This window comes from Bubalus kerabau, chromosome 19 (genome assembly GCF_029407905.1).
Source record: "Bubalus kerabau isolate K-KA32 ecotype Philippines breed swamp buffalo chromosome 19, PCC_UOA_SB_1v2, whole genome shotgun sequence".
Lineage (NCBI taxonomy): Eukaryota > Metazoa > Chordata > Mammalia > Artiodactyla > Bovidae > Bubalus > Bubalus kerabau.
In genome coordinates this window covers 63,420,782-63,492,870 of record NC_073642.1, presented here as the reverse complement: position 1 = coordinate 63,492,870, position 72,089 = coordinate 63,420,782, and the positions used below count along the sequence as shown (strand labels likewise).

The window sequence follows — 72,089 nt, the reverse complement described above, 5'->3', positions numbered from 1 at the left end:
CTTGCCAGGCAACCAAGTCACTTCTTTAAAAAGGCTAAAGTCTTCTAGCTTATCACTCCTTGCCTTGGTCTGTCTCTGGATTTTGGAAATATCTTCGTGGGTGAATCTTCTTGAGATATTCTAACATGGCTGTCTACCAGTTTATTTCCTATAGTTAGCTGTGGGATCCCTGTAGGAAATGAACTGTGCTTCGTTAATTCTATTAATGTGCAAAGTCTGGGAGACAGTGAAGGACAGGGAAGCCTGGTGTGCTGCAGTCCATGGGGTCGCAAAGAGTCAGATAAACAACTGACTAAACAATGACATTAATACGCTTGCATATAACTGATGTTCAGTATGCATTTAGTAAATGAAACAGAATGAAGTGGATGGATAGATGGATGAAGGAGTAAGTGAGTGAATGAATACGTGGGTGTATAAATGGGTGAATCGATGGAGGGGAGAGTGGGTGGTGGATGGATGGATGGAAACATGCACAGATAGAAGGATGAATGATTGGAAAGACAGAAAGATGGAAAGTTCAATGGATGAGATGCTGGCTTAGGGGATAAATGACAAAATAAATGATCAATAAATGAGTGAGCCTAGAATTTTCAACTTATTACTACTCCTGGATGCTTTATCTTCACAAAGGATTTTATATATTGGTGGAAAAGGAAACCAACTACATATTCAACTTAGTGGTAGAAAGTAAAGAATTCAACAATTAAATAAAAACAGATGCTTTATGGAATTTCAACCACTTTTAGAAGACAGATGCATTTTTCAGAAATCTAACTCCCTTTGGACCATAGGTCCACAAATATTCTATTAACAAAATTCAGAAATATTTGTCAAAACATTGAAGACCAAATCTGCACCAAAGGACTTAACTAGAAAACTACACCTCTCTCTCTCCATCTCTTTTCATGTCTCTGTCTCAATCTCAATCAGCCCCTCTCCACATCATTCTTTATTGTTTCTATTCCAGTCATCTTTTACAACTTAACTCTGGCCAAAACATCCCCATTCTCCTGTTAGCACTCTTTGGTGGTCCCCCAGTACCTGTAGGAGAGAGTCAGCAACGGACATGAGTTTTGAGGCTATGCCACCCATTCCTCTCTGCTCTTCCACTCTCACTGGACACCAGCTGCCCCAGACCACCTGCCATTCCAGTCACAAGAAACCGAGCAGAAGTAAAGACGAAGCTCTCTGGTCCATAGCTCAGACCTGTCATATGAAGCCTGCTTCTTTGTGTGTGGAAATAGTACTTACTTCAGTAAATGTTAACACATTTTAAGCTGGCATATCCTTTCCTCCTGCCTTTTGGGGAAAAGCTAGCTTTGTTGGCTTTGAAGCCTTATCTATGTCTCTAAGGCCTTGCTGCGGGGCGGACTTCAGTGGTGTCTCATCCCCATCCTCTACCTTTATCACTCTATAATGTAAATATGCTGATGTTCAGTCGCTCAGCCGTGTCCAGCTCTTTGCCACCCCATGGACTGAAGCACTCCAAGCTTCCCTGTCCATCACCATCTCCTGGAGCTTGCTCAAATTCATGTCAATTGAGTCGGTGATGCCATCCAACCATCTCATCCTCTGTTGCCCTCTTCTCCTTTGCCTTCAGTCTTTCCCAGCATCAGGGTCTTTTCCAATGAGTCAGTTCTTCGCATGAGGTGGCCGAAGTATTGGAGCTTCAGCTTCAGCATCAGTCCTTCCAGTGAATATTCAGGATTGATATACTTTAAGATTGACTGGTTTGATCTCCAAGGGACTCTCAAGATTTCCAGCTCCACAATTCAAAGGCATTGGTTCTTTGGCACTCAGCCTTTATTTTTTTATGGTCCAAATCCATATACATAATGGGACACATTATGGTCACATCCGTATATAATGTAAATAAGCTCCCCTGCAATTTCTCGGTCCTCAGAAAATAACAGTGAAAGCTAATGTTTAGTGAGTACCTAGTATGTGCCACTTTTAATAGATTAGGTTTATTAGTTTACTTAATAGTCACAACAGCCTATGATGCAAATATAACATTATTGCCATTTCAAAGATGAGGAAAATGAGAGGCAGAGAGGGTATGTAACCACTGTGTGCTCCCTGAGAGCAGATACATGCCTTTTCTCTATAGTGCTTGGCACATAGTAGGTGTTTATAAGTATTGATTAAACAAGTGTCAGATAATTTGATCTCCAAACAAGTGTCAGATAATTTGAGCTGAGGCTGAAGAATGAAGGAGCAACCATCTTTTCATGTCATTTTCTGTGTGATATTAAACTGGCTTCTGCAAATTCCCATTTATTAAATTTCTCATATTTTTCACTTATGATTCAGTCCCTCAGGACTTTTACAATATTTTTAAGCTGAAAATATGACATTGTTTTCTCATATGGCAATCCAGGGTTTCCTTTAAGATTGTATTTAATAATCAGGCTGCAATATATGTCCCCTAAAAGGTCTTCACCAGGTGAAACTTTGTTCTAAAGAGAAACTGACATCCTGGTTTAACTGTTTGGAGGAGCAGTTATAACACCAGCCCCACTGTGCATTTCTCCTTATTTGTGTGCATGCCTTATTCAATTTACTATATGCTTCGGGTTTGGAAACTGAGTCTGGTCTGAATTTTATACCCGTGCGGTCAGCAGAACACTGAGTAGAGAGTAGATGCTCAATAAATGATCAAAATGGCACTCTGCTGCAACCAAATAGCTTGGAATTTCATCTGCAAGATGGGTATGATAAGAGCAACTTCAGGAGACTCTGGGGAAATGAACAAGGGAAGCTGTGGGTGGGGCCATGTGCCTCAGGATAGATGCATTGGTAGAAAGCCTTCTGTGAAAAGTGGTGTTTGTGAACACCACTAGAATGAGCTCTAGAATAAATCGATTTCAAAGTCTGAGATTCTAACCCAGTTTGAGGTCTGACCTCAGACTTTATCCTTTAAGTTTCAATGCCCTTATTGTAGAATGTGAATAATAATAGAACTTGCTATATATTTACCAAATAAAGACACAAGTCTCTCTTGAAATCTGCATTTGAGATACACAGCAAATTTTTTTTAAGAAAACTATGTCCCAGGCAATATTCAGAATTACTAAAAGATATTTCTTTTAACTGAAGTTCAAATTTAATTGGTTTCCTGAATTTTCTGCCAACTAGATAAAATAATATATGTAATCCGCTTGCATGGGATACATACTCAATAACATTCACCATTATTTTATACTGTGTGTTCAATAAATAGTAATTCCCAGCCTGTCTTCCCCCTTTTAAAAGAATCGGCTCTACTCCCATCCCTGCCTCCCTGCCATCCTCCACCTCATTCTCTGCTTCTTAACATACATTGAGTTGTCAGGAGGGGTCTTGGATATAAAAAGGGAGCAAACAGCTGCCATAGAAAGAAGTTGCTGTCAGTTCAAATGAATGCTGAGCTAATAGGCCTATTAATAATGAGCTTTATTATAGGAGGCCACTTACATTAATAATTCTCTGTATTTAGTATTTGACGCTGTGACATTTATACTGAGCTGAATGGTGGCTCTGTGTGTGTGTGTGTGTGTGTGTGTGTGTGTGGTGTGTGTATGTTTAAAGCCATTTAGCTCACTTTTACTTTGAATACAGCTGCAACATTGGGACACAGAAAATGTTTTATTTAAACACACACACACACACATACACACAACTCATCTGACTCTACTTCTCATAGGTGTCTCTCAGCTTGAATGCATCAGAGACACTGCCGAGAGATGAACAAATGGGAATCAGCCCTTACCCCTCTCGCCCTGGGATTGTCAGTCCAATCCCCCACCCCTTGCCCTCACAGCCCAGAGAAGCTGAGGGTAGATTTAATCTGATTTGCATACTGTGACTTCTCACAACAGTAGCTGGAATTGTGACAGGGTCTAATTAGCATTTCCACCCCCTCTCTTTGCCTCTTTTATATTTGACGACAGTGCCTGAGCAGTAGGGGAAGTTTAACTAAACCCAGATTAAGAAGTCATGCTCTGGTTCTGGAAGTTAGAAAAATCAACAGTCCCAGCGGGTGGTGCTTGACAAGGAAGGTGTTTGGGCAGAGGGAATATTTATTTCTATGGCGGTGACTTTAGCTCTAGTTAAGGCATTTGTGAGTAAGAGCACCCATTGGAGGAAGATAAAAGCAGAGCTGAATTTCCCCAAGAGTTCCTCAATCTAGCACGTCAAAAGTAGAACCCGTCCTTATATATATATATCCTGCCTTGAATCCAGTGCCATGAAATTTCTCAAATGGGCTAAGCAGCTTATCAGAAACCATATAGCCAGAAATTGTTCAAGTCCAGATTCAAGGTCTAGGCTTTCCAGGTGGCGCAGTGGTAAAGAATCCACTTGTCAATGCAGGAGACACAAGAGAGACGAGGGTTCAATTCCTGGGTGAGGAAGATCCCCTGGAGTAAGGAATGGCAACCCACTCCAATATTCTTTCCTGGAAAATTCCACAAACGGAGGAGCTTGTCTGGCTACAGTCCATGGGCTCGCAAAGAGTTGAACATGACTGAGCGACTGAGTGTGCACACACACTCACACACAGGTTCAAACCCCACCAGGCAGGGTCCACTACCATCTGTTGTCTCAGAGCTCGGATATCACACCAGAGATCCTGCCATCATACGTATGCCTGATCCAGATCGGGCCAGGAGCGCCTCCATCTCCTGGTGACTCACAGAACCATCCACAGGCTAGGGGTTCTGCTGACCATTTCTCCAGAGCTTGTGAAAAATGCAGAATCTCAGGCTGAATTAGAAGCTGCATTTTAACCAGATCCCTTGTGATCCATCTCTATCAAATTTTGAGAAGCCCTGCCTTAGAGCTTTCTTGGGCAAACAACAAGCTTCTCCTTGAATTTGTCATATGACTTGCAACTCACCTTCTCAGAGAGCACTCTGTCCCCTTGCCGGGCACAGCTCACACCTTACCTCGGCAGGGCCAGCATTTGGGAATCAATCCAGGCCTCTAAACCCCGAGGACAGACAGTATTCCTCTCACAAGGCCAGGCTCTCAATCCCAAGCAGTTTTCTCCAGCGGATGTCGCTTTGTGCCTACCCCTCCCACGCCCCACCAGCCCTTCCCTGCTCACAGGAGCACAATTAGCAGGTGAATTTTGAGGGCACTGGTGCATGCACAAAGTACCTGGCAATTACCAAAAAAGAGAGCAGATATTCAAACTAGACTGCTCATAGAAGATCAAGCTAGATGAATATTCTTAATAAGTGTTTAACACATCTTAAGAGTTTCCGGAGCTATTTTGCCGCTCAAGGGTTTTCAATAAGATGCTCTGATGATGGAAGAACCACTTTTATCAAATATTAAGCTACTGTAAATTTACTGTAATTGAATAATTTGCCTCTTAGCTTTGGTTCACTAAGACTGAAGCGAGGTTTTCATCCTTATGTGATTGCTCCACAGTCTGTTTCAATATATGTCATGTCAAGCAAGGCTCATCTACAGCACCATTTGAGTTTTAGTAATTTCAAAGCCAAGGGACCCTGTAAATGGTCTGGATGATTGACCATAAAGTATGTACATATTTAGTTATATTAAATTGTGATTAGGGTTTCAACTTCCATATTTAAACTCTGAGTAGTTTGCAGAGCCTTTATGACTTTTATGGAAGTGCTAATGTGGATTCCGCAGGGCTTTTAATAGGAATTGAAGCAGAGGCAGACCTTTTGGTCCAGGTTACATAAATATTATGGAGATGGAGTAACAGAAAAAAAAAAGCCCAACCATCAGTTGGAAATAGATAAAATTAATACCCACATCTATAAATTATGTCTTAAGAGATGAGGAGGCAAAAACCATCTGGAGCTTTGAAAAGGATCATCTGAATTTGTCCCTAACTCTTCTCTTATATTGGTTTAGTGATTTTAGCAAATGACTTTCTAAGTCTCAGTTGACTCATCTGTAAAATGAACATCATGTTGCACTGAGTAGATCATTGAGGGGGGCATGAAGTGTCTGTGAAAGGTCTTGGCGACACAAACAAATGTTTCTCAAAGCATCACACTTGGACCCCCTGTCTTGAAAACATCCCTGAAGCTTGTTAAAATTCTGATGCCTGGTCATCACATCTGCTCTGCTAAAGGAGTAATTTTGGAGAGAGGACTCAAAAGCCCTCATTTTTTCCAATAATATTAGGTTATTTTCATATGCACTAAAGCACATGAATCCATTTCTAAATATGTTTCTTATTGTACCAGAATAGTGGAGGAAGGTGGTTCACTTTTTCTTTCAATTCCCTCTTTCTGTGCATGTGTGCTCAGCCGCTCAGTTGTGTTCTATTCTCTGCTAACCACAGACCATAGCCTACCAGTCTCCTCTGTTCATGGAATTTTTCAGGCAAGAATACCGGAGAGAGTAGCCATGTCTTCCTCCAAAAATTGAAACTGTGTCTCCTGCATCTCCTGGGCTGACAGGTGGATTCTGTACCACTGAGCCACCTGGGAATCCCATCTCTTTCTATACGCATTCTAAAATTCAGGTATATTAGAGCAATTAGCTCCATTTACCTGTGTATGAAAAGTGAAGAATCTCATAACCGCTATATGCGTCCCTGACAGAAGAGATGAATCCAATAATAGAACAGCAGGAATTAGGACTTTTGTTGTTCAGTTGATAAGTTGTGTCTAATCCTTTGCGACCCCATGAACTGTAGCACACCAGGCTCCTCTGTCTTCCATTATCTCCCAGAGTTTGCTCAAATGATAAAACTATATAGCATATTAAAAAGCAGAGACATACTTTGCCTACAAAGTTCCATATACTTAAAGTAATGGTTTCTCCAGTAGTCATGTATGAATGTGAGAGCTAGACCATAAATAAGGCTGAGTACTGAAGAACTGATGGTGTTGGAGGAGACTCTTGAGAGTCTGTGGTGTTGGAGGAGACTCTTGAGAGTCCCTTGGACTGCAAGGAGATCAAACCAGTCAATCCTAAAGGAAATTAACTCTGAATATTCATTGGAAGGGCTGATGCTGAAGCTTGCATCCCCAACTCAATGGACATGAGTTTGAGCAAGCTCCAGGAAATAGTGACGGACAGGGAAGCCTGGCAAGCTGCAGTCCACGGGATTGCAAAGAGCTGGACATAACTGAGCGATTGAACAACTGAGTTGGTGATGCCATCTTACCATCTCATCCTCTGCTGCCACTTTCCCTCTGCCTTCAAGTTTTCTCAGCAGCAGGCTCTTTTCCAGTGAATCAGCTCTTCACATCAGGTGCCCACAGTCCTGGAGCTTCAGTTTCAGCATCAGTCCTTCCAATGAATATGCAGGGTTAATTTCCTTTAGAACTGACTTTTTGATCTCCTTGCAGTGCAAGGGACTCTCAAGAGTCTTCTTCAACACCACAATTCAAAAGTTTCAATTCTTCAGCACTCTTTATGGTCCAACTCTCACATCTGTACATGACTACTGGAAAAACCATACCTTTGCCTTATTATATGGACCTTTGTTGGCAAAGTGATATCTCTGCTTTCTAGTATGCTGTCTAGGTTTGTCATAGCTTTCCTTCCAAGGAGCAAGTGTCTTAAAACTAAATTATTTTCACTATGTCTAAGATGGTATTTCCCTTGTTAACTCTAACTTCTATTCATCCTTCCAAATCCAAGTTAAAATCATCTCTGCTCTGAAATATGTTCAGACCTGTGACCTGACAGCAAAGGACCATTGCCTCCTAACATGTCCAGAGTAGACAGTGGCCATAACGGAGGTGGTGGGAAGAACTCCCATATGACCTGAAAGTTTCCTGTCCTCTGAAATCCCCCCATTGTGAGCGTGGGTGGGGCTAGTGATGGTGATCAGATGTTCCCTTGATCAGTTTACGTTATACAAGTAAAGAGGCAGATTCTACTGCTGGTTGACATCTTGATTTTCACCTGCTGAGTGTCTGAGCATTGGACCCAGCTAATCTATGTCCAAAATTTTCACCCACAGAAGGTGTGAGATTACATATTTGAGTTATGTTAAGCCACTAAATATTTGATGATTGCCTATGCAGCAGTATAACAAAGGAGATAAATAGTGAAAATACAGAGGAGAGACTGTAGAGATTTCTGGAATCCTAGAGCTCTGACCATGAAAGCTTTTTATAGAAAAATGTGTTGTCTCTACCTAGGGAACCAGTGGTTGGTAGGACATCAGCCTAGTTCAGACTCAACGCACTTCAAACCATCAGAGACTGTAGGGCATAACACGAGTGGCACAGTTCAGGAATAGTTTTTCAATTATCTATGTGCTATCATAACATTTCTGACTGGGATTGGGATGGGAAGAATTCTGCAAACAACCAGCCATGTCAATGTGCCTTGAAATCCATCATTCTTTACCACCAATGGCTCAGTGGTAAAGAATCCACCTGCCAATGCAGGAGACGCGGGTTTGATCCCTGGGTCAGGGAGACCCTCTGGAGAAAGAAATGGCAACCCGCTCCAGTATTCTTGCCTGAAAAATCCCATGGATGGAAGAGTCTCGTGGGTTACAGTCTATGGGGTTGCAAAAGAGTTGGACAGAACTTAGCAACTAAGCAACAACAGCAACAAGCTCCTTTAGAATTAAAGTTCCTCAGTACTTTTCATCCATCAGCTACCGATGAAACTGTCTGGCTCCAGCAAGAGCTTGTGCCTGGGTGCTCTGTGAAAACACAGTTTTTGTAGTTTGTCATAAAATTGCTTCCTCTCCATCATCTATTCCCTTTCATCCAACGAGCTCCTAGTGTTTTATTCATAAATATAATTATCCTCATTTTATAGATGAGGAAACTGGGTCATAGAAACGTGAACACTGTGAATTAATAATAACAACAGAAGCAAGATTTGCCTCAAATTGCAAGTGACTAAGTCTCCCTTTTCGATTACCATTACGTGTATGTAGGAGTCACATACGTGCATACATACACATCATCATATGCATATCCATACAGTTGTATTTTGCACAAGTAACTTCCAAACTCTTGTTTACCATGCCAGGTTTTCCCCAGTACAATATTTCTATCCCACTGCATCCAGCCAGGAACATTCACAGTGATTTAACTCCAAGTAAAATTCAGATGTGCTTTTATATCTGTGTGGGCACAGGCACAAAATCTGAGACTGCCTGTGGCCCATACTGGCAACTTGGTCCTACATCATTCCACCTTAGAGACAAAATGTTTAAAAAAAAATCATGACTCCTCTATAAATTCCAACATTGTGGAGCTGAAAGCAATGGGCGATGTACTTTGTTAGAATGTTGCCTGAAATGTTAGCTGGTGCTTTTCAATGGGGCCATGAACATGAAGAAAGACAACCAGCTCTGCCTTGGACCCACTGAGCCCTCGCTGTAGTCTGAGTTCATCAGTCATGGCTTCATCACTGGAGATTTGAAAAGTCTAGGCATTTTCTCCAGCCCAAGCCAAAGCAATGAGACTGGAGGTCTGGGTACAGACTGACTCCTCTTTCAGAAACACAGAGCCCACTCCAGGGAACTGAAGAGCACGCGTCCTCTGCTCCCTACCTGTCTTATCTTCAGTGAACGGTCAATATTGTCCCTTAAAAAATTTTCTAAACCCAATGATAATTACTTTATTCTTTGTCAATTCATTTGAGATGTTAGACTGTGTCAAATAAAATGGCCTCTGAAACTGATTTGGGATTCTCCTCTTGGTACGTGGACTAGTTCCTGGCTAACAGTAGATGCTCAGGAAATGGTCATTGCACTAAACTGAGAAAGTTATGTTTATTGTTATCAAAATTCTGTACCCCATTCTATCCCCATTCCCTCTATGATAATTCACAGCCTTGTTATCTCCTGCCCACTTGAATGGCCGTCTTGCTTATCTTCCATTGCCTGTATATGCGCCCATTGAAACTTGAATAATAATTCCAAAGCCTAAATCTAACCATCCTATTTCTCTGTTTAGAACTCTTCAACGCTGACCCCCTCCCCCACCAAGAAATAAAGAACAGAGTTCAAGCTCCTGAACATGCAGACAAGAACCCTGAGCTGCCCCTGGCCACTTTTTTTTTTTTGCTAGATCTTTCCCCCCACCCCATCTTATTCATCATCATCCCAGGACTGCTCATAGCTTAATCATAATGTCACATCTAGATGCATCTTGCCTTTGCTTCTGTCATTGATTCTCTCCATTTTCTCCTCTTGGTATCTCCCAAAATTTTTACCCTGCCACTTCCTTTCTCATTAACTGAAAAATCCTGTTAGCTGTTAAGAATCAGCTTGGAGCTCTGCTAGGAAATGCTGTTCATCTCTTCTAAATATGGGTTCTGCTGTATGCTCTTTTGTACCTAACTTCATAACGACGCTTGCCCTTTTATCTGTATCCTTGTCTGCTTTCCCATATTAGAATGTAAGACCTGATGAGCAGGGACTAAATCATATGCATCTGGGTATGCCCAGGGTCCAGCATTGGGATTCATGCACAGTAGACACTCAATAAAGCATCTTGAAAGAATGAACAGGTGCCAGAAATAACTGATCCATGGATGAGTGGATAATGTCAGCAAAGTTCTGTTCTGAGTGCTTCGCTTCCTATGCTTCAAAGGGTTAATTGCCTCTTACCTGGAGTTCTGAGTCAATTCCACTCTCTGGTGTCAAACTCCATTTCCACTCACCTCACCCTTGTTCTAATGACATGAAACTGGACAAATAGGAAAAAGCACCCATGGCACAATTTCTGCTGATGAATATTTCAGCAGGTGCCTCTTGGCTAAAAGTCAAGATGAAAGCCTGGCTCCAGGCAAATTAAGATGGGGAAGAAAGACTTGTAAGTACATAAGGCTTTGGAGAAATGCCCCGATGCTGAGCTGGAGACAGGAGTTCTGCAATTGAAAGCGAGGAGATCACAGCCTGGGTACTCTCCAAGTCTCCTTCTGGGCTTGGGAAGGGGGCGAGGGACACGCTGCTCTCAAACTTAGATCACAAGCTGTTCCCAGGACACTTAGTCCCGGCAGGATATGACTGAGAGCCAAGGCTGCCCTCTCACCTACGGATTTTTAGCCCCCGGTAGAGCTTGGCTTCCTGGGTACAAGGCAGGCCTGAGTGATCTGTCCCCGGATCCTGTTCCAACATGACTTCCATGTTCTTGGGTGTTTTTTTGTTGTTGTTGTTGCTGTTGCTGTTGTTGTTATTTTTAAAGAAGGGCTGGGCTGAAGCAAGCCAGACTGGGACCATCTTTGAGTTGTTGTTGGTTCACTTGTTCAGTCGTGTCGGACTCTTTGGAACCATCTGAGTACACACTGCTTTCTCACATCCCCAGGTGATCCAATGGGAAAAGAATCTCTGGCTTCTGAGTCCAGCAGGCTTCCCTCTCTTTGTTGCAACACAATGACTTGTTGGGATTCCAGGATAGGAAAAATTCTACAGATACTTTTTACTGAATCTACATGAAACTATATGATTTTCTTAAACACCTTGAAGCTGGATGGACAGAAAAATGGAGTTGGGGGAAAAAAAAAAAAAGGAGGCTAATTGAACTGGACAAGGAAAGTCACTAACAGGAGACTAGGCAAGTTCCAGGAAGTGGGGAAGACAAGAGAGGACTGGGAGTTAGGAACTCTGGTTCTGAACTTGACTCTGGCCCTGACCTTACACAGTGACTACCCTTTTCTGGTAGGGTATCAATTTTCTCAACTGCAGAAGGCAAAGCATTGTCTGAGATGTTTCAAGATGCCTTAAAGTTCTACTTAGTTGTGAATCGATCTATTGGTTTTTATAAGACCTCTGGCTCAGAAATGACAATAACCAAACCAGGAGCCCTCTAAGCAAGGTCTATATTCCAGATGTGACTGGGATGTAGGAAAGGCTTCACAGGGTGGTTTGCCTTCTCCTGTCAGCTGCACTACAGATGTGGGAACTCGTAGGGAACTCAAGAGGAGTCTGATTGAATCAAAGAAATAAATCTTAATGTTGAAGATTTAGCCTGTGGTTGGTGGGAACTTGTACATAGGGAATGAACGTCATAAATAGAGGCCCCTAAGCCACTAAGGCAGGGACCTATCTGCAAAGTTTATCAGAAGTGCTGGCAGAGGGCGGAGCACAGAACTGAGAAGAAGGAGAGATGGGGCTTTGGAGCATTCACAACAAGGACCCACGGATATCTCTGAAGCTGGAGCGTGTGTGCTCAGTCACTCAGTCTCACTCAGTCATGTCCAGCTCTTTGTGTGGACTGTAGCCCACCAGGCTTCTCTGTCCATGGAGTTTTTCAGGCAAGAATACTGGAGTGGGTTGCCATTTCCTTCTTCAGGGGATCTTCCCGACCCAGGGATCGACCCTGTGTCTCCTACATTGGCAGGCACCTTCTTTACTACTGCTCCACCTGGGAAGCCCTATTTCTGAAGCTGGAGAGACCCCTCCAAATTCCTCAAACTGGGGCACGGGAGTGGCTATTTGCACCCCATGCATTGATCAGTTAATGTTTGGGTTGCCTTCAGGAGGACCCGGTTTCTCAGGCCAGCTGTCCACAAAGATCTATCAGTTGCCCATTTTTGCAGAAACTGGGGAAATAAGTCCCTCAATTCTGCCTGGGTAATCAGGGTGGCAGAGCAGAGTGTCCACACAGGGTAACAGCTCATGGAGCAAGTAGCTGATCACCCTTAGGGCAGATGAATTTTCCTAATTTAAATTGCTTACCAAATAAGATTATCTATACCATTTTGATGATTTTTATTTCCAAACAGAGACACAGACATCGAGAACAAATGTATGGATACCAAGGGGATAAAGGGGAGGTGGGATGAATTGGGAGATTGGGATTGACATATATAAACTAGTGATACTATGTATAAAATAGATAATTGATGAGAACCTACTATATAGCTCTACTAAGTGTTCTGTAGTGACCTAAATGAAAAGGAAATTCAAAAAAGAGGGGATATACATATATGTATAGCTGGTTCATTTGCTGTGCAGCAGAAACTGACAGCATTGTAAAGCAAGTATACGCCAATACAGGTAATTAAAATAAATAAATTGCTTACCAATCACAGGGGAGTTTGTTAAACAGCCATCTCCCTGGCCTCAGTCTGAATCAGTTAAGACAAAATCTGAGAGTGGGATCACGTACATACTTTCACAGCATCCCGGTGATTCTATTGTTAGCTGTGGTGAGATGTAGTGGTATTTGGGGTAAAATGGTTGGAGATATGGCATCAAATTTTGAGTTCCAAAAATGGCTCCATTCCTTGCAAATCAAAAGAGACTACATTGATCACACTTCTCTCAGCCTTATTGCCTTTATCTAGAGAAAAAGAATGAAAGAGCAGAGAACTATTGTGGAGTCAATAATATTATTTTATTCAAGAATTTTATGGAATTCTACACTAATATTAGATATTTCCCCTGAGTTCAGTGGTTATAAACATGCATCTGAGAAACAGTGCCAGTCTGTGATGCAGTTTTCTCCAGTCTATAGAAAAATAATAAATTTTTTTACAGAGTTTTATCTAAAGACAAAATCAATTTAAGGTTCTTTATACCTGGCACATATTAATTGCTCATTTAATGCTAATTACAGCTACTTCTAAAACAAACAAACAAAATTTTCAGTGGAGAAATATTTTTAAGAATCATCCCACCTTGATTGTTTCTCTAAGATACAATGATTACTTTTTAAATAAGACAGAGCAGCTTATTATTTTAATAACATTCCTCCTCTTTTATCCCAATCCGTGTGAGTAGATGCATCGGAAAATGTCTTGAAAGAGCCATTTTGACTGGTATTTTCTCTAACGTTCGGCCACGTTCTTGTTTTCCTTTTGTTGAAAGCTCATTTCTACCCTCCTGGAGCCGCTGTGAGTGTCCCCAATCGCAACGGTCACAGTGGATGTGAACAATGTAACGCTCTCGGCTTTCTCTCTCCACCACACGGTCTTTCCATCTCTAACTGCCTCTCCTGTCTTTCCTCTTTGCCTTCTCATCATCCTCCAGTAACTGTTTTCCTTCCTCTTCCTCTTCCTTTAGTCTCCCCCTCCAATTATTCTTACACTAAAAAATTACCAAACAAAACAAAGAAATAAAAAAAAGACACATTCTATACATAGGCGTGGGGAAATCTGTGTAGAGCTGAGGGTCAAGGTATTGTTTTAATTGTGTCCATTTTTAAATTGATTGATTCAAGTAATACATAGGACTCACTGGAACCCATCTTAAAGAGATGGGGATACCAGACCACCTTACCTGCCTCCTGAGATATTTCTATGCAGATCAAGAAGCAACAGTTAGAACTGGACTTGGAAGAACCAATTGGTTCAAAACCGGGAAAGGAATATGTCAAGGCTGTATATTGTCACCCTGATTACTTAACTTGTATGCTGAGTACATCATGTGAAATGCCAGGCTAGATGAAGCACAAACTGGAATCAAGATTGCTGGGAGAAATATCAATAACCTCAGATATACAGATGACACCACCCTTATGGCAGAAAACAAAAAACTAAAGAGCCTCTTGATGAAAAGGAAAGAGGAGGGTAAAAAAGTTGGCTTAAAATTCAACATTCAGAAAACTAAGATCATGGCATCCAGTCCCATCACTTTATGGCAAATAGATGGGGAAACAATGGAAACAGTGAGAGACTTCATTTTGGGGGGCTCCAAAATGACTACAGATGGTGACTGCAGCCATGAAATTAAAAGACCCTTGCTCCGTGGGGGAAAAGCTATGACAAACCTAGACAGCATATTAAAAAGCAGAGACATTACTTTGACAACAAATGTCCATCTAGTCAAAACTATGGTTTTTCCAGTAGTCATGTATGGATATGAGAGTTGGGCCATAAAGAAAGATGAGCCCTGAAGAAATGACGCTTTTGAACTGTGGTGTTGGAGAAGACTCTTGAGAGTCCCTTGGACTGCAAGGAGATCCAACCAGTCCATCCTAAAGGAAATCTGTCCTGAATATTCATTGGAAGGACTGATGCTGAAGCTGAAACTCCAGTACTTTGGCCACCTGATGTGAAGAACTGACTCTTTGGAAAAGACCCTGATGCTGGAAAAGACCCTGATGCTGGGAAAGACTGAAGGCAGGACGAGAAGGGGACAACAGAGGATGAGATGGTTGGATGGCATCACCGACTTGATGGATGTGAGTTTGTGCAAGCTTCAGGAGTAGGTGATGGACAGGGAAGCCTGGCATGCTGCAGTCTATGGGGTTGCAAAGAGTCGGACACAACTGAGCGACTGAACTGAATTGAACACCAGCTGAGTCAATCATTAGGCTCACAACAGGAGAGTTAAGCCAGGTTGGAAACACAGGATGCTTCAAAAGCATGGAGGGAGCTTCTCTAACCTCTGGTCTCTCATACTACTCATGATCCAGACCTCTTTTCCATCTTGCTTTTCGTCTATCCTGGGGTCATGAAGAGAACATTTAAACAGTTCAGCAGTCCACAGCGGAGTTGACTCTACTGTTGTAAGAGGGAGTTGTAATAAATATGCAAGTAAAGCAAAATGAGCTGGAGGTTCAAAATCATGAATATGGCCTTGGTAGAGTGTGGCCCCAGGTTACACAAAGAGGCCCCATTCTTGTCTTGGCCTTGACAATTCTGACAACTGAGGTCAAGATTATGTCTAAAGGCAGCAATACTTAGGGGAGGAGAAGTTCACCACATTCAGACTGGTTTTGATGTTTTAAGACAAGAAGAAATAAATTACCTGAGGTCATAGAATATTGGAGGCCTCCTCCAATCTCTGATAGTTCCACTTCACCTTGTGTCCATTCTTTAGTGATCCTCAAAGTTTGGGTTTTGATGAATACATAAGTCTCCTTTAGATCATAAAATATAGATGATAACATATAATGTGTTCATCACTCATTTTGATTAGTAAACTAAAGCTCTTCCTTTCATAAACTGCCCCTCTTCAAGAAGGCCACATTTAACCAATATCTGCTCTGTTTACTCAAATACAGGTCATGTCCCTCTAGGAAGGAATCCCTGAGCCCAAGAGGGAGTATTTTCCTATACGTCACTCATTCTACTTTCTGATAGTGAGCGGTCTGCTCTCTGTCTGCTCCCAGCTCATGAGATACAGGCGGACTGGGACATTTTTTTTAAAGTAATTTTTATTGTGGTAGAGATGATTGGGCGGCCATCTATGGGAGCTTCCCCCGTGGCTTAGATGGTAAAGCGTCTGCCTACAATGCGGGAGACCCGGGTTCAATCCCTCGGTTGGGAAGATCTCCTGGAGAAGGAAATGGCAACCCACTCCACTACTCTTGCCTGGAGAATCCCACGGACGGAGGAGTCTGATAGGCTGCAGTCCATGGGGTCGCAAAGAGTCAGACCCGACTTCACTTTCACTTTCACTTTCTATGGGGTCGCACAGAGTCGGACACTACTGAAGCGACTTAGCAGCAGCAGCAGCAGAGTTGATTTACAATGTTGTGTTAGTTTCAGGGGTAGAGCAAAGTGAGTCAGTTACACATAGACATAGATTCACTCTTTTTTAGATTCTATTACCCCTATAGATCACTACAGAGTATTGAGCAGAATTCCCTGTGCTATGTATTAGGTCCTGCCTAGGCTGTGGTCCATGGGGTCGCTAAGAGTCGGACAGGACTGAGCGACTTCACTTTCACTTTTCAGTTTCATGCATTGGAGAGGGAAATGGCACCCCACTCCAGTGTTCTTGCCTGGAGAATCCCAGGGACGGGGCAGCCTGGTGGGAGGCCATCTATGGGGTCGCACAGAGTTGGACACGACTAAGCGACTTAGCCACATCAGCAGTTATCTATTTTATATATAGTAGTGTGTATAGGTCAATCCCAATCTCCCAAATTGTCTCTCCCCTATCCCCCCTTGGTAACCATAAGCTTGTTTTCTACATTCGTGACTCCATTTTTGTTTTGTAAATAGGCTCATTTCTACCATTTTAAATATTTTTGAGAACAGTTTCTTAGTTTTTTTTATGTTTTATTGGAGTGCAGCCAGTTACTAATGATGTGCTAATTTCAGGTGGACAGCAAAGGGACTCAGCCCTATATATATATATATATATATATATATCTCCATGTATCCATTCTCCTCCCAATTGCCCTCCCAACCAGGTTGCCACATAACATTGAGCAGAATCCCCTGAGCTATACAGTAGGTCCTTGTTGGTTATCCATTTTAAATATAGCAGTATGTACCATTCTTTTAGATCCTACATGTAAGTGGTATATTTGTATTTCTCTATCCAACTTACTTCAGTCATGATAATCTCTAGGTCCATCCATGTCCAGGGGCCTTTTTAAAAATTTAAATGTGTGCCTTTGTGTGGGTGGGCTACAAGATGCAGATGAAGCAAATGTCTGCAGAATAAATGAATGGAAAAATAAATTAGTGAATAAGCTAAGGAATTAACATAAGAATGAATGAAGCTCTATACTAGAAGGTGCTTAATCAGAAAAAAAAAAAAAAAAAAGAGAGAGAGAACCAGCCTTAGAACTATTGAGAAAGGATTGCTAAGCTAAACCTTGCAAGCATTTTGAATCTAAGGCAAATGCCAGACGGTGGAATTATATAATGACAACTCACCTTTAGAAGAAATTTAATGTTCATGTGAGCTAATAAAGCTGATGGAATTTAGATGGACTTTTAATAGGGGAGCTGAGGAAGTACAACATCCCCGACTATTTATTTTTAAGAAAAGTCAGAATTAAAATGCAATTTTCACTGATATGTTGCTAAAGCCAAATCGACTAGAAGTAGGCATTCAAGGGTTCCCTCTTTAATTTGTTGGAGGCAGTCTAGTGGAGGAAGTTACACACTGGAGAGTGAAATTGGAGATCCCCGTTAGTCACACAAAGAGCAGCCATGAATACGGTTTCTCTGAAGATTTTCTCCAAATACCTCTCTCTTCCAAAACTGAGGCTCTACCAACTTCAAACAGAGAGTCCTTCAAGCTTCTCTGTGCTCCTAGAAAAGCCACATCAACAGGCTATTCATAAATATACTCTGCCCTCTTCTCCCCAAGGCATAAAGAGAATACTTAATTCTTCTTTGGGTTCAAAGCATCACCTTTCTTCTTATAGTGTAATATTGAAAAGAAAGCTTACGACTCAATGAAAAAAATTCCTATCTCTAAAATTAAAGTGGGTTGACAGTGGTGAGCTCCTGTATTTAGTAGTTTGTGATGATAGTTTGGGATAACGACTTGAATGTCAGTGTTAGACATCTATAAGGGAGTTCAAAGCTTGCTCAGAGCCATGCTTCTTTAAGATTGGATTTGAACAAGAAGTCATGTACAGTGCTGGAGCAGTAAAACACCCCATTCTAGGAAAGGTTACCATCTTCGTTAAGTTCTTGGATCTCAGAGGTCCAGCACTGCCCCTTCTGACTTCCAGGTGCCCAGTGGGCACACACATATAACACATACCATGCTGCATTAGCTGATCTGTCTCCATGCATCACCTTCCCCCAGAAGAGTGTGAGGACTGAGGCAGAGCACGGAAACCTGACCGAGTCATCTCTGAATCCTCAAGGTCTAACACTGAAGTTAACTGTTAGTAGAAGTTGGCTTCCCTGGTGGCTCAGACTGTAGAGAATCTGCCTACCAATGAAGAAGACAAAGAGATGAGAATTCGATCCCTGGGTTGGGAAAATCCCTCAGAGAAGGAAATGGCAATGCACTCCAGTATTCTTGCCTGTAAAGTCCCATGGGCAGAGGTGCCTGGTGGGCTACTGCCCATGGGATCACAAAGAGTCAGATATGACTGGGATACTAACACAGATATAGTAGTAGAAGAGAGTCGAAGTGGGTCCTTGAGAGGATGAGTGTTTGGATGGATGGATGGATGCGTGTGTGGATAGATGGATAAGTAGATGAATGGGAGGATGTCTTGACTTATTCATCTCTTCTTTAGAAAAAAAAAAAAAAGGTGAGTTGTCAAGAAAACTGATAAAATGTTGTGGGTAGTGCCTCTGGATTAAGGACTGTCACATATTTAAAAGAAATAAATGAGAGAGAGAGAATCTGCTTCTTTCTGTTTCTTGCTGTTTTGCACCTTGCCGTGAGGGGATATGAACTTGGAGCTGCTGTAGACACCTTGAGAGCCTGAGGGGACATCCATTTATGTGGTGTATATAGTGTAGCAGAAAGGTAGGAACAGCCAGGGTCCTTAAAGACCTTGATGAATAGCTGATCATCCCTGGAGTGACCTCTATCCGGATTTCTTATTAGGTGAGAAAATTCTCTTACAAGAGAAAAATGAATCCCTGATGTACAAGCTTCTATTAGCTCAGGCTTTCTCCTTCTATTACACTCATTTCTTCTAGACCTCCTTTCTCCCCTGTGTTGGAGTGGCACTAAAGCAACCAGTCCCTGTGGAGCCTAAGCCATGGTATGGACCAGACACCTGGACGGTGCAGCCCTGACTTTACCGGCGGAAGAGCAAGGCAGAGAAGGACAGCTGTGCTGCTGGTGGCAGTGGAGTCCTGCATGACCTGCCAGGAAGGAGAGCGTTCTGGCCATGGTCTTGCCCAACAGGGCTGATCTGGAGCGACTCCAGAGATGGGCGCTGTGGGTTTCTCATTTGACACTTGAACGTGTCTTCTGAAAGTTTCCCACTTCCAAGAAAACTGACGCAGCTGATGTTCCAGTTCAGCCCTTAGAATTTCTTGGTTGTATCATTGAAGATGATAAGCCCTCTCTGCTTTTTTTTTTTAACCTCAAAAAAAAAAAAAATAGGAAAATCAAAATACACCATATCAAGGGACACTAAGGGGGAGAGGATGTGGAGTGAAGAACAGGGAGAGGCTGGACCAAGGGAGGGTACAGACTCACAGATGTAGAGAACAAACATGGTTACCAGTGGGGAGAGGGGGGAAGGGAGGGGTGCTATAGGAGTAGGGGAGCAAGGGGTACAAGCTACTAGTATAAGATAGGCTACAAGGAAAATAAATAAAATAAATTACCAGGATAAGTTGCACAATACAGGGAAGACAATATCTTGTAATAACTATGAAAGGAGTAAAACTTAAAATTTATGAATCACCATATTATATTATAATCACTTGGAGAAGGCAATGGCACCCCATTTATATGAAATCAACTATAACTCAATTTAAAAAGAAGTGCATTTAACAAATGTTCCTCTTCTCTCCTTGTAGTTTTAATTTTTTGGCTATTTTTATTAAAAGGGATTTTTTTCCCCTCCCTACCTGAGGCCAATACAGAAACAAACTGGCTTTATTGGTTTCCAGTATGAAAATATTAGAAAGAGATGATGACTATTTTTAGTATGAAAGGGCAATTGTGAGTCTAGGCTTTGAAAATAACAAAACTCATTGAAAAAAAAAACATTCCAATACTTTGCCGAGAATAAGCACTCAGTTTACTTATTATCAATAAAATTATTATTTTAAATAAACTGTTGACTGTTTTGTTATTATGTTACAAACTCAAAGATGACACAGTTGTAAATTACGACGAAGCAGCTCACCCAGACCAAATGACCAACTTTAGTATTGTAAAGTAAAATAATAATAATAATAATAATTAAAAAAAAGTAGAGGAGTAAAAATGCAATGAACTGCTGTTTTCTTTTCTTTCGGTTCTTATGTTAGTCAACTTTTCATTTTGGGGAAAAATGTGAATTGAGCAGAAATTAGCGTTTCTTCTAGTAGAGTTTCCCATGGCATCTTTTCATGGTAAAACAAAGTCTACAAATATGGGGGAAAGGGCAGCATGTGTCATTCTCGCAACTTGATCTTCTTTCCTTAGAAAAGGAGAGAGAAATTCAAAGACCATCCTTAGAAGAGGAGGAAAAGAGTCCCTTGCTAAATGTTAGTTATTAGAACTGGACAAATTTCCACAGTTTAGATAATGTGATTATTCCCCACACTATGTTTAATTATCAGGTGTGCAGATAAGCTGACACTTTTATTCCTCTTTTAAATATTGAAATTTAATTGAAGAAAAAAGCATCCTAAAAAGTGGATAATTAAACAAATATGCTGCGAAACAAGGCCATGTGCAATTTTATTTTATGTGTAAATTATATGTAGACCCAAAGGGGATGCCATCTTATTATACAGATTGCTCCCCCATTAGCATTTCAGTGGAGAGACTTTTCCTTCTGGTTTTGAGGAACTCAGAGAAACAGGGAGCACCTGCCAAAGGTGTGTGTGAAGGAAGACTTTTAAAAGTTTGTTTGCTTCTTGGAAAGAAAAAAAACAAAAACCTTCCTGTGTTGATTGTACTTGCATAGCTTTCTGCTAGCTAGGAAAAATTAACCTCCGTTTGCATGAAGGAATCATTCCTGCAGAGCATCACAGGATGGTAGAAGTGAGTCATTCCACAGCTTGGAGAGAATGCTGAGCATGTTTGGTCCTGAGACAGGCCAGGATTCGGGCCCTGAGACCCTTTGCTTCAGTGCTTGCACCCAAAAAATGGCTCTGGGAGCACCAAACTACGAAGAATTGATAAGAGAGAAAAAACAGTTGTGTGCACTTGCAGTTGGGACATGGACTGTATGTAGTCCAGCAGGCTCCTCTACCCATGGAATTCTCTAGGCAAGAATACTGGTGTGGGTTACCATTTCCTTCTCCAGGGGATCTTTCTGACCCAGGGATCAAACCTGGGTCTCTGGCATTGCAGGCAGATTCTTTACGATCTGAGCCACAAGGGAAGCCCAAACTATGGACAGTAAGATACAAAAGAACCAAAACCCAGCTGCCACTTTTGAGGAGGAGGGAGCAAAGAAAGGGAAAATGAAAGTGAAAGTCGCTCAATTGTGTCCGACTCTTTGTGACCCCATGGACTATACAGTACATGGAATTCTCCAGGCCAGAATACTGGAGTGGGTAGCCTTTCCCTTCTCAGGGGATCTTCCCAACCCAGGGATCAAATCCAGGTCTCCCGCATGGCAGGTGGATTTTTAACCAGCTGAGCCACCAGGGAAGTTCAAGAATACTGAAATGGGTACCCTATCCCTTCTCTAGCAGATCTTTCAGACCCAGGAATAGAACTGGGGTCTCCTGCATTTCAGGAGGATTCTTTACCAACTGAGCAATGAAGGAAGCAAAAGAAGGGAGTTGGGAGTGAAAGCAGGGTACTGCACACACACCAAGGGGGTGGGCAGACCATCTAAGCCACCCCGCTGACTGCCCCTGGACCTCTCCTTAGCTTCATCCCTATTTAAGGAGCTAGCTCCCCCTTGGGGATCTAGCAAGGGAAACTGTTACTTGTTTCCCCTCTTACCCCCTGCTATAACAGGGGCCCCAGTAAAGTCTTGTCTGAATTTCTCATCTGGCCTCTTACCAATTTCTATTGATCAAGGAGGCCAAGAACTCTGGTCTATAACATACTGAAAAGACCACAAAAAGAAACTGTATTCCAAGGAACCAAGATAGATCTCTGGTCATAACACTGGACACTCTGTGTGTCTCTTTTCATCTTTCACCCCTTATTCGACTGAATTCAGCTTAAAAATGTAGAGACTATAAATTGATTATTAACAATTCACCAACCTGTATGATTATAGGATATATGCGTATGTGCTCAGTTGTGTCCAACTCTTCACTGCCCCCATGGACTGTAGCCCTCCAGGCTCCCCTGTCCATGGCATTATCCAGGCAAGGATACTGGAGAGGGTTGCATTCCCTCTTCCTGGGAATCTTTCCCACCCAGGGACCAAACCTGCGTCTCCTGTGTCTCCTGCATTGCAGGCAGATTCTTAACCACTTAAACCATCGGGGAATGAGCAAGATTCAAAAGGAAAATGTGGAAGGATTCTTACAGTTCTGAAGTACTGCAGGCCATGACAATGCTGATCCTAGGTAGCTGCTGTATTTCATCTGGGGGTTCATTTTCACTCCCACTGTTTCCGGAACTGCTCCAAGATTGTGGGAGCTGTTTCCACCATCAGAACTTCTTCTTGAGTCTTTGAGGTCCTCTCTGTATCTGTCTTTGACTTTGACATGCAAATATTGTTAAGCAGGGCTACACTTAAAAATGCTTATGTCTTAATGGAAATTTATTTGAGAAGACATATTAGAATGTCTTAACCATCTGCTATGGACAAGAGCTCCTCAATATTATGTATTGCCCAAAGTTAGAATCGCTTAGTGAAAAGTCTGGCATTAGACTTGAAGACCTTGGTTATTACAAGTAATGCTGCAATGGATATTGGGGTGCATGCACCTTTTCAAATTATGGTTTTCTCCTGATATATGTCCAGGAATGGGATTGCTGGATTATGTGGTAATTCTATGTAGACTTTTCTGATGAACCTCCATACTGTTTTCCACAGAGGCTGCGCTGACTTACATTCCCAACAACAGTATAGGATGGTTCCCTTTTCTCCACACCCTCTCCAGAATGTATTTTTTTGTAAATTTTTTAATGGTGACCATTCTGACCAGCGTGAGATGATACCACCTTGTAATTTTTATTTGCCTTTCTCTAATAATTAGTGATATTGAGCATAAATACAAGTGCTTTTTAGTTATCTGTATGTCTTCTTTGGAGAAATGTCTATTTATATCTTCTGCCCATTAAACAATTATGTATAAATAATTCGACTCTTCCATACTCTATCTCAAACATTGTCTTAATAAATATTTCAATTTTTGCATTTTTAATGAGGACAAAGAGAATTATAGTATGTGTTTCTTTTCTTTGCTGTCATTAAAGGGATGCTTTTATTTTTTAAATAAAAATTATATGCATAAAATAATGGGTTGGGAAGATCCTCTGAAGAAGAAGCGGCAACCCACTCCAGTATTCTTGCCTGGAGAATTCCATGGACGGAGGAGCCTGGCAGGCTTCAGTCCACAGGGTCACAAAGAGTCGGTCAGGACTGAGTGGCTAACACTGTTATTTTAAGAAGAGAATTAAAGATCCACGTTCTTCATTTAAACAGTGGTATCTGTTTGTATGTGTGTGTGCTTTTCTCCATGAAGCCGCCTTATACTGCACCACTGTCTATGTTTAATTGAGTACTATAACCATTATATGGGCTTTCCTGGTGACTTAGATGTAAGAATTTACCTACAATTCAAGAGACATAGGTTTGATCCCTGGGTCAGGAAGATCCTCTGGACAAGGAAATAGCAACCCACTCCAATATTCTTGCCTAGAAAATTCCGTGAACAGAGGAGCCTAGTGGGCTACAGTCCATGAGGTCACAAAAGTGTTAGAAACCACTTGAGATAAAGCAACAATAACATTATATAGAAGGAAGGAAACTTCCCAGATTTTTAACACCTTCTAATGTTACCATAAAATATTCCAAATCAACCCTGAGAGTCATTCAAATTGTGTTATTTTATATTTACCATTAGTAATATTATTTAAAGGAAGCTGTTAATTTCTCTCTGGTTCATACTGTCAGGACTCAGGATGAATCAAAAGGACTGGGTCAACAGCCTCTGAGTGACATGGAAAGTCTGCCCAGGGAGGAGGGATGAGGTTTTCCGGGTCAGACTGAGACAGTTATATATGGATAGTGGATTTGCACTGAAGACAAGTAAGGGAGCTGAAGTGGTGTTGAGGCTTGTAATCAGGAGGGGCACAAAGATTAAAACCAAATGGGCATATATCATAAGAGAGGATGTGTGGATTGAATTGGGATGAAGGGCTCAGGGTCATAAGTCACGAGGGTTCATCGATTCCTGTCTCCCAGGGTGATGGGATATGAGATGAGGTTGAACATGGTGGCTTCATAGATGATCAGACAATTTCAGCCACTGCAGTAGGTGGTCCACAGCTAGAAAGAAAGCATCCAAGCTTGCAATTAGGAGTCCTGAATTGTCTACACTGGGTCCCTTGGCTGAGCTGGACCATAGTGTCCCATAGAGATGTAAATAGCAAAAAATATAGTTTGGTAGGAAATAAAAGGACATGATAGTTGTAAAGGAATTAGGTTTTAAACATTTCAAGACAGTTATAAGCACTCTTATAAAAGAGCAGATTTCTACTGTGTTTCCTACTGAGTCATTTAGGGGAGAGACCTACTTTGAAATTTCTCAGCAAATTCTTGGAACCCTAATGCACAGCTTGAACCCCAAAGCAGCAGATGTTTTGAAATAGTGTAAATGCAGAGAGAATGGCTTTCAAGAATCCAGTAAAATGTTGGGAAAGGGATTAAGGATAACACAGCTAAAAAAGCAAACAACACACATTATTCAGATATAGGCTTCATTTCTAAGCTCATGTACAAAAGGATCCATTTTCATTTCTATGTTATATCAAGTCCTTTTCCTAATTTTCCCATAATTTAACATTCAATTTATTTTACTACCCATATCACAGATAATTCATGGATAGAGTCTTGAAAATTTGATATGATTCATTTCATTCCCAAATAACATAAGGCCTTCTGCCTAATTTTCCCATATTTTTACATTCAATTTATTTTACTATCCACATCATAGATAGTGGAGGATAGAATCTTGAAAACTCAATTTGATTCTAAAGGTAGTGAGTATGAAATTATAAATGAATAGCAAAATAGTTATACATTCATTTAACAAATATTTATGGAAAATGTCACTTGTTCTCTACGTCAAGCATTGTAGGGAGTACAAATAAATATGGTGTGTGTGTGTGTGTGTGTTAGTCATTCAGTTGTGTCCAACTCTTTGTGACCCCATGGACTGTGACTCCCCAGGCTCCTTTGTCCATGGAATTCTCTAGTCAAAAATACTGAAGTGGGCTCCATTCCCTTCTACAGGGGATCTTCCCAACCCAAGAAATGAACCTGGATTTCCCACATGGCAGGCAGATTCTTTACCATCTGTACCACCAGGGAAGCCCATGAATATGGCATTTTAAGTGTCAGAGTTTTACAGAGAGTTTGTCAGAGTTTGCCTTTGGGATGTCTACGAACCTGGACAGGGAAACGTGTCTTGACCTTATAGGAAGTAGGGCTGGTTTCTCAATCTTCTGAAATGGTCTGGCTTGGCGAATGGGTGCAAATGTGAGGTGACATGCATATTTTTTGTCATTGGCAGAATACTTAAATAAAACAATCACATTTTCAGGAAGGCAGTATTGTAGAATCAGATCAGATCAGATCAGTTGCTCAGTCGTGTCCGACTCTTTGCGACCCCATGAATCGCAGCCAGGCCTCCCTGTCCATCACCAACTCCCGGAGTTCACCGAGACCCACGTCCATCGAGTCAGTGATGCCATCCAGCCATCTCATCCTCTGTCGTCCCCTTCTCCTCCTGCCCCCAATCCCTCCCAGCATCAGAGTCTTTTCCAATGAATCAACTCTTCCCATGAGGTGGCCAAAGTACTGGAGTTTCAGCTTTAGCATCATTCCTTCCAAAGAAATCCCAGGGCTGATCTCCTTCAGAATGGACTGGTTGGATCTCCTTGTAGTCCAAGGGACTCTCAAGAGTCTTCTCCAACACCACAGTTCAAAAGCATCAATTCTTCAGCGCTCAGCCTTCTTCACAGTCCACCTCTCACATCCATACATGACCACAGGAAAAACCATAGCCTTGACTAGATGAACCTTTGTTGGCAAAGTAATGTCTCTGCTTTTTAATATGCTATTTAGGTTGGTCATAACTTTCCTTCCAAGGAGTAAGCGTCTTTTAATTTCATGGCTGCAGTCACCATCTGCAGTGATTTTGGAGCCCAGAAAAATAAAGTCTGACACTGTTTCCACTGTTTCCCCATCTATTTCCCATGAAGTGGTGGGACTGGATACTCAATAGCAAAGAAAAGAATATCCTGACTGGATATAAATGCTTATAATGTTCTTGGCTTTCTTTCAGAGAGATGAGGAATCACAATCTTTTTGCAAGTGATATTGATTATAGATATATACAGAAATTAAGAAATAATAATGATGGATATATATTCTTTCCATCATTATATAATGTTATATATTACATCATATGAAATATGTGTATGTGTGTGCTCAGTCATGTGCAACTCTTTGCGGCCCCCTGGTGTGGCCCCACCAGGCTCCTCTGCCCATAGAATTTTCTAAGCAAGAATACTGGAGTGGGTTGCCATTTCCTGCTCCTTGGGATCTTCCCAACCCAGGGATAGAAACCACCCTGCATCTCTTGCATTGACAGATGGATTCTTTACTGCTAGCACCACCTGGGAAGCCTGTATTATATACAGTATATATAATATTATATTATAAAATATTATATTATGATGGAAGAAATAGAAAATCCACCATTATTATTTCTATCATTATCGGCCACTTCCTATCTGTTTGAACACAACAAAAAGCTGTGTAACCTCTCCTAGCCTCAGTTTCCTTCTCTAGAAAATGGGCACAATGACCTACACTTGCAGAGGTGTTGTGAGCATTAAAGTGACACCTGACTCTTGGAACCACTTGGTCTGTGACCAGCTTACTTGGCGTATCTTGATGGCAATGACCTTGTCCCTGTTTCCCCAGGCACAGACACTGTGCCAAGCACATAATAAATGCTTACTGTGTGCTTGTTTGAACACCGCTTGAGCAGAATTCTGCCTTTGATTTCTTCACAGTCTTCCCAAAAGGTGCCTTCTACTGATGTTTGATCTTAGGAAAGTTTCTGTTTGGGCTGGGGTCTTCATTCCTCATCGATACAACACAGAGTAGTCTTTCTGGAGAGATCTCTGAAAGATAGCTAAAATGTTTCCAAACATGGTTTTGTCTCCAGAGAATGTTCTGTGATATTCAGTGGATAAAAGAATTCTTTCTTGGCAATGCTTTTTCTTCTACCCCATCACATGTAGCAAGCATGCTCTTGGATCTTGTGGCTTCAAGAAAAGCAACTATGTGAATTTCCGAACAAATTTAGGAAGACCTAGCCAGCTAGTTACCCACATGGCAGTGATAAATAAAGAGCCTTGGGGTCAATGGTTACCCAGAACTTGTCTCTTTGGTATTCTTGGGTTTGTGGAATTTCTTCATGGCTTCAATCAACACTCTCCTTTTCTGTGCCTGCTGTATGCCACACATGGTACCACAGACGTTTCTCCCTTGAAGTCCTAAATACTTTATGTTGTCACTTTTGATAAAATCAACAAAAACAATAACTTTCTAAAATGAGATATATCCAGGGAGCCTTCTGTGTTTTGAAAGTAAGATCCCTGAACACCATCCCACATTTATCATGATTTGGCCATCATTATGCAGAGAGTAAAAGTCTCTCATAAAAGAAAATGTAGTGAGAATTTCTGCTTGCCCTGTTTTCTGAATGGCTCCACACTGCATACTTTTAAAATCTGTTTTGCATAGTTTCCTGCCTTCTCCACTTCCTGACTATGCCTTATCACCACCAGTGTCCCCGCCTTCTTGACTACCTGCTTAAAATACATTTTCTATTTTAAATTCATTTTAGTTAGCTGAGATTTGTAGTAAGAAAACCAAGAAGTGAAAAGAGTTACATGTGTCATCAGAAACATCAGTGGATAGAGTTGGAATTCTTATTCTGACACTTATCAGTTATGGCACTGGACATAGAACTTTGAATCTCTGTTTTTTATTCTCCTCTCTTTAGATTAGGAAATTATCCAACCCCATCTTCTTGCATTGTTGAAGATAGAAGCCATGCTGCTTACAAAGCTGTAGCTCAGTGGCCCAAATGCTGCCATTGCTGGAGTGTGCAGAATCCTTGCTTCCCTAGATATTCTGTAGCCTCTGTCTTCATACCTGGGTGCATCTTCAGCTTCCTATGGCTTTGTTGCTGTTGTTGCTCAGTCATATCTGACTCTTTGCGACCCCGTGGACTGCAGCACACCAGGCTTCCCTGTCCTTCACCATCTCCCGGAGCTTGCTCAAACTCACGTCCCTTGAGTCCGTGATGTCATCTAACCATCTTGTCCTCTGTCACCCCCTTCTCCTCCTGTCTTCCATCTTTCTCAGCATCAGGGTCTTTTCCAGTGAGTTGGCTCTTCACATCAGGTGGCAAGAATACTGGAGCTTCAGCTTCAGCATCAGTCCTTCCAATAAACATTCAGGACTGATTTCCTTTAGGATTGACTGGTTTGATCTCTTTGCTGTCCAAGGGATTCTCAAGAGTCTTCTCCAACACCATAGTTCAAAAGCATCAGTTCTTTGGCACTCAGCCTTTTTTATGGTCCAACCCTCACATCCATACCTGACTACTGAAAAAAACTAGAGCTTTAACTATGTGGACATTTTTCGGCAAAGTAACGTCTGCTTTTTAATATGCTGTCTAGGTTTGTCATAGCTTTTCTTCCAAGGAGCAAGTGTCTTTTAATTTCATGGCTGTAATCACCATCCACAGTGATTTTGGAGCCCAAGAAAATAAAATGTCAGTTTTCATTGTTTTCCCATCTATTTGCCATGAAGTGATGGAACCACATGCTGTGATCTTAATTTTTTGAATGTTGAATTTTAAGCCGGAATTTTCATTCTCCTCTTTCACTTTTATCAACAGGCTCTCTATTTCCTCTTCACTTTATTGCCATAAGGGTGGTATCATCTGTGTATCTGAGATTACTCATATTTTCCCAGCAATCTTGATTCCACCTTGTGCTTCATTCAACCCAGCATTTCACATGATGCACTCTGTATATAAATTAAATAATCAGAGTGACAATATACAACCTTGATGTATCCCTTTCCTAATTTTGAACCAGTCTGTTGTTCTACATCCAGTTCAAACTGTTGTTTCTTGACCTGCATACACATTTCTTAGGAGGCATGTAAGGTAGTCTGGTAGGTAAAGTGAAAGTCACTCAGTCATGTCCCACTCTTTGTGACCCCTTGGACTGTAGCCTGCCAGGCTCCTCTGTCCATGGAATTCTCCAGGCAAGAATACAGAAGTGGGTAAGCATTTACTTCTCCAGGGGATCTTTCCAACCCAGGGATCCAACACAGGTACCTTGCATTGCAGGCAGATTATTTACCTTCTGAGCCACTAGGGAAGCCCAAGAATACTGGAATAGGTAGCCTATCCTCCAGGGGATCTTCCAGACCCAGGGATCGAACTGGGGTCTCCTGTACTGCAAGCAGATTCTTAACCAGCTGAGCTACCAAGGAAGCCCCTGGATAGGTAAGGTGGTCTGGTATTCCCGTCTCTTTAAGCATTTTCCAGTTTGTCGTGATCCACACATTATTATTTTCCAAGCTATTTTTTTCCTGCTTGGAAAATAATAATCAAAGGGGTCAGTCACTGAAGTCATATATTTTAGGTCCATTACCTTCTCTTACCTCTTAGCAGTGCAGTGATGCTGGCTCTGTGGTGCTTATTTTGCAGATAAGAGCACTGGGGCTCAGGAGGTTAAATGGCTTGTTGAGATCACATAGCTAGTAAGTGACTCAACACCATGTTTCTAACACCCAAACCATGAATCATTTCACCACAGTGGACTTCCTTTCTGGGAATAAGACAGGTTTGCAGAGAGCAGAGTAATGGATCATGGCAGTGTAACTCTACTAACCCCAGCAGGTGACCAGCTGCTCTGAACATTGATTATCTTTGGCAGACGCCCACATTTGAGGCCATGAAAGATTCAGGTATTGAGACAGGAGAGACTGGTTTTCTCCTCCACCTCTGAGCTGAATGTTTGGGGACACCAGGATCTGCTTGATAATTTGGAGATGTAATTCTCTGTCTTCCTGCAGAGTGCCAGAGATAATGTATTTAAGAGATGCTGGACCAATCAGGTGAGAATTTATGTAAGCTGAAACCATTAGGTGGCTTAATTAAATCAGGGCATTTAACTCATTAGCCTTCTGCTCCTGGGACTAATAAATTTGAACCTGGTGCTGCTAATCACAAAAGAAGTCAAGTTGAGCATTTTTCCCCTCCCCCCTTTGGTGGAGCGATGAGAAAGAACAGAAGAAACTGAATAACTAACCCAGAGAAAAGATGACTGGCAACATCAACAGGCAATGTTGAGAATTCTGAGCCTGAGTCAGGATTACCTGGGAGAGAGTGATGATGACAATGATGTCTAAAAAGAACTTAGGATGTCACCTGGTCATCCCACAAAGATGCCTTGTGGGAAGGCCATGTCCAAGCCGTCACAGAAACCTTATCTGTTGAGTGACATCCTGCCATAGGATTGGTAATTGACTTGTGTGCATGCTCAGTCACCAGTCATGCCTGATTCTTTGCAACCCCATGGACTATAGTCCGCCAGACTCCTTTGTTCATGGAATTCTCCAGACAAAAATATTGGAATGGGTTGCCATTTCCTCCAACAGGGGATTTCTCCGATCCAGGGATCAAACCTGTATCTCCCGCATTGACAGGAAGATTCTTTACCACTGAGCCACTTAGGAAGCCCATAATATGGAATGGAAACTACCGGAAGCCAAACCTCATGTCTCTGCTCACAAGTGTGCGCATTGCCTTCTATTTGCTCAGGCTCACTTATCTCCTTCGCTAGGATTTTGAGATGAATGGCATTCATCTCTGTGTTCTCCTCTCTGTGTCACCGAAGTACCTTACAAACTGATGTCTCTTCCTCTAATCTTATCATTTCTTCTCAAACATAGCAGCAAGATTCATCTTTTAAAATAGAAGTCATGATGCCATCTCTCAGCTTGAAATCCTTCTGTAGACACTCACTACCTTCAACATCAAGTGCAAATTCATTAACATGCCCAACCAAGTCTTCCTTTAAGTTTCATCTGCCACCCCCACTACATGTAGCTCTCCCTTCCAAGGAGGGCAGGTGTTCATAAATAGTATGTAGTGGTTTACATTTCCCCAAATATTCTACTCTCTTCTAACAATATGTGCCCTTGTATACCCCCATTTTGTTTGGAACGTTCTTCCTCTTCAGTTGGAAATATTCCTTCACTTCCATCATTTGATGGCTCAGACATCACTTTCTCAATCAAGTTCTTCTTGATATCTTCAGGCTTCAAAAGCCTTACTTGGGCTCCTGCTGTATGCTTCATAAAGACCTTACTTTTCTCCTGGGCACTCACCTCTTTGCATGTCTGTCTTCCTTTCTTTGCGTTTTTCCAGTGGCTCAACTGGTAAAGAACCCATCTGCCAATTCAGGAGATGCAAGAGAGGAGGGTTGGATCCTTGGGTTGGAAAGATCCCCTGGAGTAGGAAATGGCAATCCACTCCAGTATTCTTGCCTGGAAAATTCCATGGGTAGAGGAGCCTGATGGGCTACAGTCCATGGAATTGCAAAGAGTCAGAGGTGACTAAGGGCCCCCCCCCCCACACACACACACTTACTTCCTTTCTAGACCCCCAGCTCCTTGGAGTCAGGAACCATGCATTACTAATCATGACAGGCAGCCTAGGGTGTCATGTTTGAATGACCCTGAATGGTGCCCAGCAGCTTTCTTAAATGGAGTGACACTTGGCTAGCGTTCTGTTATCCCATATGGGGAGCAAGCTGAGATCCAGAACAGAAGTGGAGCTCAGAGAGGCCACTGAAAAGAAGAGGAAGGTAAAGAGAAGCCCATATTAGGCAGGAAAATCTGGGGTGAGGACAAAAAATTTCAAGGAGGGTTTTGTGGAGTTTTGCCACATATCATTGAATGAAAAACATTTCTATATCTTCTCATGACTTTTTCAGTAAAATAGCTATTTGTTAATCTGTGGGCTTCCCTGATAGCTCAGTTGGTAAAGAATCTGCCTGCAATGCAGGAGACCCTGGTTTGATTCCTGGGTTGGGAAGATCCGCTGGAGAAGGGTCAGACTACCCACTCCAGTATTGTTGGGCTTCCCTTGGGTCTCAGCTGGTAAAGAATCTGCCTGCAATGCGGGAGACCTGGGTTTGATCCCTGGGTTGGGAAGATCCCCTGGAGAAGGGAAAGGCTACCCACTCCAGTATTCTGTCCTGGAGAATTCCATGGACTGTATAGTTTATGGGGTGGCAAAGAGTTGGGCATGACTGAGCGACTTTCACTTTCATGATCTGTGGTAAGTTGGCTCTTCTGGGGAGTATGTGTCATATATTTCCATGATTTTAAGGTCTATGGGACAGCCACTTCATCTATATTGCTTTTTCCCAATGGCCATAAATAATAGCTTGGCTTTCATGATCATATGTCAGTACCTGCTAGGCACTATCCTTGCACAATTTTATTCAGTACTCACACCAACCCTGGGAAGAATTGTTATTATGATTAATACAACTCTTACAGTGAGAAAATTGAGAGGAAAATAAAAGATGTTCTGAAAGTCACATGCCAAGTGGGATACTGGGACTTGAACCCAGGCCAATATAAAAGAAAAATCCTGGCTGGTACACTGTTCTCTTGGGACCCATCTTGAGACAGGGCCGTGGTTCCTAGGCTTTCTCAACATCAATAGTCCAAGGATGTCAAGAGAAGTGATTATGAACCATCTGGGGCCAAGCAGGGAGGAAGACCTGCTGGGAGGTGTGTAACTTCAGGATGCATTACAGATGTGCTCTTGCTTCCCACAGAGGTAGAGGCTTAACCAAACCCTGTCAAGATTTCTGATGCTGCAATAACCTTCCTAGTGTTTTGACATTTTTTTTTTCCAGTTTCCTCTCTTCAAAAAATGTAGAGAAAATGACGGGGAGCCATCTCTGTCAATGCCTGAGAACCCAAATCAGCCTGAATGAGGCAGAGAGGTGGAGAGAAGAAGCCCTGTTTGAAACGTGTTTTTGTTCTAACCTAAATAGGATGAAAGGCTGCAAAGTTTGTCATCCAGAAGGCAGGAAGTACCCAGAACAGAAGTTATCTACTGGGTAATGTAGGCATTTGCAGCGATTTGGCAGATACAATCTTCTGTGTACAGACATCCTTCAGAGTTCCAGTAACTTTTCATAAAATAACCATCACTCACAAGCCCGTGGGACTGGTCAGAGCACTGACCTCAGCCCACCCTTGACTTTGAGAAGGGGATGAAAGTGTTAGATGCCCAATCATGACCAACTCTTTGCGACCTCATGGACTGTAGCCCTCCAGGCTCATCTGTCCATGACTTTGAGGGCTGTCCTTAATCCCTTATCTGACATACCTATGTCTCAGGGTCTCCATCTATCCATGAGGGCTCGAGTTCCAACTCTGAGTGGTTGTCAGAGTTATGAGAGATTGATGGACATGCATGTAAGACACCATCATGTTGGTCCAACTCTTTTACGTAGTAGGGGCTGATTCTATCTCCTCATTGAGAGGGGAAGGGGCTCATCTTAGATCTCATGGCATTCTCATGCTAGCCCCAGGAAGTCCCACCCCATTCACTGGTGGCTCAAATCAAGGTCTGTGTCTTTTTTAAAACTTTTTATTTTCTATTGGAATGCAATTAATTAACAATGCTGTGCTAGCTTCAGATGTACAGCAAAGTGATTCAGTTATACACATACGTGTACCTATTCTTTTTCAGATTCCTTTCCATTAATGGTTATTGCAAAATATTAGATCACGTTCCCTGTGCTATACAGCAGATTCTTGTTGTTTATTTTATATATAGTAGTGTGTATATGTTAATCCCAGCCTCCGAATTTATCCCTTCCCTCTTTCCCCTTAGGGAACTGTAAGTTTGTTTTTGAAGTCTGTGAGTCTGTTTCTGTTTTGTAAATAAGTTTATGTCATATTTTAGATTCCACATATAAGTGATATCATATGATGTTTGTCTTTGTCTAACTTACTTTACTTAGTATGACCATCTCTAGGTCCTTCCATGCTGTTGAAAATGGCATTTTCTTGCTCTGAAAGGCACTTCTCCACATTTACTCCAGGTCAGTGACCCTGGACACTGACACACACACACACACACACACACACACACAGAAGTGCCTCTGAATTTTGTCCTCTCCAGCACTGTAGCCCCGAACCATGTGTGACACTGGAGCACTTGAAATGTGACTGATCTGAACTGAGATGCATGAGAAGTGTTACATATGCCCACTGGGGTTCAGATAGTTAGTACACAGATGAGGAAGGAAAATCTCTCATTCATGATCTTACGTGGTTTACAGACTGAAATATTTTGGATGAGAAGTGAAAGTGAAGTCACTCAGTCGTGTCCAACTCTTTTCAACCCCATGGACTGTGTGGCCCACCAGGTTCCTCCATCCATGGGATTTCCCAGGCAAGAGTACTGGAGTGGGTTGCCATTTACTTCTCCAGGAGATCTTCCCAACTCAGGGATTGAACCCGGGTCTCCCTCATTGTAGGCAGACACTTTACCGATAAATAAGGTTAAATAAAGTATAATATTAGATAATGTCACTTGCTGCATTTTATGTTCTTTGAAAATGTGGTGAATGGAAAATATCAAATTGCATATGGGTCCCGCATTACATTTACATTGAACAGCACAGGTATAGCATCTCTTTCTCTCCCTCTCTCTTTGCTCCCTTTTCAGGAAAAATGCGCCATCCATTTTTTGCTTGTTTGTTTGCTTCTTTTGTTTTGCCGCTGTGCTCACTGTTTAGTTTTACTTGCCACACAGTTTTCTTTAGTAATAGTAATAATAGTTGTGTAATGATTAGGGCTATTTGTGAAACTCTGCGTTCTCACTGGTCCTCTTCCTTACAAAACTCACCCATACGGTTTCTTGTCCAGCTTATTTTTGCTCGTCTTGTCAGGCTGTCTCTGCACCCCTGAACAGTCATGGAGAATTTCCAGGAGATGCCTTCCCGTGAATAGCCATCCCAAGGTCAAAGGCATAGGAGGGAAAGGTCACACTCTCAAGCTAGCTTCATTCTATTCCCTCCAACTCTTCCAAGGACATGTCCTGACTCTCTCACTTTTTTTCCTTGAGCATATAAAAAGTTGTACATAATAAATACATTTGGAGGTGAGTAGACATCTATGGAACCATCACCACAATATATACTATAAACCTACTCATCACGTCCAAAAGTGTTTTCTCTCCATTTTGCTTTGCTTTTCTAAATTTATTTTTAAATGGAGGATAATTGCTTTACAATATTGTGTTGGTTTCTGCCATACATCAACAAGAATCAGCCATTGGTATACAGACGTCCCCTCCCTCTTGAACCTCCCTCCCACCTCCTACCCCATCCCACCCCTCTAGGCTATCACAGAGCACTCGGTTTGAGCTCCTGCTTCATACAGCAAATTCCCACTGGCTACCTATTTTTACATACAGTTAAGTACATGCTTCAATGCTACGCTTTTGATTCATCCCACCCTCTCCTTCCCCCTCTGTGTCCACAAGTCTGATCTCTATGTCTGTGTCTCCATTGCCACCCTGCAGATAGGTTCATCAGTACCATCTTTCTAGAGTCCTTATATATGTGTTAATATGCAATATTTGTTTTCCCATGTTGTTTATAACACCTACTACTGTCATTTGTGATAAGAACACTTAACGTAAGATCTGCCCTCTTAGCAAATTTTGGACACCAGGCTGTACAGGGTGTACAGATCTCTAGAGTTATTCTTCTTATATAACTGAAATTGTGTTCATTGACTAATACCTGTTCCCTTCCCAGAACCCCAGCCCCAGGAAACCACCATTTCACTCTCTGAGTCTATGAATTTGACTGTTTTAGATTCATTCTATAAGCAATATCATGCAGTATTTGTCCTTATGGAAAACCTTTTTGAATATGGAGTTTCCTTAAAAAACTAAAAATATCACATGATCTAGCAATCCCAGTTCTGGGTATATATAGATGGCATCATTGATTCAATCGATGTGAGTTTGAGCAAACTCCAGGAGATAGTGAAGGACAGGGAAGCCTGGGGTGCTTCAGTCCATGAGGTCACAAAGAGTCGGACATGACTGAGCAACTGAATAACAACAACAAAATACAAAGGAATTAAAATCAGCATCTTAAAGAAATACCTGCATTTCCATATTCATTGCAGCATTATTTGCAATTCTAAGGTAAGGTAGCAACTTAAAAGTCCATTCACAGGTGAATGGATAAAGACTGGGCAGTGTATACCTGCAATGGAATACTACTCAGCTTTTCAAAGAAGGTCATCCTGACATTTACAACAAGGATGAACCTGGAGGACGTTTTGCTGTGTGAAGTAAGTCTCCCCTGCCTTGGGCCTGAGGTGGTGTAAACACTGTGAGTTCAAAGAGTGGTTTCCTCTTCCTGTTTCCTCTGACCCTCTCCATGCTGTTTTGTTCTTTGTGACTCACTTAACCATTGTAACTGGCTGGGGCCTAGTTAACTCATCACTCGTTTATTTGGCAAACACTCACTCTATATGGGCAGAGGAGCCTGGTAGGCTGCAGTCCATGGGGTCGCAAAGTGTCGGACACAACTGAGCGACTTTACTTTCACTTTTCACTTTCATGCATTGGAGAAGGAAATGGCAACCCACTCCAGTGTTATTGCCTGGAGAATCCCAGGGACGGGGGAGCCTGGTGGGCTGCCGTCTATGGGGTCACACAGAGTTGGACACGACTGAAGTGACTTAGCAGCAGCAGCAGCATTCTATATCTCACAAATACTAGCTACTGAAGTAGTGGCAGAGATGGAGAGATGAGCTTGGTTCGAACTTTGACCTGAAGGAATCATAGAAGAGTTGAGAAAAAAGACCTGCAAATACAAGATTATAGCAGGTGGAGGCATTGCTTGAGTTCACAAAGCAGGAAAACATAACCCATCCTGAAGGGTAAAAGAAAAATGTCGCTAATGATATGTTGGATGGAGTAGGAAGGCTGATGGAGACTTAGCTAGGGCTTATTGCTATGGTTATTACCATGACATCATCATCATTAGCATCATGTTAGAGGCGGAGGAAAGGCATCCCTGACCAAGGAAGCAGTAACTGAAAAGGCATGAGCTTGACCAAGAGAATGAAAAATGTTAGGAACAAGAAACACTTTGATGATGTTGGTTGACAATAGGCTCATAGGGAGAATAAAAGGGATTGGAGCAGAGGAGGAGGCATAGAGCTAGCTTCTAGAGGCTCGTAAAACAAGTTTAGCACAGTAATTCAGCCTTAACCCTAAACCTAGTAAGAAGCCACACACGGAGCTCAACAAGGTACGTGCAACGGATGAGTGCTTTGTGAGCCAAGGATGAGGGATAAAATTGCTCTTACCCTCTGTACAAAGAGCAGGTCAGCCACATGTCCACAGAGTCAGACTGACTTGTCTTAGAGACACACCGACCAGGTATTTGCAATTCATCTTCTTCCCTGTTATCTGAAGGAGATGCCTCCTAGGGGTCTAGGCCTTGTCTGTAATATTATTTCCCACAGTCCCTCTATGCTTAAAGGCTTGTATGTATGTTTTCTCTCCTTGATGATGAGGGCAAAGGTGATGGGTCAGGCAGGCGCCTTGGGGAACCAGACCAGACTTGAGGGGAATCTGTCCTTCCTAGCCCCAGAGAGACTGGCTTGGTTCAGGGGACCCCTGGGGCCCTGTCTATAAAGTGGCTTTTCTCATTTCCCTTTGATCAGGCAGTTCATGGCATATTTGGAAGGACAAGGAGTGATTTGTCTTGCACATGTGTTTCCATTTATTCCTGAAAAGCAGAGCTAAAACATTAAGCGAGAATACAATGAAGTCCAGTGGGCAGACAAGCTTCAAACAGTTTCAAAGGGTATATCTAAGATAAGCTCGTTTGTTTATAATTCACTTTAAAAAAAAAGAGTAGCTTATGGAAAATATAGCGTAAAATTATGGCTGGGTAAATAAGGATGAAAGTGAAATAAAATGATGCCAGGCAGGAGGTCAATTCTGGAAAAGGTTGGCATACATTTCTGAATAATTCACAAAGATGGGGGCAGCATCATTTAGGCTTGAGCTTCCTAGCAGCCAATTAAATACAGGACAGAGTTTCATAGGGAAAGTGTGGGGTAGAAGAATATCTAATTTTTAAGTAATTTTTATTCATTCATTTACTTTTGGCTGTGCTCGGTCTCTGTTGCTGCTTGCCCTTTTCTCTGGTTGTGGTGAGCAGGGCCCACTCTAATCGCAGTGTGTGGCCTCCTCATTGCAGTGACTTCTCTTGTTGCAAAGCACAGGCTCTAGATCATGCAGGCTTCAGTAGGTGCAGCTCCTAGAATCTAGAGCCCAAGCTCAGGAATTGTGGCCCACAGGAGCTCCGAAGCATGTGGGATCTTCCCAGACCAGGGATCGAAGTCCTGTCTCCTGCCCTGGTAGGCAGATTCTTTACCACTGAGCCACTGGGAAAGCTCAAAGTCACTTACTTTCATATCTAGAGCTAAAGAAATTACATTGGCATTTCTTCATAAAGCATACATTTTGCAATTACTTGTGCACTGTCTTAGTAATACCCTGATTACCATCAGAGTCTAGGTTTTAGAGTTTACCTGATATAACTTTCCTTCATTTAAGTACTATTCCCCGAGTATCTCAGATGTGTAAGTGCGGTAAACTGTAGTCAACGTGCTGAAATATATACTGTCCTTTCCTGGCCCCCACCTATTGCTCTGGAGTGTGGGGTACTCCATCCTGGAAGAGCACATGCTCACCAGGCCCACCAATAAAGAATGTCAAGTTTAGCCACATGATGTGCTTTGGCCAATAAGAGGAAAGCGGTCCTGAGACCCACTGCAGAGTGTTGCCATCACTCTTCCCTCTGTCTGGAGAAGTTCAAGTGCCAGAGAGACACTGCATATTCAGCCTAGATCTCAGTGCAAAGGTAGAATGAGGGGTGCTCCTACTGACCCACCATTAACATCCATATGAGCAAAATATAAACCACTGCAATAAATTTCTGAGATTCGGGGGTTGTTTGTTACTTCAGCATGACCTAGAACAAGCTGATGAATACTGCTTTATCAATGCCTCTGGAGAATACAGAATTACAAAAAAGCATCTTTATCCTCTGGGAACCTACAATTTGGTAAACAAGAAAGAGAAATACCATATGATGTCCCTTTTATGTGGAATCGAAAAAGAAATGATACAATTTTATTTATAAAACAGAAATAGACTCACAGACTTAGAAAACAAACTTATGGTTACCAGGAGGGAAGGGATAGTTAGGGAGATTCCTGGTGGACTTCCCTGGTGGCTCAGATAGTAAAGCATCTGCCTACAATGCGGGAGACCCAGGTTCAATCCCTGGGTCGGGAAGATTCCCTGGAGAAGGAAATGGCAACCCACTCCAGTATTCTTGCCTGGAAAATCCCATGGATGGAAGAGCCTGGTAGGCTACAGTCCATGGGGTCACTAAGAGTCAGACACGACAGAGTGACTTTCTTTCTATTCTTCCTTTCTTTCTTTCACAGCTATATTTGGATTTCCCTGATAGCTCAGTTGGTATAGAATCTGCCTGCAATGCAGGAGATGCTGGTTCAATTCCTGGGCCCGGAAGATCTGCTGGAGAAGGGATAGGCTACCCACTCCAGCATTCCTGAGCTATATTTAAAATGGATAACCAATAAGGACCTACTGTATAGAGCAGGGAACTTTACTCCATGTTATGTGGCAGCTTTGATGAGAGGGAAGTTGGAGGGAGGCTGGTTACATGTATATGTACAGCTGAGTCCCTTTGCTGTGTACCTGAAGCTATCACAGTGTTGTTAAATGGATAACCTCCAATATGACATAAAAGTTTTTAAAAATTGGCTGAAGCATGTAAAAGCCACATTTGATTCTCAAGAAGAACTATCATGGGAAACAAGATTTGATATAGATAAATAGATGAATCACTTCCTCCAGGAGTGGGTCCTGATAAGATGGGTGATGTCAGGGTAGAGGATCCACAGTAGGAACTCACACAGAAGGCTGAATTTAGCAGAGTGGGTTATGGACACACAGAGAGAATGTCACAAATGGACCTCTGACTGAGAGGAAGAATGTGATGGGAAATATATTTGTAAATCAGAGAGGAGTTCAGAGAGTCTTAGCATGGTTTCAACTGTAGGTACAGTGTTTGTTGAGAACCTGTCACTAGGTAGCCTTCTCAGGGTTGTACATATCTTGTTTCATTCAGTCCTTGTGACAGCCCTGGGAGATGGAGGTTCCAATGAACAATTTACCCAAAGATGAGGGAACTAAGGCTTAGCCCCAAAGATGAAAGGGCAGTAAATGGCAGAACTCAGATCTGATTATGAGCTTGTAAGTCCCTCTCTCTTTTTGCCATGTTCTCCAGAATCTCAGGGATTCCCTGGTGGCTCAAATGATAAAGAGGCTGTCCAAAATGTGGGAGACCTGAGTTCAATCCCTGGGATGGGAAGATCCCCTGGAGAAGGAAATGGCAACCCAGTCCAGTATTTTTGCCTGGAAAATCCCATGGATGGAGGAGCCTGCTAGGCTACAGTCCATGGGGCCGCTAAGAGTCGGACACACCTGAGCGACTTCACTTTCACTTTTCACTTTCATGCATTGGAGAAGGAAATGGCAACCCACTCCAGTGTTCCTGCCTGGAGAATCCCAGGGACAGAGGAGCCTGGTGGGCTTCTGTCTATGGGGTCGCACAGAGTCGGACACGACTGACGCGACTTAGCAGCAGCAGCAGCAGCAGCAGTGACTTCACTTTCACTTTCTTTCCCATGTACGGAGAGATGGTGAAAGGTCTTGCATGCTATGCTAATGAGTGTAAACTTCATTGGACACACAGTTGAAAGCTACTGAGGGCTTCTAAAGCTAGGAGGAGGGCAACATTCATCTGGCCCGTGACTTCAGAAAGATACACCATCAGCCTTGTAAAGGACAGCTCTCATATGCTTAGCAGGAGAAAGAACATACACAGTTCATTGGTGACAGTTTCATACATCTGTAGCCAAAGAGTCCATTCAGTTATCATATGGGTGAGTTTGACTCCAACAGACCTGGCAAATGTCTAACCAGAGGGTCCACAGGTATATGTCCCAATAGATTAATTTCTTAATGTTATCTTATTGCCATTCTGATTGATATGAAGTGACCTCTCATGGCAGCTTTGATTTTCTAATAATTAGTAAAATTAATTATTAATTTCTAATAATAACTAGTGTTAGGTCCATGAATCAAGGGAAATTGGAAGTGGTCAAACAGGAGATGGCAAGAGTGAACATCCACACTTTAAGGATCAGAGAGGTAAAATGAACTGAAATGGGTGAATTTAACTCACATGACCATAATATCTACTACTGTGGGCAAGAATCCCTCAGAAGAAATGGAGTAGCCATCACAGTCAATAAAAGAGTCTGAAATGCAGTATTTGGATGTAATCTCAAAAACGACATAATGATCTGTTTGTTTCCAAGGCAAACCATTCAATATCACAGTAATCCAAAGCTGTGCCCCAACCAGTAATGCTGAAGAAGCTGAAGTTGAACGGTCCCATGAAGGCCTACAAGACCCTCTACAACTAACCCCCCCAAAAGATGTCCTTTTCATCATAGGGGAATGAAATGCAAAAGTAGGAAGTCAAGAAATACCTGGAGTAACAGGCAAATTTGGCCTTGGACTACAAAATGAAGCAGGACAAATGCTAGTAGAGTTTTGCCAAGAGAATGCACTGGTCATAGCAAACACCCTTTTCCAACAACACAAGAGAAGACTCTATACATGGACATCACCAGATGGTCAACATCGAAATCAGATTGATTCTATTCTTTGCAGCCAAAGATGGAGAAGCTCTAGTCAACCAGGAAAAACAAGACCAGGAACTGACTGGCTCATATCATGAACTCCTTATTGCCAAATTCAGACTTAAAATGAAGAAAGTGGGGAAAACCACTAGACCATTCAGGTATGACCTAAATCAACTCCCTGACAATTGATTATATGTGGAAGTGAGAATTAGATTTAAGGGATTAGACCTTATAGACAAAGTGCCTGAAGAACTATGGACAGAGGTTCATGACACTGTACAGGAGGCAGTTATCAAGATCATCCCCAAGAAAAAAGAAATACAAAAAGGCAAAATGGTTGCCTGAGGAGGCCTTACAAATAACTGAGAAAGGAACAAAAGTGAAAAGCAAAGGATAAAAGGAAAGATATAGCGATTTGAATGCAGAGTTCCAAAGAATAGCAAGGAGAGATAAGAAAGCCTTCCTCAGTGATCAGTACAAAGAAATAGAGGAAAACAACAGAATGGGAAAGACTAGAGATCTCTTCAAGAAAATTAGAGATCCCAGGGGAACATTTTGTGCAAAGATGGGCATATTGAAGGACAGTAATGGCATGGACCTAACAGAAGCAGGAGATATTAAGAAGAGGTAGCAAGAATACACAGAAGAACTATACAAAACAGATCTTAATGACCCAGATAATCACGATGGTGTGATTTCTCACCTAGAGCCAGACATCCTGGAATGGAAAGTCAAGTGGGCCTTAGGAAGCATCACTACAAACAAAGCTAGAGGAGGTGATGGAATTCCAGTTGAACTATTTCAAATCCCAAATGATGATGCTGTGAAAGTGCTGCACTCAGTCTGCCAGCAAATTTGGAAAACTCAGCAGTGGCCACAGGACTGGAAAAGGTCAGTTTTCATTCCAATCCCAAAGAAAGGCAATGGCAAAGAATGCTCAAACTACCGCACAATTGCACTCATCTCACACGCTAGCAAAGTAATACTCAAAATTCTCCAAGCCAGGCTTCAATAATACATGAACCATGAACTTCCAGATGTTCAAGCTGGATTTAGAAAAGGCAGAGGAACCAGAGATCAAATTGCCAACACCCGTTGGATCATTGAAAAAGCAAGAAGAGTTCGAGAAAAACATCTACTTCTGCTTTACTGACTATGCCAAAGGCTTTGGCATAGTTTCCACAACAAACTGTGGAAAATTCTTCAAGAGATGGGAATACCAGACCACCTGACCTGCCTCTTGAGAAACCTGTATGCAGGTCAAGAAGCAACAGTTAGAACTGAACTCGAAACAACGGACTAGTTCCAAATAGAAAAAGGAGTATGTCAAGGCTGTATATTGTCACCCTGCTTATTTAACTTATATGCAGAGTACATCATGAGAAATTCTGAGCTGGAAGAAGCACAAGCTGAAATCAAGATTGCCGGGAGAAATATCAATAACCTCAGATATGCAGATGACACCACCCTTATGGCAGAAAGTGAAAAAGAACTAAAGAGCCTCCTGATGAAGGTGAAAGAGAAGAGTGAAAAAGTTGGCTTAAAACTCAACATTCAGAAAACTAAGATCATGGCATCTGGTCCCATTACTTCATGGCAAATAGATGGGGATACAGTGGAAACAGTGAGAGATTTATTTTGGGGGGCTCCAAGATCACCACAGATGGAGACTGCAGCCATGAAATTAAAAGAAGCTTGCTCCTTGGAAGAAAAGTTATGACCAACCTAGACACAGAGACATTACTAGGTCTATCTAGTCAGGCTATGGTTTTTCCTGTGGTCATGTATGGATGTGAGAGTTGGACTATAAAAAAAGCTGAGTGCCAAAGAATTGATGGTTTTGAACTGTGGTGTTGGAGAAGACTCTTGAGAGTCCCTTGGACTGCAAGGAGATCCAACCAGTCCATCCTAAAGGAAATCAGTCCTGAATATTCACTGAAAGGACTGATCTTAAAGCTGAAACTCCAATATTTTGGCTACATGATGCGAAGAACTGACTCATTTGAAAAGACCCTGATGCTGGGAAAGATTGAAGGCAGGAGGAGAAGGGGACAACAGAGGATGAGATGGTTGGATGGTATCACCAACTCAGTGGACATGAGTTTGAGTAAACTCCAGGAGTTGGTGATGGACAGAGAGGCCTGGCATGCTGCAGCCCATGGCAAAGAGTCAGACAGGACTGAGTGACTGAACTGAACTGAATAATTAGTGATGTTGAACAACGTATCATGTGTCTCTTGGCCAACTGTATGTCTTTGGAGAAAGACATCCAGGTTTGGTTTTGGTCTGTTTAGGTTTCTGCCTGCTTTTTGTTTGGGTTGTTTGTTTTTTGATATTGAACTCCACAAGATACTTGTATATTTTGGAGATTAATCCTTTTCTCATTGTTTTGTTTGCAGACATTTGCTCCCATTCTGGTGGTTTTCTCTTCCTCTTGTTTGTAGTTGGGGAAGGCGAGGGTAGGATGAATTGAGAAAGTAGCACTGACATAAACGCTACCACATGTGAAATAACTAGCCAGCTGAAACCTGCCGTATAGCACAGGTTGCTCAGCTCGGTGCTCTGTGACGACCTAGAGGGATGGGATGTGGGGGAAATGATGGGTGGGGTAGGTGCAAAAAGGAGAGGATATATGTATGCCCATAGTCGATTCACTTTGTTGTGCAGCAGAAACTAAAACAACATTGTAAAGAAATTATGCTATAATTTTTTTTAAGTTATTTGAAAGAACAACAACAGTAACAATTGGTGTTGTGAGCCATTTTCCTTCCTATTTTGGGTACTTTGCATACATGTTTACCTGAGGCAGGGGGGTGGATCCCACAGACTCTCAAGGGACTTTCCATCTTGCAATTATGATAACCTCTTCATCTTTATTATTCAATAAGAGAAACCTAGTCAAATTTTCTTTGTCCAGATCTCTGATCATCTGTCTACATGATGGGAGAAAATTGTTGAAATTAAAAGTAAAATCATGAGTATTAGCACTTGGTGGTTTTCTTTAGTCTGCTTTTAGGATTTTTCCAAGGTGTGAAGAGATTCAAGTTTCATACCCTCTCCTGGGCATCTGTTCTATGGCGCTATGGGCAGAGAGCTCCTTAGAAGGGAACAAACAGTAAAGTGTTCAAGACATAAAAATAAGCAAGGGGAGAGGAGAAAGGAAAAGAGGGAAATTGTAGCACTTGTGGAATTGGGAATACTTAGTAAATATCAAGTGGACAATCTGGTTGGTTGGTGGGGCCCCTAATAATGATTTATACAAAATGACCTGCCATTGTTTCTACAAAGAACTTCTTAGAAAGGCATGAACCCAGTGGGAAGATTGCATGTTTTCTTCTGATGTTAGGCAGCATTGGTCCCCAAGATAAGACTTTGAACACAACTTCCATGGAAGAACAGTGCCTGGCACACAGTAAGTAGGTGCCAAAAAAATATTTGTTGTTGAATGAATAGATGAGCTGGGCTCAAGGAGGACCCCAAAAGCCATCTTGTACCAAAGAGTGGGATCCTTTTGTGGCATTTTAAAGACCATCTCTCGAGGGCCACCCTGGACACCCCGAGACAGCAGATTGATGATGCAAGGGCAGCAGTTCTCAAGGAATCTAGACCAAGGGCAGTCAATTAGACTTCCCTTTGAACTTGGCTCAATTTCACCTTCAGGCACTTTCCCAGCCAAAGGTCAGACTTCTGACCTCTGAAACATATAATCTCTCTTCCTGCCACAGGGTTCTTTGACTCAACAACTCAAACCTTAGCTCAAAAAAGAATTAGAGAAAGTGAAAAACACCACACGCATTACAACACCAACTAATTGTGCCTTCTTCATCTGGAAACATCAAAGAAGTTTGTGGTTGTCAATAGTTGATCTGGGAAGAAGCCAGGCTTGCTTTTTCAGATGTCTTCTTTGATTCAGGCAAAGAGGTAAGTAATGGTAGAGACAGCTGGCCCAGAGCAAACAATAGCGAGGACCCAGAAGGGAAGAGGACTTATGTAGGCAGTCACAAGGATTCATGTTTCATGACTCTTCAGAAGCAAGATCAGAATTAAAATTCTTTAGAAATTCCTCAACTTACTTCCAGCCCCTTGTGTGGGACATTCAAATGAGTAAATGAGCTTTCTATCAGCAGGGACAAGAGAAAGTGTTGGTGCCATTTTGAATGTATTTTCGGAGAGTCTAAGGGCAAAAAAAAAAAAAAAAAAATGGGTTTATGCTATATTTAAAAGCTCTGCTTTGCACAATAGGTCCTAAGCATTCTGCTACTGAGATGCATCAATACCTGCGTTCTAGTCTCAGTATTTTGGGGAACACACAGCCTCTTAGCTGGGGAGGGGTGGGGTTGGAGCTTATGACAAGGTCTGTAGTCACTACACTTAATAAATCACCAGCTTCCCCTCAGCATGAGTTATTTCAAGGCAGTGGAGAAATGTAAATGCCAACTCATCATGAAAGAGATGTTACAATCAAACATTTTATAATTTACCGGGCCTTAAATCCCAGTAGACCCATTGAGTGTATTTTCCCTACAAGATGCTGAACAATTATAATGGAATGGCATCAAAACAAACCCCAATACCCATGGATCATAATCAGATTCTCTTCTGTTGTGTCAAGTAAGTATACTTATTGCATCTCTTTAAAAGGTGAGAATGGTGGAAGTTTCCCTTGGTCAGTTTTAAACTCAATTCTGTACTGTATTTTCTGGACAATCTGATATTTTCAAAATTAGAAAATAATGTATAAAATATCCACAATGGACAAAATATTAGAAGATTTCAATAGAGGAGGGATTCACAGGGTAAATTAGGGTGAGGTGAGAGAGGTGAATCTTGCATGTACAGGATCAAAGCCTGGTTCACCTAAATTTTTAATGTTTTATTCACTGTGGATTTGTGGCATTAACTTTGATGTTTTAGGTATCACATTAAAATACCCCTTATTTTGGGACTACCATGGCCATCCTGTGGTTAAGTCTCTTTGCTTCCATTGCAGGGGCCACAAGTTTGATCCCTCATCCAGTAGCTAAGATCCTATAAGCCGTGCAGTATGGATAAAAAAATTTTTTAAAAATAAGTAAGTAAATAAATAAAAATGAGATATCCCTTATTTTGTCCACGAAGTTTTTTGACACCCCCTTATATTGTGCACCTTTGAGAAATACCAGTCCCCATCACTTCATAGCAAATAGATGGGGAAACAGTGGAAACAGTGGCTGACTTTATTTTTCTGGGTTCCAAAATCACTGCAGATGGTTATTGCAGCCATGAAATTAAAAGACGCTTACTTCTTGGCCAACCTAGATAGCATATTGAAAAGCAGAGACATTACTTTGCCAACAAAGGTCCGCCTAGTCAAGGCTATGGTTTTTCCAGTGGTCATGTATGGCTGTGAGAGTTGGACTGTGAAGAAGGCTGAGCACAGAAGAATTGATGCTTTTGAAATGTGGTGTTGAAGAAGACTCTTGAGAGTCCCTTGGACTACAAGGAGATCCAACCAGTCCATCCTAAAGGAGATCAGTCCTGGGTGTTCATTGGAAGGACTGATATTGAAGCTGAAACTCCAATACTTTGGCCACCTGATGCGAAGAGCTGAATCATTTGAAAAGATCCTGATGCTGGGAAAGATTGAGGGCAGGAGGAGAAGGGGACGACAAAGGATGAGATGGTTGGATGGTATCACCAACTCAATGGACATGGGTTTGGGTGGACTCCGGGAGTTGGTGACGGACAGGGAGGCCTGGCGTGCTTCAGTTCATGGGGTCGCAAAGAGTTGGACATGACTGAGTGACTGAACTGAGCTGAACTGAACTGAGTCCCCATCTTGCTGGAGATGCCTTTCAAGGTTACCCTATTTAGGGAAGTAAATCGAAACTGTTGCTGCAAATGACATTATTTCATTCTTTTTTATGGCTGAGTAATATTCCATTATATATATGCACCACATCTTCTTTATCCACCTATCTGTGAGTGGATATTTAGGTTGCTTCCGTGTCTTTGCTATTGTCAATAGTGCTGCTATGAACTTAGGCATGCATGTATCTTTTTGAATTACAGCTTTGTCCAGATATACACCCAGGAGTGAAGGAGTGAAGTGATTATCAGGCCATCTCATTTTAAACTTTTATTTGGATTGCTGGTACAGCCTCATTCAGAAAGTTCTCCTAAGCACCTGTCCAGCTGTCCCTTCTCTGGGGTCTGCAGTCCCCTGTGCTTAGCTCTGCCATAGCATTTTCTCCTTGGAGCTATAATTATCCTTCTGTACCATCATTTCTCTTAGGAGACATTCACTCACTGAGGGCTGGTGTCTGGGGTCCTGGTATAGAGCACAGCACCAGACATTGGAGCGATTAAGATGATGGTTCATAAACAGCTATTGGGTTAATCCATGGATTGATTGCCAAATCAGTTGATTTGTAATAAATTTTTACATTATCACCCACTTCTCTGCTTTTCCAAATCGTGTACATTTTCCATCAGTTAGCAACACAGCTTGCCCAATCTCTAGGTCCTCGTATTTTTTACCAAAACCCATACTTGGAGAAATTATAAAGAAAATGATGTGGAGCACATGTTATTTATCTACTCATGGAAGTTGCTATGTTGAGTTAAAGTCTTTCATCAGGCTGGATCCCTGGAAAGCTACCGACTTGGACCACTTTCTCTAGCTCCTTGCCAAATCACCTCCGTTGAGTTGTGTTTTGTTACATCTTTGCTTTTTATTGAGAGTCATTATGGAAAACAGTCATATGAAATTTGGTATGCATTTATTCTAGAAGCTAGTGTTTTGGACTTTGTCCACGATGCTAACTAGCTCTCCCCAGAGGATTTCGTGTGTGCCCTCTCTTCTTAAAAACAAAACAAAAATAAAAACACACATTTGCCATCGCCTATATTTGCCCTTTGCCTTGACTGCCAGGAAACTCAGGGGCAAATTGGCACTCAGGTGGAGTAATTATAAAAACCCTGGTGGGGAGCTGATGCTATGTCCCCTCCTCCTTTTGAGTGGACCATACTGAATTTCCATTTTTGGTCATTCACTAATAAACTCATGGCATGAGAATCCTTCAGACTTTGTCCCCAGTGAATTTCCAAAGATATAGGCTTTGTTTAAAATGAAAATAAATAAAGATAATATTGTATCATCTTTTTGTGTGTTTTCCGTATGTGTATATTACTACATGGGCTATGTTTAAAATGGAAATAAATGAACATAATATTGTATTATCTTTCTGTGTGTTTTCCATATGTGTATAATACTACATGGACATGAACTTGGGCAAACTCTGGGAGATGGTGAGGCACAGAGAAGCCTGGCTTGCTGCAGTCCATGGGGTCGTCAAGAATCAGACATGACTTGGCGACTAGACAACATAATAAAATATTTTAAGCTAAATTCTAAACTATGATGAGGAAGGGAGAGATTATTGCCTGCAATTACTAGAACAGTGATGAGCTCACAGAAGATGCTTTATTAATGCTATTAATTGCCAAACGCTTGTGCATACCACTCCAGTATTCTTGCCTGGAGAATTCTATGGACAGAGGAGCCTGGTGGACTGCAGTGCATGGGGTCACAAAGAGTCGGACATGACCGAGCGACTAACACACACTTAGTGGACTTCTGATGGGCATCATATGTCAGCCATGTTTTCACTGGGCATCAGCATTCCTGTTTTATCATGGGATGTCTCCTCTGCTCTCATTCTGCAGATGGAGACAGAAGCCTCATACAACCATCCTCCCTTCCTTCCTCTCTGTCCAGATACAGATGATGAAAGATGCTCTGCAGAGGCAGAGACCTTGTTGGCCCTGGTGCCCTGGTTTAGTGCTTGGCACAGAGTAGGTGTTCAATATGTGTTGAATGCTTTCCTCTGTCTAAAGGCAAAAATAATGCTAATCCTGCCACCTTCCACCTATGTTAGAGAGGATCTAATTTTGACCCTGATGTTTGTCCAGGGCTTTTCATCCTTTGATTAAAAGGAATAATGCAAATTAATTTTCAGGTATGATAATAGTCATCATTGTATATCTGACTTTTCCCCTGGATCTTCCCAGACACCACCCGTGCTCACATCTTGCTTGTGTTATTTGTGCAATGCCCAGGGGGCAGGAATGCAGCGAACTTTCTGGCTGCTGTAGCAGCAGCATGGGGAATTAAAATGTCTTGCTCTGGGAATGCCAGTTAGTTTCCTGGCAAATCCCTCTGGTGCGGTTTGAAAGTCTCTTCCTGGATGGTGTAGACACCCTGGAATTCTGCTGCTCTGCATCCATTCAGTATTCCCTCCACTGTGTCTCACCCTCAGGATTGGCTTGGAGCAAAATAGGATAGTGATGAGTGATGGGTCCCTGAGATGACTGAGCCCCCCCTGAGAATTGGGTTTTGTCTTAGGTGGTGGTGTCTAGATCATCTCGATAATGCCTGTGAAACTCCTGGGACAGCTGTCCCATTTTTACATATAGGAAGCTCTGAGAAATTAGAGACTTGCCCAAGATTTCATAGTTGTTTTTGGAAAGAGCTGGGATTTAAACCCCTTTATCTGAAGCACACAATCTTCCCACACCCTCACGTGGGCACAGATTTTCTCCTGTGTCCCCAAACCCTCCTCCTCTGCAAACTCCAACCCATCCTGACATTATTCCTCCTGTTTAGCACTTTCACTGGGCCGAAGGCAAATTTTGCACATTGGCCCCTCCATCTGCACCTCCCTACAGCCCCACCATTCCATCCTGACCACTGGAACAAAACTAAGACCTAGATGGTGGGTTCTGCCACAAAGCTCAACTGCCCCCATGTTCAGATGGCAGGGGATAGGGTTAAAGAAAACATCACATTTGCCCATCAGGGTTATATAATGTTAGGTTGAGCAATATGAAATTGCCAACATTTGATTAATTACTGCCAACTCTATAGGTTCAACTTAACAGCAAAAAGACAGGAGGAGAGTCATCCTTTAGCAAATACGTACTCTAGTTTACATCTGTATGTTAGCTGATTTAGACTCATCAAGTTGTTTACACTTTACAATATCCTATGAGCATTCTGCTGAAAACCTGAGATCCAGAGAGGTCACGTTGCTGGCCCAAGGTCACTCCTTTTGGAAGCATTGGAGCTCTGATCCCCATTTCCTGGATTTTGAAACTTGTGTCCACTTGACACTTGCTGAAGGGCTAGACTCTGCCTTGAGGATGAGCAGGGTTCCCAGCGGAGGTTCACTGGGGCTGGTGGTCACAGGCTCTAGAAGTTAGCATTTTCTGGTATTGCTGGATACTCATAATCAAGGGTGAAAGACAAAATATCTTGAAGTCAGTAAGGCTTGGGCACTGGTCAGTCAGAGCTGACACGCACCAATCAGAATGGATGCTGCCTGTGAAAGTGCTGGTCACTCAGTCGTGTCCGACTTTGTGGCACCATGGACTGAAAAGCCTGCCAGGCTCCTCTGTTCATGTAATTCTCCAGGCAAGAACACTAGAATGAGTAATCATCCTCTTCTCCAGGGGATCTTCCTAAACCAGGGATCCAACCCGGGTCTCCTGCATTGCAGGTGGATTCTTTACCATCTGAACCACCAGGGAAGCCCGGATGCTGCCCGTAAGCCTAGAAAGGCCGTAGATGAGGCATGTACAGTCCTGCTGTTGTTATTGTTCGAGCTTTCTGTTCATCACTGTCTGCAGGGCACTCTTAGTTTGGACTGCTGTGCAGCTAAACTTGACTCCCTCCCCACCCTACTCACAAGACTGGGCCCATATTTTGCTTTTTCACTCCCTGATCTGGACCTTGCTCATGACTGGGCTTAGCCACTGGGCTGCCAGTGGACTGGATGCAATCAGGAGCCTTAGATGTGCTTGCTTTTCTCTGGCTTTGTGTCTAACATGCCTGCGGTGGCTAGCGGCCTTCCACTCTGGGACCCAGAACAAATACACACTGAGTGGACATGAATCCAGTCTACAGCCTAGAACTACATCCAGCAAACATATGGCCTGGAGCAGAGCCTTGCAGCTGAACCAAGTCTCAGTCAACAGAACCACTGTGAACTGGAGACAGTGAGCCTGAGAATAAACACTCAGGGCTGCAAACACTGGGCTGAGGTGGTCCTCCACCTTTGTTTTGTTGTTGCAGCTGCTAACTACGTCAGGATTGTGCACCTTAGAGTGTGGCCTTTTTTAATTGCAGGGCTTCCCTGAGTGTTCAGTTGGTAAAGAATCTGCCTGCAATTCAGGAGACCTCGGTTCGATTCCTGGGTCAGAAAGATCTGCTGGAGAAGGGACAGGCTACCCACTCCAGTACTGTTGGGCTTCCCCTCTGGCTCAGCTGGTAAAGAATCTGCCTGCAATGCGGGAGACCTGGGTTCGATCCCTGGGTTGGGAAGATCCCCTAGAAAAGGGAAAGGCCACTCACTCCAGTATTCTGGCCTGGAGAATTCCATGGACTGTATAGTCCATGAGGTCACAAAGAGTTGGACACGACGGACTTTCACTTCACTTTGGAATTGCATAGTCCCTCATGTGTGTGTGCGCGCGCGCACGCTTTGAGGTTTCTTACTTTAATTTTTTTTCCAGATTTTTGATGAATTAATGTTTGCTGGCATATAGTTCCTTTACAATGTCGTGTTAGTCTCAGGTGTACAGCAAAGTGAATCAGCTGTGTATATACATCTATGCCATCTCTTTTGGATTCCCTTCCTGGTTAGGTCGCCACAGTGCATGGAGTAGGGTTCCCTGAGCTATACATGAGGTTCTCATTAGCTGTCTCTTTTATACATAGTATCAATAGTGTACATGTGTCAGTCCCAATCTCCCAATTCCTCCTACCCCTGGAATTGCATAGTCCTTTGAACGGGGTTCTGCTCCTTTTGGTACTGTGAGTTTGGGTCACTTAGCTTTAGATTCCCAGCAAGAAAAAGACTTTCTTTTTTTTCTGCAGGACTTTGCTTTAAGCCACAAAGACCCCACCATTATATGTAAAATAGAGGTAAACAACAAAGACCTACTGTAGAGCACAGACAGCTATATGCAAAATTTTGTAAAAACCTATAATGGAAAGGCATCTGAAATAGTTATATCTATATAAACTGAATCATTTTACTGTACACCTGACGCTAATACTACACTCCAGTAAAATGCTGTTTGCTTCCAAAAAAATTTTTTTAAAGAGTTTCAAACAGGTCATGACTGTGTTAATGCATAATGGTGGCAACAATGAATGGACAATTCACTAATAATTAAGTGATTATAGATTAAAAAGTCCCCCCACCCCAACCCCAACCCCGCCTAGAACTGAGCAGTCTCATTTCCTCTGGATCCCATAATAGACACCACTACCCACTATTCCACTTCCTATTTGCCCACCTGACACCAGTGAGCCTTGGTGATGAAGGGTAAGGTACATAGGCAGCAATCCAGAGGATGCAAGACTCTAAGGCAGCATTTTGGACAGAACGTCTGGGTGCTGTTAGTAAACGCTAACATCACATAACTAACACCATCACCACCGCCACAGCTGCTTCCTTTTGTGAGTGCCTCCCTGGGCCAGGCACTGTGAGTGCTTTACCTCACCCTTTGTTTTCACAATCACACTCAAGGGAAACATTGCTTACCTTCATTTTCAAGCATGCAAATCAGGCTCAGAGAGGCTAGTTGATCTGCACAAGGTCACACAGCTAATATGGTGGAGTGAGAGTAGAATCCCAGCCTGACTCCGTCTCCTTTCGATAGCACATGAAATGCCTTTGTGCTGGACTGAATGTTTGTGTGTTTCCAAAATTCACATGTTGGAGCTCTGACCCTCAGTGCGGCTGTGACTTGAGATGGTGCCTCTAAGCAAGTGATGAAGGTTAAATAAAGCCATAAGAGCTGAACACTGATCCTATAGAATTAGTATTCTTTAAAGATGAGACTCCAGAGAGCTTTCTTTCTCTCTCTCTCCCCCCTCCCTCTCCCTACAAGGACCCAGGGGACATGATGGCCATCTACAAGCCAGGAAGAGAGGTCTCACCAGAAACCAAGTTGACCAGAACTTTGATCCTGAACTTCTAAACTAGACAAATATTAGAAAATATATTGCTGTTGCTTGAACCACCCAGGCCGTGATGCTCTGTTTTTGCAACCCAAGCTACCTACTACAGCCTTAAAAACCTCCAAAGCCCGCATTCATTCAGGCACCCCACCACCCCTACCCAACTCAGGACACAGGGTTCGGGTGTATCTTTGTCCGTCTCCTTTGAGCACAGGTGGGAATGGCACACGGGTGGTCGTCAATAGCATCTCAGGACTCAGGACTGACTTCAGGCTGACACCTCTGGCTCCAGGAAGGACATTATCTAGATTATGCATTGTTTCACTCTCGTGGAAATTAGCCACTGCTTCTTGTATAAATAACTAATAATGAGCAGCCGTATTCTCCCTATTGGAGTCTGATTATGACCTTGGAGACACCTGGGGGCTCAACCTGGGCTGATGCTGCTGTCTGCGGCCCTGTCAGATCACTGCTCTCTCCATTTCCTGGTGAAATACTCCTCACGCAAGGGTCCTGTTTTCATTATCCGTTGTGTGTGTGTGTGTGTGTGTGTGTGTGTAGCTTGCATCCTTTCTCTCCTAATTAAGGGGAATTCCCTGTAACTGGTGGGTGGCAGGGACAAGGAGGTGAGGGACTGGGGACAAGCACAGAGCTGCAGGGCAAAAAGAGACGCCCAGGCCTCTGGCCACAGCCTGTCCTCAGCCTTTGCCTCTACGGGATGGCACAAGTGAGGCCTGGAAACATCTCCAGCCCATTTCATGGACACAGTCACTCCAGTTTGTCAGGCTATCCTGTTTGCAGGAAAAACACAAAGGAAATGTTGTCGCCGTAAAAGATGATCCTATTTTCAAGTTCTGTGGGGGGTGGGGGGGAAAATAACAACAAAACTAAATCAAAGGAAGAGACGAAGAAAGCCCAGATGCTGCTGGATGTCCACAATATTCAGCAAAGCGGTCGGCAAACAGCCAGGGGCAGCGGGCCTGCGAGCTGGACGTCTCCCCGCAGCCGCGTGGTGGAGGCCTCCGTGGTTGTCTGTACACTGCGTGCTCTCAGATGGGACAACCAGAGATACTTCTTTCCTGGCATGTCAAGTGTTTCATTTCCTTCTTAACATGTTTTAAAATGAAGCACACGCCTCCCCACACGGAGGCCCGAGTCAAACCCTATTTGCCTTCATCTCACAGCAATTAATCCAGCCAGAGGTGGTTGTCTCAGACACACAGGCAGTCCTTGTCGCACAAGAGAGGGGAGACAGGGCAGGATGGAGAACTCTATGAACTCTCCACCTGGGTGTCCTTGTGGTTGGTCTGCCGAGCCTCTGAAAGGCACGTGTACTGCCGTGCTTTTTTTTTCTAATAATAATAAAGATCAGGTGCAGGTGGGGGAGCCCACAGTGTTAGGAGCCTAACACACAATGTCATTTAACCCCCACAATCTCTGAGGTCAGAAGTGCTTGCGATATTTCAGATGAGGGAACCAAAGCAATGGGCTTAGAAGTCACGTGTCTGCAGCCGTATGACAGGACCGGAGTCAGAGCCCAGGATGATGAGACTCAAGATTCGACAAGCAAGATTTGGCCGGCTCAGCCCTCCCAGACCTGCAGGATCACCCACGAGCTGAGTGGAGAGAGAAGCTGGGTTCTGAGTGAAAGAAGCTGGGTGTGTGTATTGTGGCAAGAGATTTAGAAAAAAAATAAGAAGCAGCAGTTATCTGTTATTTTACAGTGAAGGATACCCAGAGACAAAACAGCGGAGGAGGTAAAGTGACAAAAACATATTAAAGCCACATTGAAGCAAAAGTGACTGCTTTTTAGGGCAGAGGCACCGACCCCAGAGCTCTGCGGGGTGGTAAAGCTGTCACCTAGAAAGGGAGGTGGGGGAGGCTTTAACAACTCCTGGAACACCCACCCTCAACCCCTCGAGTTCCTGGGCATCGGAGGCTGAGTGACTGCCAAGAATGCCCTCTTCTGGTGATGCTCTCAAAGCCCAGGATGACAGCAAGGCGGACCAAGACCTGTGTTTTCAGATTCCTGAGGAGGTTCTCGGCATCAAGACACAGTGTCACTCAAGCAAATAGCTCTCCCCTCTCTCTTCCTCTTCATACCCCCCAACTAGCGATAGGTCAATTATTCTAATAAGGTAAGATAGACCATGATCGAGATTTGGCTTCGTTTTTTTTTTTCTCTCTCTCTCTAATCAGGAATAATACTCTCTATGTCATCTGTATATTTATGATAGCTCAAAGACATGGGTGTGTGGATCTAATTAAAAATGTGAAAGGGTTTAGCAGCCTGCTGCTTCCCTGCAACTCTCTGGTTGCCAAATCTTGGCAGCCGTGTTGAAACGGGGCCAAGTGTTTAGTGTGGAGCTGAACGCCTGCCAGCCGGAGTGCTGCATTGTGGGGCCAGGAAGCCTGGCGGGGTTGCGTTAAAACCAGCTCGCACAGGGCCGGGCAGGGAGCAGGACCCGGGACCCAGAGGAAACCAGCTGCAGAGGAAGGGTCTTGCTCTCTGCTTGCTTCCCCACTCAACGCAGGACCACTTAGACCATCTCGGAGACTAGGCAGCGCTGATAGCCACTAGTGGGAGATCCTCCCCACAGTCTTTGCTACAATCGGGCCTCTTCAGAGGAGAAGCGACCCTCAACTCTCTCCCAGCCACGAAGCACTGCACCAACAGCGGTCTTGTGCTGCATATGTCTATTGAGTTCCAGGAGTCTCCCCTGGAAGCCTGAGCCTCTCTCCATGGCTCACTCATTGTTCTGGGTCTTCCCTCTCAAGCAGCAGAGCCCCCTTCTGCATTTCTCTCCAACCGGACGGTGCACACACACCCCTTGGGGAATCTGAGGCAGGATTCTGATCCAGCAGGGAAAGGGGAGAACTCATGTTGCCGAGATCAGAGCTGACCGGAACTGCTGACGTGCTCAGTTATGAATTCTGACTCCTGGTGTCATGGATTCAAGGTTGGTGGGTTCTGGAAAAGTCCAATCTAGGTGATTCAGATTCCCACTGGGGTCAGGGTTGGGGGAGGTGATTCAAAGAGTTCGACCCCCTCCCTGGTGTGTTGACAGGATAAGTGAAACTAAAACACGTCAAAGATAAGGGTTACTTCTCATTTCTTCGAAATGTGCCCATTATAAACAAATTACAGAAGAAAAGGAATCATGTTCTTTCTGTTCAGAAACACTACCCTGCAAACAACAAAAATTTAGCTCAACAAAGATCTGCTGTGATATTGGGGAAGTGACATGTCTGGGGGGCTAGGATAGGGGATGAGAGGAGATTTAGCCTTTTGACTTTTTATCTTGTGTACTGTTGATTTTTATGATAATGCATGATGATACATTCTTTTTTAATTAAGAAAAGGTGGGGAAGGCCAAAAAAGCAAGAGTGCACCAGGCAGGGAGCCTGGTCATGACCTCCGGGCAACCATCAGGCCAGTGGTGGAGACAGCCTGGAGGGGTTTGGGGTCACTCGGTCCTGGAGTGGAATCTCAGCTCTGGCACAACGCTTGAGGAAGTCAGCTGACGTTGCCAGGCTCTGAGGCCCTGTCTGCAGAAGGAAGGAGCTGTACCTTCATTGCCGGAGCTGCCCTGTGTGCTAGGGATGTGGATGCAAAGGGTTTCAGACCCAGGGGGCTTGGCCGGGCGTCTGACAGATCCAGGGCCCCTCTCCACTGGGGCCAGGGCACTACCCCGGGTAGAATTTCATCCCAGCAGACGACTGCTAAGAACAAATACATTCTGAAACCTCAGGACGGGAGCTAATCACTTCGGATGTCACCAAGGCACCTTTCATGGTATCACAGGGAGCCTGGGGGAAAAAAAAAAAATGAGGTCCCTGGGGAACTGCAGAGAATTTTCTCTTTCTTTGACATGAGTAAATTTACACGTATGGAAAGTTTAAAATGACATGCCAAATACACCCCAAGTCATCATACTTTAGCCAGCCATGTTTATCCTGAAAAATTAAACTGCAAGAAGTCAGCCCTATGGAGGAAGATGCAGGTCACGTGCTCCCTGTACAGTTAGGGGCCGATATTTTCTTAAAATCCTTAGTCAGCATCCATGTCCATCTCTTCATGGATGGATAATATAGAACTCGCTGCTTCCATCACAGAGAGAGAGGTCGTTTGCTACTAAATATCCTAAGATTTTTTTTTTTTCTTTAGAAAAATCACACTCCAAGAGACTTTATCACATTTCAGTCCTAGCATGTGGGCAGGTGATTGTCTAAACCACTGAGGGAAGATGTTCCAGGTAAACATCTAATTAATTAAAGAAAACCTCTCTCTCTCCACCCCAACCCAGAAAAGACTGCAATTTAGAAAGACACACACACATACACACACAGTTTTAAAAAGGCTTCCAGGCAACTGAATCGTCTAGCCCGACCACCTCTGATAATTAAAGTCTACAGACCTCAAACCTCCCAGCCTCCCTCTAGCATCTGTGTGACCACCACCCCTCCACTCTTCCAAGCAACATTTGCTCCAACTTAATATTCTGGTGCTTTCGGGAACAACATTTAAAAATAAACCATTTTGGCATATTGTCAAAGTCTTGTCTAAATTTCTTCATGACAACCACCCTAAGTGAGATTTTAAAAATCAAAAGAGTTGGGGGTGGGGGGAATAAAAGGAGTCCCCATTTATAGAGTTCTAATTTCAGACAATGTCCGATGAGAATGCATTTATTTCTCCTTCGTCCTTGTTTCTGATTCCCTCACTTGCATGTAGGACATCATTGTCCCACCCTTGACTCCTAAGCCTGTATCTCTTTCATCCTCTCCACGGGACCCGGCACCTGGGTTGGTGATAGAGACTCTGAAATCCTAGGACAACTTTTTGCTTTTGGCCCAGGCTGGGCACTAGAGAAAGAAGTTTTGGGCAGAGAAGAGGCCTCAGGCAGGTGTTAAAATGTTGTTTCTGGTCCTGTGTAGTAAGCACAGCAAAACAGTCCTGTCTGCTCTGTTCCTATCAACAGCCTGATCTCCTTGGTCTGTTGCTAAGAGACCAGCCTGTTGTTTACAAGATCGTCGGTGGCGTAGACTTCCATAATTTATAATTTATTATCTTAGTGTCAAAACTTGGGTTGGTTTTTATTTTGTTTCACCGTAGATCCAATAATTGTTAGATACAACAAAGGTCACGTTATGTGCCGGTGGTTCTGTTGTTGCTCTGATAGCGTCCCTGGCTGCCCCAAGCTTAGATGCTATGGAAAAAAATGCTATTATAAACTGAAGATGAATATCATTTTTTGTCCATTAACTTCATGCATTATATGACTGCTCAGGTCAATGGATTCCCTCCAGATTTGCTCACTACTGAAAGCATGTTTCTGTCCAACCAAGAAAGAAATGAATTGAAATGATTTCAATTATCACAAGAAAGGAATTGAGTCTTCTGACTGTATATTTCAGCACCCAACTCGCCAATTCTCTCTCCACAAAGTTCAGGGCCAGAGACATTTAACCAGCACTAGAAATTACCCCTGAGCATTGTCGGGTATGGTGAGCTCACAAAACTCCCTTTGGAGAGTCCTCCACTCACAGCAAGTCAATCAACCCAGTATGGAAGTGATGACACAGAAGAAAGAGAGGCATTTAAGTAAAACCAGCTCAGTCACAATACCCCAGCCTAAAGAAAAAGAAGAGACAGTTCAAATGTTATAATCAAGATCAATGCTAACATTTATAGTGCCAGGCACAAGGCTGAGTGCTTAACCTGGACTAGCATGCAAAGCTCCTGACAAACTTGGGAGGAAAATTCTAGTATTAGCCCCATTGTAGAGACAACAAAACCAGAACTTTATAACCTTCAATAAAAGGCAGGACTGAACTCAGACTGTGTCCCTGGATACATCATTCTCATAGAAATTAAAAAATAAAAAAAACAGCTTGGGCTTTGTAATTTACTGTCTATGAACACTCCACAGACATTTGATGGAGCGGGGAAATTAACATAGGTTCCAAAATCATATCATCACATTATCTTTCCCTGCAGTCATTGGAATCTCTCTAGAAACCACAGAGCATGAGAAATTTCTAGGAAGGGTATTTTATTTTCCCCATCAAAGGACCTGGCAAATTCTAATGACATTTTACTGGGAATTAGATTTGTCGCTTTCCAGAAAGCAATTATGGTGATCATCCATACTGGCATTTTTCACTGCTTAATCTCTAGCCTCTCCCCAGTGGTGCTATGGCCAGGGTATCACACAGATCCAAGATCTCCTGGACCATCTCTGTTTGGAGTTGGTTGGCAGCCTCTTTCTAACTCCTGTGGTAAAAAGAGATAAACAAACAAGTTGGAAACCATTGACCACCAAAGAAGCAGTCACGCTCTTGATGACTTAACCATTTCTCAAGACAGGTCTGAGACCTAATTACTTTTTTCACTCCAAGCAGAGATTTAATCCCTTTCAAACATGTGGATTTTTTGACTGGAACCCACAGATCCACCCCAAGCAGCAGAGAAAGGGGGCACAGATCCCTCAGTTTATCTTCCAAGAGCACCTTTCTGAAACGAGCATCACCCTCTAGTTGCGAATGGGGCGCGATTCATCTTGGCAGCTATATGATAGATTTGCACGTCGTTTAGGATGAAGGATCAGAAGTTGTGGCTTCAGGTTCCTGTCTACCACTGAATAAGCCCTATGAATAGAGGTGGGTCTGTTCAACTATTAGGCTCTTAGATTCTACATTCACAAAAACAAGGATGATATGACCTTCTTTATAAGGGAGAGCCGATTAAAACTGAACAATGGATGCAACACAAAATCAGGGGGAGCAAACTCTCCAAGAGTGATTAACATCATTCTTGGAGCCCTAGGGCCCAATGAAATGCCTGACAAATAGTAGCCTTTCATTGCTGTCTGTGCCCCCAAACCGCTAAGCACTGGGGCCTCTGAGATGGAAGATGAAGCTTTCTCCTGTCAGTGGTTCATTCTATCATGAAGGAGACAGATGTGCCAATGATTATTCAGAGCGATACACTTACTTCTATGGAGACCCCGATTGAGACGCGACCTTGGGAAAATGTAGTCTTCAAGCCTCTTTTTTGTTTTCTGTACCATGGGGATATAACAGCCTGATCACCTTGAGAAGAAAAAGAAGGATGCCCTGTGCCATCTGTCACCCAGGAGGCACTCAGTAAATATGGAGGGGTGGGAGGTGAGGAGGACCTGTGGTCCCATTCCAATTGCGACCTCTGTCCTGGCTTTTTATGGGAGTTTCTAGAACAAGTGCATGCGTATTCCTTGATAAAAATCAAAGGTCATTAGAGCAAATGACATTTGCTAGCCACCTAGGTGAGACCCTCATCAATGTCAACAAGAGCCATCATACTAGTGATGCAGGTACTGATTCCCCCTACCTCACACCTCTAATGTGTAGCCTCTCCTTTGGTCCTTAGCAAACCAGCAGCTAAAAAGTCAGGAAACAGGAGGGTCAGCCAACTGTTTTGCCAGGAAAATGCTCAATTCTATGTATGATCCCTGGTGGTTCAGATAGTAAAGTATCTGCCATACTACAGGAGACCAGAGTTCAAACCCTGGGCTGGGAAGATCCCTGGAAAAGGTAACGGCTACCCACTCCAGTATTCTTGCCTGGAGAATTCCATGGACAGAGGAGTGTGGCGGGCTATGGTTCATGGAGTCACAGAGTTGGACATGACTGTGGACACAACTGAGCAACTAACACTTTCACTTCCACTAAATGTGATCAGTGAGCAAAGGGAGTGCGGATATAAAGAAAGAAAATGCCCTTTGGGAGCCTGAATGAGTTGGGCTATTCAACTCAGCCATTGTTAAACTCTGACCAAGGTCAGGTTATTAACCCCTGTGAGGGCAACCTCATTGTCAGCATAAACATGGATTGATCACATGGGTGATGCTCCTAGAACTCAGGGATGTTCAGTGTAAGGCAGCTGCCTCCCTACCAAAGACCCTGAAACACTGATGATGTTAAGGGAGGTTGGGCCATGATCTGGTATCTCTGGTCCAACTTTAAGGGAATCAAATAAAAAGTCATCACCAAGAGTTAAGGATTTTTTCATCTCCTCCGAATTCCTAGCATCCAGTCAACACTATTGCCTAGTGGTTTATTTATTATTTTATTTTTTTCATTTTTAATTTTTTTTTTGAAAGTGAAAGCCGCTGAGTCGTGGCCGACTCTTTGTGACCCTGTGGACTGTAGAACACCAGGCTACTCTGTCTATGGAATTCTCCAGACAAGACACAGGAGTAGGTTGCCTTTCCTCTCTCTAGGGGATCTTCCCAACCCAGGGATTGAACCTGGATCTCCTGCATTGCAGGTGGATTATTTTTTTTATGGAAATACCTGTATGGGTGACAATTCTCAGGATTAGTTACTCTCTAACTAAATTATTCTCCACCAGCCTCTAATCCTGGCCTTCTCCTATCTTCCCAGAACTGCAGAGTCCTCCACCCAGCTGCACAAGGCAAGGACCACAACATCAGTGGTGATTCTCAGCTCCAGGGAGCCCTCACCACTGCATCTCCCACATTCATATCGAAGCTATCAATTCTCTTTCCTAAACAAATCTCCTCTTTGTACAGTTCTGTAGCATCCAGGGCATTTACTAAACACATGATTCTAGACCAGGAGGATACACTCCTTACATTCTTATAAAGCTCTGAGGGCCCCCACCTTTAGCACAGACTCCTGCTCCAGACCCTGGTACATCCCCTGTCCCCTCAAACAGCCCTTCACCAAACAGCCTTTCACCCTTTGGACGTGCAATGGGCAATTGCTTCTCATGCCTCAAACGTGTCACACTGAGCCAACACTGACTTGGCACACTCAGTCCCGCGGGAAGGATGTGACCTCTTTTATAGCAATTTCTGTTCACCCTTCAAGACACAGCCATTGTCACTTTCTCTAAGTCTTCCTGACTTCTCTGGGCAGTGAAATAAACTGTATTTGTCTGATTCATCTCTATATCAACCAAGCCTGACATGTCATAGCCTGCGTATGTGAGCTCAGTCAGGTCCAATTTTTTGCCACCCCAGAGACTGTAGCCCACTCATCTGTCTGTGGAGTTTTCAGTCTTCACATCTATTTCCCTGGATCTTGGCTTCCTTCTTGTATTTCCAATGCTTCTCATTCTCCATTCTTCCTGGAACAGTCTTCCTCTACTGGCCATTACATGATGGTGTTCCTCAAACTTGGTCATATGTCATTTAAAAATATCATGATCATAATTGTGTCTTGGCCATCAGTCTACTCCCCAGGAAGCATTAGCCACTTACGAGCTGATGCCTCTCAAAGCTCCCTCTCTAGTCCTGCCTGCTTCTTCTTACACCCTGGACCTTTCCATTCACAGAGGTAATGACAGTCCTGTGGACGGCCTATTTCCGGGAGCCCAAAAACTCAATAGTGTCAAATTGATTACTTTTCTCTCTCTGTGCATGTGCGCTAAGTCACCTCCATCATGTCTGAGTGCGACCCCATGGACTGTAGTCCACCAGGCTCCTCTGTCCATGGGATTTCCCAGGCAAGAATATAGGAGTGGGTTACCGTGTCCTCCTCCAGGGGATCTTCCCAACCTGGGGATCGAACCTGTGTCTCTTGCATCTCCTGCATTGGCAGGTGGGTTCTTTACCACTAGTGCCACCTACCCATCCCTAAATCCTTATTCTATTTCAATGTTCTCTCATTGACATCCATGCTCAATGTCCAAGTGAGGAACCTAGACATCTTTACTGATTTGCCCGTCTGATTAAGCCTCAAGGCCCCTGGGTGCTTCCTTTACAATAGTTTTCAAATTTGTTCAGTTTCTTCAATCCATCACCATCCTTCATCACTCTCTTTGTCTAGACCATCATCGTTTCTTTTCTGAACTTCTGCAACAAACTCCTATTTTATTTTTCTCTCTGTCTCTAGTTTTTATCCTTGTCATCCATTCTCCATCTATTAGCCAGGACCATTGCTCTAAAATACCAAGTTTATCTCACCATTTTTCTATTTGACAGCTTTCAATGTTTCCCCTGCTTGTTTGGGGCAGATGTTCCAACACCTCTGTATGGCGCACAAAGAGCTTGGCCTGGGCTGTCAACCCTGGGTTTCTGTGTCTTGCACCTGAGAGCCCTGCAGCGCTGTTGGGCTTCTCTTAATTCTGCCCTGGGCTCCACTCTGTGTCTCAGCCTTCTCATCTGTTGTCTCTTCCCAAACTTCTTTAACTCCTAGCCACCTTTCAGACATCAGTATACAGTGTACTTCTTAGAATATCCATTCTCCCTTGTCCACTACAAAATGACCAGTCCCATAAAAGGGATGTATAAAATGAATGGAATGTGTGTTTTTGAACAAAATATTGTATCCTTTTTCTTGAGATCAGCTATAGAATTAATCCAGTGAGACTTTTCCTCAAAAAATGGTCTTCTTCTCCACCAATCTGTTCTCTTGTGATATGTCTTTGCATATTCCTGAGTTTACACATTTAGAAATGTACCTGCATTCTCTTTTAAGCTTATGCCAGAATTTCTTCCAAAGAGATGCTATATATTCTATCAGGACTGTAAGAATATTTTCCTGTTTCTATTCCCAAAGCTCTGGTTGTAGAACGCACACGTGACTGATCAGAACAGAGGTTTTTTTTCTTGTTTTTTTTTTAATTTTATGTCACGTTGTCATGGTAAGTGATGATGATCTATGCTAGCAGATCCTCTAAGTTATCCTTTTACTGGCCATACATGGTTTCTCCCTTCCACATACATTTTTGAGCTCCTACAAACAGATTTTGAATGGTCCCTCAACTCTGAGTTGCTCCTAAGCTAACTTCCTTTTTTTTTTTTAAGAACGTTTCAAACAACCTGCATTTTAGCATCCTACATTTGTTCTGGTTTTTGCAATTCTAGACCCTTGTGCCGAAGAGAGAGCAAATCCTCTAGCCCTTTGATCTTCAGGATTCTTCAATTATCTTCTTGGCCTCCTTCTGTTGTCATTTAGAGTAAGTATAGTGGTCTTTGTCCATGAAAGGTAATCTCACTCTTCTTTTCATTATTCCTGGGCCCCTTGGCTGAATGCCTTCTAGTCGTTGCCCTTCCTTCTCATACCACACAGCCCAAAGCTGCACGGCAGTCCAGGTGCCGTCTCCATGGAACTATTGGATCAAAGCCAGGACCAACCCCCTCTGGTTCAGGAGTTCCCACCAGGACCGACCCCCTCTGGTTCAGGATCCCCAGCCTTTGTCTGTCCCCAGAACAGCATGACTCAGGGCAGTGATGTCACCAGCAGCTCAGCCTGTCTGCCTCAAGTCCCACGGTCCTTCCAGCTGGTAAATTACTTTGAAACCTAAGTGCCAACTGTTTATCACTCTCCTCTTGGGTTTTCTCTCCATAGTCCCTCTTTACTTGAAAGCACTGTATTCTCAATGGTGATTTTGATCTTCAGGTTTGAACCTTTTGATTTAAAAGCTACAGGTGGTTCTAGCTCTTTGCAACACCTTGAAATTGGCTTAAGGAAAGCACAATACCTTGCTCCACCATTTTACTTCTTGAAAGAGGAGAAAGAAGAGCCTAGCATATGTCTGCGTGCTAAGTCACTTTAGTCATGTTTGACTCTTTGCAACCTCATGGATTGTAGGCCGCCAGGCTCCTCTGTCCATGGGATTTCCCAGGCAAGAATACTGGAGTGGGTTGCCATTTCCTTCTCCAGGGGATCTTCCCAACCCAGGGATCAAACATGCATCTCTGATGTCTCCTGCATTAGCAGATGAGTTCTTTACCACTAATGCCACCTGGGAAGCCCGTAGTGTATAGCACAGGAAACTATATTCAATATCTTGATATAGCTTATACTGGGAAATAATGTGGGAGACCCCAGTTTGAGTCCTGGGCCGGGAAGATCCGCTGGAGAAGGGATAGGCTACCCACTCCAGTATTTTTGGCTTCCCTAGTGGCTCAGCTGGTAAGGAATCTGCCTGCAATCTGTGAGACCTGGGTTCGATCCCTGAGTTGGAAAGATCACTTGGAGCTATGCACTCCAGTATTCTGGCCTGGCATGGAGAATTCCATGAATTGTATAGGCCATTGGGTCGCAAAGAGTTGGACATGACTGAGTGACTTTCACTCACTTATATATATACATACATATATATATATATATGAATATATATGATATATATATGGAGAAGGCAATGGCACTCCACTCCAGTACTCTTGCCTGGAAAATCCCATGGATGAAGGAGCCTGGAAGGCTGCAGTCCATGAGGTCGCTAAGAGTCGGACATGACTGAACAATTTCACTTTGACTTTTCACTTTCATGCATTGGAGAAGGAAATGGCAACCCACTCCAGTGTTCTTGCCTGGAGAATCCCAGGGACGGGGGAGCCTGGTGGGCTGCCATCTCTGGGGTCACACAGAGTCAGACATGACTGAAGCGACTTAGCAGCAGCAGCAGCAGCATGATATACCTATATATATGTGTGTGTGTGTGTGTGTGTATGTGTATGAATAACTTTGCTGTACACGTGAAGTAACACAACATTGTAAGCCAATTATATTCCAGGAAAAAGAAAAACAAAATGAAGCAAAATCTGCCCCCCACAAAATAACAATAATAAAATATTTAGAAAAGAGAGAAGAAAGGATAAGAAATGCATCTGTGCTCTGTCCCCCACGACAACACAGTGTTTTCATGTCTCACTCGGCGATAATGCCTGCCTGTCTTTCCACGTTACATTGGGTTTTCCAGTTAATGTTTTAAAATAAATGTTCTTGTATCTGCTTTTAAAGTAAAAGTTGAAAAAAAATATAAGAGCCAGTGTATTATAGTAAAATGAGCATGAATCTGACGTTAGGTATTTTGGGTGTGTTTCCTCTCCTGTGGTTTGTTGAGCTCACTTTTGTTCCTTCCCTGTGTCAGCATCTTCATCAGTGAAATGGGTAGAAAATACAAGCCCAGTCTGTTGTGAAAGAAAAAGTGAAAATGATTCCAGACGTTTTCTATATACTTGGAAGTTCTATGTAAATCAATCAGATTTTCTTCAGAAATCTTGGAAAAGTCAAGCATCTGAGGTTTAGAACTTTTTATACATTGATGTGTGTATCAGGAAGGAAATGGCTACCCACTCCAGTATCCTTGCCTAGAGAATCTCATGGACAGATGAGCCTGGAAGGCTACAGTCCGTGGGGCTGCAAAAGAGTCAGACACAACTTAGCAAATAACAACAACACAACAGCCACATACACTGACATAGAGGCAATTTCTAAAGAGCTTATTTTTTTTAACTCAAAATGAAGAGATTTGGTTAAGAGAAAATGAGATTTCAAAGATGTTATAATAAGAGACGATGTTTTTATTTTCTTTTAGCAGGCAATCTAGCATTTTTAAAGTCAGTCATCAGGAACTATACATTTAGCTGGTGAGTGTTATGAGGAGAATTTATCAGGGGAATTGGAGGAATTCTACAGCAAGAATACTGTCCTCCAACAGCTCAGAGTGGAGCTGGAGATATCATCCCCACATCAAAAAAGAGGGTCTAGGTTGAAATCAAGATACAATTTGTGAGTATCCAGAGAATGCTGAGGAATGGAGAGTGGGATGTGGAGCGTCAAGAAAGACTTCCTGGAGGAGGTGTGATTCCATCTAGGTCATGGAGAGCCTAGAAAGGTCACCCTGAAAATGCATACAGGCATTCTTTTTTTAATTTAAATTTAATTTTAAAACAATTTAAAATAGAACATCAATTTAAAATTAAATTTAAATTAAAATTTAAGGAGAACCCTGCATGAAAACTTTTGTTCTCCTTCTTACTCTCCCTTGCATATTGGCGCTGAAAACTCTTTGGCACTTGGCAGCCTTCTAGCCTCAGGTGGGGTCATCTTCACCACCACCCTTTCCCCAGTTTATCCAGGTGGTCACTCAGAGTCACGGTGATGGCCACCACCTCATCACACCAGCCTTCACACTGTTCTGTGGTTGATGGCTACGTCCCACCCTGTGGGCCTCCTCTGCCCTCACCCTTATTATAACCTTTCTGTTTTATGCTCAATGACCATTTCCTGCCCTGTGCCCCACTCTCTTCCTTCCATGGGTGTAGGCTCTTCACGGGACCCTCCGGGAACCCGTCTCTGCATCTTCTCTGGTCACAAAGGCCACACAGAGATTCCTGTGTTTCCTCTCTAGCTTCTTTATTCAGTGAGCTTAAGAAAGCTGGGGTAGGCTGAACCAGGAATTCCCTTGGTTTTAACACAAAATATGGTCAGTTTAAATGGCCTATTTGTCCTGGCTAAATGGCTGTCCCCTGGGATAGCTGAAAATGCTCTTTTAGGCTGGCTAACAACTCCAAGCCCCTGGGCCCCCTGGGCTCCTGGCAGGCACATGGTGGGAGTCCATTAGCCACCTCACCTCCTGCCCTTTCTGGTCTCACCTGGACCCTTGTCACCTGTGCCGGGGCCTCCTGGTCTCCAGAGGTCCATGCCTGCTTCTGCCTGGGCCCCAGCAAAAATGGGGAAGTTCAAGCAATTGCCCACCTTAATCCAATGAGCCTTGCCTAATAGAATGTGAGGAAGGTTTGGTGTGAGTCCTCCAAAGGGGAAAAAGGAATAAAAAGTAATGTAGCGTAATAGAGTGGGAGGGACAGAGAAAGAATAAACATCGGACGCATTTGCCTTAGCATCTTGACAAAATGTGTAACTGCAACAGGTGATACGGGATTTCCCTGGTGGCTCAAATGGTAAAGACTCAGCCTGCTAATGCAGGAGACCCTGGTTTGATCCCTGAGTTGAGAAGATGCTCTGAGGGAGGGAAAGGCTACCCACCCCAGTATTCTTGCCCAGAAAATTCCATGGACAGAGGAGCCTGATGGGCTAAAGTCCATGGAGTCACAAAGAGTCAGTCACGACTGAGTGACAAAGCACATACGCATGCAACAGGTGATCTGATCTGTCAGAACTCGAGTTTCCTCAGGGCTTCCCTGGTAGTCCGCAGGTTAGGACTCGGCACTTCCACTGCAGGGAACATGGGTTAGATCCCTAGTTGGGAGCTAAGACCTACATGCTTCACAGCCAGGTTGGTGTGGAGCGGGCATCCTAGCCTACACACTGCAGCAATGCTGGAAGGATCCCACTGATGGGAGTGAAGCCCCTGGTGAAGCATCGAAAAGTGGTACCTAATGCGGCGGTTATTGGTATCTTCCTAAACAGCTCAGGTACCTTTAGAAGTTGAAATGCCTGATTCTATTACCCACATTCATACGAGCGGCTAAGTGGCTAAGTGGCTAAGTCACTTCAGTCGTGTCCGCCTCTGTGCCACCCCATAGAAGGCAGTCCACCAGGCTGCCCCGTCCCTGGGATTCTCCAGGCAAGAGTACTGGAGTGGGTTGCCATTTCCTTCTCCAATGCATGAAAGTGAAAAGTGAAAGTGAAGTCGCGCAGTCGTGTCCAACTCTTAGCGACCCCATGGACTACAGCCTACCAGGCTCCTCCATCCATGGGATTTTCCAGGCAAGAGTACTGGAATGGGGTGCCATCGCCTTCTCCACATTCATATGAGGGGACAATCTTATTTCTCACTTTTGTTAGAAGTGGTGTCTCTGGTGTTTACCTTCTGTGAACTTTCCAGAATTAAATGGCTTGAGTGTACAGATAGACTGCTTTTTTCATGTTAAATATAATGATGTGCAGAAAAGAGGAAATTTGTTTTAACAGGACAAAGGTAGCCTGTTTATAGTGACCACCCTTAGCAATATTAAGTCATTTCCCTGCGTGATAAAGTAATAACAGGAGCACTGAGCCAATTCAAGGGGTAGATTTTTATCCTGGGAAAGTAGCAATAAACCCTGGTCCTCCTTTTATCAAAGCCTGTTTAATTTAAAGAACTAACTGCAGTTGACAAGAACTGAATTTGCTTATTGATTAATCCATACCTACGCAGTATTTGGTACTATATGTTACCATCATGTTAAGATACAATTTTCTCCAAACTGTATGAGTCTAGTCATTTAAAACATAAAAATTAGGTAATTATAGTCAGAAGAATTCATTAAAATTGGAGTACAGATAAACAGAAGGGGCCACTACTACTTAGTCATTAAAATTCTGCAAATAAAATGTGAGAAGAAAAAGTAAAAGACCAAACAGAATCCACACCCTTCCTGTTATTCGTCCCATAATTTTTTTTTTTTTCCTTGTGAGTCAGACGCTCCATGTCTGGGGAATAGTTATTTCTTACCTCGTTGATCAAGGTGGAACAGGTTGTGGGGGAGCCAAGTGTCCACCTGGGAGAGGGTCACAGTCCCCAGAGCAGACGGTGTGGTTCCATCACCTGTAATTGTCATCGGAAAACTAACTTGAAGCTGCGAGCTTGGACATCATTTATTGGGCAAGAGGAAGGAAGAGAAAAGCATTTAAATGAAAGAAGAAGGTGACAATCTTTAAAAAGGACCACATAACAGATACATCTCCAGAACTGCTCTGTAACTATCTGCAAATCAGTACTGCTTAAAGTCTGAGACACAGAGAGAGGATGGGGGCAAAGCCACTGTTGACAAATTCTTCAGTGAAACAGGAAAAGACAGGTTGAAGGTTCTCTGTCTGTGTGGGGGTGGTACAGGCAGAGGGCACAGCAGAGAGAAGGTAGAGTTTCAACATCAGTTGAAAAACACAGGCCATGTGAGCTCTCTGCAGACCAGCTGATTCCCTGCAGTGAATTCACCAGGGAGAAGGGATTTGGAGGTGCGATCTCATTACTAATTTTGTTAAAAACCCACCTGTGAACAAAGCAAAAGAAATAGTCCCTGGGACCTGGGGAGGGGCGGGGCGGGGTGGCGGGGGGGGGGGGGGGGGGGGGGGGGGGGGGCGGGTTGGCTGTGTGCTCAGGTGTGGACAGCCCTTAACCTAATCAGCTGCTTGACTTCAGGGCTCCGGATAAACTGTAAGGAGTTCTCCCACGGAAAATGAATGCAAATGAATGAATGCAGATGAAGCTAAAAACCCAACCACGAGGCTGCCGATGGCCAGCTCGTTTCAGCTCGCAAAACTGATGTGGGTGATTAGCAAGCAAATGATAACAAATGATAAAACAGAGTTGTATTGGGTTGACCAAAACCATCATTCATGTTTTTTGTAGCATCTTATGGCCTGGTGGCTCAGATGGTAAAGAATCTACTCTCAATGCGGGAAACCTGGGTTTGATCCCTGGATTGGGAAGATCCCCTGAAGGAGGAAATGGCTACCCACTCCAGTATTCTTGCCTGGAGAAAGCCATGAACAGAGGAGCCTGGCGGCTACTGTCCATAGGGTCATAAAGAGTTGGACATGACTAAGTGACTAACACTTTCACTCTCACAGAAAAACTCAAATGAACTTTTTGGCCAACTCAATATCTAATCCCTATCTAAAGAGGCAGAAAAGTTTTCTATGGCTGACTGTATGTATACACAGGGTCATGCATCTGTTATACCTTTCTGTAAATTAAATTTATTGACTCAGTGTTTTCTGAACAGGTCAGGGGCTTCTGCCTTCAGGTGAGGCTTGATCAAGAGGCTCAATCATGTCCCCAAGAATCTGATTCTTCTGGGTCTCTTCGTTCTGTGTCCTTCGATGGTTGGGCATCCTCAGGCCGTATGCCATGGTTCCTGGGAAGCCCCTAGCTCTCCCGTCACCGTAGCAAATGCTGCTTAGTCCTTCTCCACATTTTACCACGTCTCCATCCAAAGAAACGTGGTCTTCTTCAGTGAGGCCTTCTGGAAAGCAGCTTCCAA

At 43.1% G+C, this 72,089-nt stretch overlaps 1 long non-coding RNA gene across 1 annotated transcript; it reads right to left on the bottom strand.

Moving 5' to 3' along the window:
• Positions 1–13,418: 13,418 nt before the first annotated feature.
• On the bottom strand, positions 13,419–70,812 carry LOC129634204 (uncharacterized). Its single transcript, XR_008705472.1, has 5 exons — positions 70,559–70,812; positions 51,317–51,611; positions 22,725–22,898; positions 15,656–15,767; positions 13,419–13,990 (listed from the first exon to the last, which is right to left on the bottom strand). It is a non-coding gene; the product is annotated as an uncharacterized LOC129634204 (long non-coding RNA).
• Between the last annotated feature and the right edge of the window lie 1,277 nt (positions 70,813–72,089).